The sequence below is a fragment of the Nymphaea colorata genome, chromosome 3 (assembly GCF_008831285.2).
Source record: "Nymphaea colorata isolate Beijing-Zhang1983 chromosome 3, ASM883128v2, whole genome shotgun sequence".
Classification (NCBI taxonomy): domain Eukaryota; kingdom Viridiplantae; phylum Streptophyta; class Magnoliopsida; order Nymphaeales; family Nymphaeaceae; genus Nymphaea; species Nymphaea colorata.
Genome location: NC_045140.1, coordinates 16,190,392 through 16,260,102, shown reverse-complemented (window position 1 = coordinate 16,260,102; position 69,711 = coordinate 16,190,392). Strand labels below are relative to the sequence as shown.

Genomic DNA, 69,711 nt, shown 5'->3' with positions numbered 1-69,711 from the left:
GTCACTGCTGCTAAGAGTGCTGGAATGTATGTTCTTTTGTATTTGGTTTATTCTTACAGGCATACATTCTGCACATTCTGCTAAATTTTATGCAGTTATTATTCCTTTTGTCTATCTTTCATTGCGAAACCAGTCAGGTAGGTAAACTTTCCCCAAAAGCATTGGGGAAACAGTTGATTGACAAGCCAAAAGGTCAAGAAGAAAAAATGTGATGTTGAATTGCAGATTGCAATACCATGGTTGTTTCTTCTGACCTCTGTTCTATTGGCTTCTTGCCTGTGAAGATGCACTGGGAAAGCTTTAGCCAAGGCATTTGATTGGACACTTTGCAAGCTCAGGAGTTCTAGCTACAATGTTCTGTTTGCTCAGAAGTGTTTTTGCCTTAATGGAATAAGTGGAAAACTTTGTGCCTCAAGGGGCATAGCACAACCGGACAGTACTGCAGTTCGCATTCAAGGGGTTCGAGGTTCAAAACCCATGGCTGCTGTCATGTTATGAGTAAAAAATTGAAGTGGAAAACTTTGTTAATCTAATATGCAATCAAAGCTATTAGCTGTATAAGACTATGAAAATGATCTCACCCAATCTTTTCAGATCTGTGTGTAAGCTGGCCCTGTATGAACCAGCTAAATACATAGACGAGATTAAATTAGATTAAGTCAAGAAAGCAAATTCCAAGTCCATTTGCAACCCCAATCTACACTCTTAATCTGTATGGTCAGGTAAAGTCTCAGCCTCAGGCTGGTTGATCTAGCCTGTGGAGAGACTGAAGCGAATATCAAAATGAGGTGAGATTCTGAAGACCTTTAACAGGTGTTACTTGGACATTCATTGTCTTGCTTCCTTTCACAGTGTACTGCTGAATTTTGCTGACTATGCAACCATGTTAATAAATGCATAAGCTGCTCATCATTTTAGAGACTTGAGAAGCATCGCAAGTGATGGGTGTCGATCATTTTGTTCCTTTTACAGCATAAGGTTGTAGCCTCTTACCCAATGTTGTCCCTCATTGATCTGGAATTTCTGTCAACATTTTCTTTTTGCAGGTCAGTGGTTATGGTTCCAGATCCTGCTTTAGACATCGGACTTCAGAATGAAGCCGACCAAGTACTGACCAGTCTGCTGGATTTTCAGCCAAGCGATTGGGGCCTACCCCCATTTCCAGATGGTCAAGAATAACAACGACAAGATCTTATGCACGTTAAACAGAGTGGGTACTGACCGCTTCCATTTCTGTGGAACAAGAAAACTTGGCCCTCCTTCTGAAGTTTTGGAATTTTCTTGTTAAGTAGATACTTTCTCCTTTTACCAGTTGACAAATGAGTCAATCTTGTTGTCGAACACTGCAGCATGCCTGTGTCAATTTGACTGATGCGAATTGTTGAAAGGCTTGGACCTTTTCTTCCTCTTGGATTTAACAAGAGGAATCGAGGTGCTGCCTGCGGGGGTGCAGAAGGCGCTTATGAAAAGCTCAGGCCTGCGTTGAATGTTTGCTCGCAATCACTTCTCGTCTATATGACCCTGTGGCTCATGGCTGAGATTGAGCAATTATAGGCTTGTTTTGTGAGGAAGCGGAGTCTAAAGCTGTTAACATTAATGAAGTATGCGGCATCATGGATCATCTTTATTGCTTTCACGAGGTTACCCTTTCTGTCTCAGAGACATGAATTACTAGTGTGTCAATTTAAAGAAAATAAATATCAGAGGGATCTTAGATGAAAGACCCTTTGACCAAGATGTGCCATGAACCAGAGGCTCTCTGGGCTCTGGGCTATCTCGTTATAAATGCAGCTGTTCAACTTATCTCTATGGGGAACAGTAACCATGAACCTCCGTGATTCCTTCTTCCATTTGAAGCAAATCCGAGACTAACTAAATTTCGCTATTTACAAACATGGACTGTGATCCGTTGTATAACACTCCATAGCATTTGAACTTTTCAATTTGTTCGGGACGTAAAACTATACAATCAAATGGAGTTTGTCGAAAAGTATTTATATACTAAATACATTCTAACGCGTTATGTATTCCCTCGAGATTAGTCAGATGTGATTGGGATTTTGTTGGAGTCTTTCAAATTTTCGCTGGCGACCTGGAGCCGAACTTATTTTGTTGGTCGAGATACAAATTCGTTCCTTTCTCCTGCTTTCCTTCTTCCGGGAAAATTTATTTTTTCCAAAATGTACTTGAATTTTCTTCATTCCCTTTGATAGAAATCCATGGTTCTCATCTGAGAGGAAAATGGACGCTTCATTTGACGAAGATTTTTTAAAGGATTTCCCAGTGAAACCTTTGACGGCTATGCAACATCGTTCAGGAGCTAGGACGGATGATCCGTCGGAGACAGAACTAAGCGAGAAATCGCACACGTGATCTTCGATAGGGCTGCTGGGCATTTCTTTATCCTTCGCGGTTTTCGCTTCCCTTCGTTGCTCTTACATTGGCGTTGCATGAAATTACTTTGTTTGTAAATTATGTCTGGGTGCTTTACGTTTGTCAATCCAGTTCTAATTTGCGTGTATAAGGTCTTAAATTTTCGAAGCCATTTGCCCTGTTGCTTGTGAGTAATTATGTTTCAATCAGTTTTGGCCGTAGTATGATCAATGTAACCATTTATAACTTTTTTTTGGAACATTGACTTGATGAGCTTCCACGGCTGAGTTGCAGAGATGTGGGAGCTCTTTATGTCTTTGATCAGACTCTGCTTCCCGCATTCATTATCTCGTGCTCTTTCCCAACGTTTGAATCGTTGTTTCTTTCTAATGAGTAGCGAGAAGAAGACAATATGCATTAGCTTGTGTGCATTTTTTTTCCTATGGGGCAGCAGGAGATTGAGTTGCAGCGGTTGCACACCGTCAGTTTTAGACGTGAAGTGAGAATAATGGGGATCCTGATCGCGTATTCTTTAATTTTGATAGACCACATTCCCTGAAACCAACACCTCTCATGAGATAACGCAAACGAGTTTTCCCTGTTTAACTCTCCCCTTCTGCAGCCGAATGGCGATAAAAGCAAGCCTGGAAACTGCACGTAATCTATCGTAAGCTCTTTTGAATGAAAAATGTGGAATTGAATAACAAAACCCAGATTTTAGAACGTTTAGAAAATTCTTTGTTTAATTTTCCTCTTCAATCTCCTCACCGCCTTGATATAATGCAAGCTTGTGAAATCTTCTGCACCAGTGTCAATTTATGACATGGGACATAGTCGCTGTTAATTGGAAACTGTTCATAAATTCATATGACGTTTCTCTTCTCCGATATTAAATCACCAATCTTTTTTGTGTACACCAATGAACTCAATCTCGATCAGATTCACATCCTGAACTAGAAATTTGCCTTTGTGCAGGTCATACTGCATGTGCATTTAAAATCACTAACCGCTAACATAAGACAACTATTTGTATTACGATAGAGTAGGCGGTATTTTGTGTGCGACAGGAACAATGGAGAAACCCCGATGTAACATAAGGTCTTGCAGGGTGGAAAGAGACGGGCATCGTCTGCGTCAGGAACAATGGAGAAACCATACAGGGGAAAACGCTTTTGGTGAAGGTGCCATGAGACATCCTTTACAGCATTTAATTGGGGAGAGGACAGACGACTTTTCTTCACCATTGAGACATGTCAACTTCACCATTCACGCATGCATCTTGCTTTCTATTTTTCTTTTTCTTTCCCCTTATATTTTTTTTTTCCATATTGACTTTCCATTTTTCTTTTATGCATGGGAACGCTGATCTCGATTCTCAACTAATTATGTAGAACGATTCTAATAGATGTTAGCGTGAAGCAATAGATGGCATCTTCAATATTTTGAAATATGACAGTATTATCAGTAGAATATATCTGATGATGCTATCAGGAAAATATCATGATATTTTTCAAAATATCACATAAATGGTACTATTATCATAATATTGTAATTTAGTATTTTGTTTTATACTGTGAAAAATAACTTATAATTTAGTGTAATGTCATCAGTAATGTTATATTTTTCTAATTTAACAAAAAATTTGCACTTACTTTCCCTCTTTGTAATAGAATTCCTGGTAAACCCATAAGTTAGTTTTTTTTTTTCAACATAATTCTTTAGTTTTCTGATTTCATAAAGGAAAACTACCTTTTTAAACTTTCTGATTGCTAAATAATTGCTTGGTAGTGAATGTAATTTGCTTGCAGGTCATTGTTTTTACTATCGTCTCCAATAAATTTGTATTCTTTAAATCTCTTATTCATTACTTGTGCTTGTCCTTTCAATGACAAGCAGCTCTCCATGTGCCTGAGCAAGTAATAAACTTTTCTTTGAGAAGTAAAAAGCAAGAGTGAGTCCAATCACTGTGCCCTCCGAGAACAAGCACACACCCTGGGAAAACTCAGGGTGCAGGAGGTGGTTGAATGGTCCAGTCTTCTGTTTTATCACCTGAGATCGCTCATTTACCCTTACTGGGAAAATGAAGAGCTACAAATGTGATATCAAATTATTCAAAGAAAGGAAAAAGAACAAGAAGTTGCCTCATTTCCCATTTGATACAATCGCATAGACGGCCTCTGACTTGTCTCAGCATGTACAATAATGTGGCTTCTCAAACCTCCTCCTGGAACCTTTTGTAGTTGCCAATGGCAATGGCTAATCCCCTAAAATCAGCAACCGATGACAATTTATCTTAAATCAAAATATTTGTTTCATTTGCTTTTCTTCTGATTCAAGCATTTGGTCAATCATTTTTATGCAAACGGAATGCCTCTCTGTGTGTGACGACAAGGTACAAACTTCTTTCTTGTTTTAGCTTTGAAGGTGTACACTTACATATGTTGGCATAATATGTTCATGTTCTCCGACGCGTTTACATGGATGATCTCCCTGTCTGTGAGCATAAATTACTTTTGACCTGCTAAATTAGAAAACTATCTCAACTGTGTTTTTTTTTTTTTTTTGTTCCACTACTGGGAATGTTTCCAGTGTCTAAAATAAACTCCCAGCTGTCGGTCTGCAATTCACACAGACTGGCATTTTGACGTAAAGACAACAGATGTTCGTGAAAGTTGGGACTTTTTCTATGATGTATCATGTGGTTGTTGATGATGATCCAGAAGTAAAACAAGGAAAACCATCCCCAGATATATTTCTTGTGGCTGATAGAATATTTGGGGCGTTACCCTTCTTCAAGATTATTGTCGTCTTATGCGTTCGAGTGACCAAATTATTGTGTCATGATTATCATATTATCATACCCTTCATTAATATCATGGTCGTGTTATGTCATTAAATCTCAGTGTTCTAAAGTTTGTATGATTCCGCTGCAGACCTGCCGTGGGAGGCCCCCATCCTTTGTTTCGAAAAAAAAAAATTGCAATCGTATTGTTTGTATGACTCATTCCTTTAATACTCTTCTTGAGTTTGAGGTGAACGTATAACCTACTATTAATTGGTTGGAACAAATCATGGATCAGCTTCGAACTGCAGAAACGGTAATAGTGTTTGAAGGTACCTCACCAGGAGTTACCTATGCTAAGAATACTGGTGTAAGTAATTTGAATACCATTGGTTCTCACTCCCCTGCTTTCTGCCTATTCTCTGCTGACCCAGGTGTAGTAATTATTCTGTTTTCTTAATTCGAACACAGGAATACCGCCAAGGTAAGTCAATATATCTGAAGGCTGCATAGATTGGTTTGTATTGAACATTTTATGTGTGTGCACTTGCATTTAACACATTGGCCTCAAAATTAACGCAGAGATTAAGACAACAAATTGCGACCACCGCATGCATTAAAAGGACAGTTAGATGATATGCCAAAACGTTTATAATAAAAATGTTCAATGTCGAACTGCATATTTAAAGGCTTCAATGTCTTTGGTTCTCCTGTATCGCTGATCTAAGGTAACTTTCAATCTGAGGATATTTGGCTGGCCTTCTTCTCATGGTTTGTTCTAAGTTCTACTGCTAGCTGATTCATGCTTTCGCCTTGAAACGATAAGTAGAAAGTTTTGTTAATCTAAGGTGGTAGCAAAGTCTTATAAGATTATGAGGATTATCTTTACCAGACTCTTCAAAATGGATGTAGCCATGAATGCCGGAGCCTCGAAACTCATTTTTACTCTCCATCTACGGGCAAGGTTCCTCAACCACTAGCTGGTTGACCCTGTGTATGCACACTGAAGCCCATAGCAGAATGAAGTGGTATTCTCGGAACCCCCACAACAAACACTCGTATCAGACGCTCGTTGTCACTTTCAGGTAAGTTACTTGTCATTTGTTCGTCCAGGTTGAATATTCTCAATTGCGTGAACCATGTTATTGGTTCCATAAGCAAGTCATCATCTAGAAGCTTGAGATCAGGCCTCGCAACTCAAAGGGTGCTGATTACTTTTGTTGTTTTTACAGCATCAGCCTGTGTGCACTGCTCTGTCCATCGTTGGGCTGCATTTGCTGGCAACAATTTTCTTTGTGCATATCAGTGGTTATGGTTCCAGATCATGCTTTATCCACCATACTCGGCAACGAAGCACACCAAATTTCAACCAGACTGCTGGACTTTCAGCCAACTGTTTGGCTGGCTTCCATTTCCAGATGGTCAAGGGTAGGAACAACTAGGCCTTACGTGAGTTACAGTGCATTGCCTTCTTGTGGAATTAAGAACTTGGGGCACACACACTCTGTTAAATTGATGGTATTTTAACTATTTTCCTTCAGATTTCATAAATTATTCAATTCTTGTGGTTGGGGACTGCACTGCGCATTTCTTCTGCCAAATTCAGGAATCTTGACGTCGAGTGAATTATTGCGATGATGATTGGCAAGCCAATTCTGGAAGATGTCGGCCGTTTATTCCTCACGGATTTGCTCTGCTAATGTGCTTACAAGAGGAAATAGGATGTTGTAGGTGGGACTGCGTAAAGCCACTTGCAAAATGCTCAGGCTGACATTAAATTTTGGCTCCCCGTCATGCCTTGCCTACGTAAGATGAAATTGACTACTAGTTCTATTGATGCGGAGACTCAGCTTGGGGTGTGCTGTCTTTCTCTCCCTCTCTCAACCTCCCACGCACACACGTGCGTGCATGCATGTGTGCTTCTATGCATGGAGGCTGTGGCCGAGATCTGAATATCATAATTTTGTTATGTTTAGTCGTCTAGGCTGGTCTACGCTCAACCGGATACAGCTCCATCTTCTACGGAGAAACAGTAGCCACGAGCCATCATGATGCCTTCAATTTGCGTGACAGTTGCACGAAAAGATTTAATGTGGGGAGTTAGTGTGAGATAGCTAGATGTTAAATTAGGTGGATCGCCAACCTCGATTATTGGTCTGAAGCCCTCAATAGAAACCCCCCCCCCCCCCGATCACTCGTTGCCGGCCGATCAGGTACATCTCATATGTTCCTGAGAAGGAAGAAAACAAACAAGAGTTGGAATTTGGTTATTTAAGGTTAATTTTTCCTTTTGTTTTTCTTCTCGGGCATCGATCATTCAACTAAAAATCCTCCAAAATGAGTGAACGATTGTGACGATGACTGATGCAAGTTAGTGAGGCATTTTGGTCCTTTCCTCCCTCTGTTTTTATTGGGGGGTGATTGATCAAGGAAACAGGAAGCTACATTTGCCTGTGTGGAGTGAATGAGGTGCAGAGATTTGGATGGAAGCAGATACAATAATAACGACAGTGGTAATAGTGACTAATGCTAATAATAATGATGATAGACAACTCTACCCAACCTTTATTAATTGGCGTTCCAATTGAAAGCTCCAACTCAGAGCTTCGTGGGTCCTTGCTGCTAGGCAAAGCTAGGTGAAAGGAGTGGTCGGGGGAGGAGTTGAGTTGCTGCCTGCGTACCATTGGGCAGACTTCTTTTATGTTGATGGTCAGTCCGTTTTATATTTCGATCCCCAACCTGCTGGCAGACAAAACAAACCAAACTGTAATAAAGTTTCTTGGATCCACAAGGTGGACCAAGACTCCCTACTTTTTTGGTTGGGGTGCACGGTGGAACGATTACGTCCATGCTTTCCCGGCCGACTCGCCGGCCGGATTTCTATTATGTCGAACGGAAAATGTGATGATTTGGGAGGAGAAAGTGGTAATCTAAGCAAGTAAAAAAAGTAGGGTGGGCGGTTTGGCGTGAGGTTGACGTGAGGAGGTTGGAAGCCCGAGACGGAGAGCGACATCCCCGCCCCCGCTACTACTTGTCATGTCATCCATTCTCCACCCACGTGTGCTGCTCCGGATCATCGGGTGCGCCCTGTTCTGTGCCAAATTACTCTTACGGCCTCCGATTTTTCTTTTTCCAGTCAAATCTCGAAGTTTTGGCGCTATCCCCAAGCGGCACGCAAACCGCCGGCGTCGGCTTCTCGGCGAGTCTTTCTTCGCCACCTGAAAGTTATGCTTCGTATTTCTCGTACAGTTCAGTAACCGCTAACCAGGGTACTATACTACCGTTTTTTTTTATTCATTTTTAAGAATATTTTAATGTTATTTTGGTTTTTAATTGTTTTTCACGTTCTTCTGTCCATCCACAACCAATTTATATATCTACATTCACTATCTACGGGAGGAGGAGTGTTCATGAATGAGGCCAATTCGGTTCGTTCGCTCCTCGTGCGTACTACGGCGAATGTGGTAGTAAATTAATTGTTGAATAAGAATCATGAAAACCTGAAAGGCGGAAGATGTAACAACAAAATATTTCTAACCTCTGGGGTGTGGTTTCCGGTGAATTGCGAGTGGCGTTTTCTTGGCAGAGCAAATGGGGAGAGGCTAATGGCGCCGTTTAATTTCCGTAGAGGTAGAGATGATGGTGTGGTGGGAGGGGATGCTTTTATTGCTCGTTGCTTCATTTGGAACAACCACCATGTGCAGTGTCGCGCAGTCGTCGTTATCGCCGAGACAGGGACTGATTTATGACGTTTGTACGTAGGCTCGAGGGGGGGGGGGGAGAGAGAGGAAGTGGGAAGGCAAAAAGAGAGAGAATAATAGGGCAGCAGAAATAAAACACAAAAAATCTCTGTACTGCCGGAGTAGAAGCACAGGCACTGCCAAAAGAAGCCATTAACTCCAATCGTACGCTCCCCAGTTGGTGCAGGTACTTTTCTGGCTACCCATACCCATGCAGACAGGTATAGAGAGAGAAAGAGAGGGGTTCGCGTCCATTGGCATGATGAGCTCGGAAACCAGCTTTAGCCATGGCTTGGCTTGTCAACTAGCTTGAGTCATTAACATGTCTTCCCAGTCACACAGTAAAGAAGTCAGAATGCTCGGCCAGGGAATTGAACATTAAAAACTTGAAGATCAGGAGCTCGATACTGCCAGGCGTCAGATTTTCTAGCAATAGGGAAAGAACACCCAAATCCATTGGTTGAAGTGACAAAGAAATAAATAATTTTACTTCTCGTTAGATTGACCAATCTGGCGTCCAACTTTTGCTACATTTTGTTAATAGAAACGTCCTTGGTTTTTTCAAATCGAAACAAGTTTAAACGGCGGGTCTGTCAAAGGGAGGGAGAGCGCCGGGGTGGAGCCGGCCATGGCTGCCAGGTGGGTGGGAGGCCTACCTCTCGCATTAGCCAAAGCAGATCCTTGTATCAAGGAGGCAAGGTGGGTCCACGTGCTTTATGCACTTAAATGACCATATATATGTTGAGTCAGTTTGTGAGTTATGCAAGTAAAAAATCAAAACCGTATATAACCTTGGTTTGCTTTGATACAAGAATCAAAATGATGGGAAGTATAAATGCCCGTCACTTCGTGCTGTTCGCACGAAGAGAGATGAACGCCTTTTTCTCGGTGCCGGTAGCAGTTGAACCTAATAATGCAAAATCTAAGTTAAGAACTTGATTTTAAGCAATAATGTAGCAATAGCTTTGATAAGCATAGCATAGGATAGCATAGCTGGTCCAGCTGATGGCATCAAATACTACACATCTTCAGTGGTGGTTCCACGTCTACTGTTGCTATTTTGTAATAGGATGAAGTAGGTTGAAGCACAAGCAAGGTACACCGCGGAGGTAAAAGAAAACTATGCTAAGACTTGGATGTTAAAGTGCTTCCAAGCTGAGTGCTACTCAATACTCACCACTCAAAGGCGAGAGCGAGAGCGAGAGCGAGAGCGAAAGCGAGAGCGAGAGTTTGTTCTGGTTTTTAAAAGTTAGTTACAAGTTAGCTGGCATGCAACAACCCCCGGCGCCAGGGCAAAACAGAAAGACGCTCAAGTAGGCGGATAAATGCCGACGATGGGGAATAATGGCGGGGGAAAAGCCGCTCCCTTCCTGTTTCTTCGTCAAAATTTTAAGTCATAGGGGTAATCCCGTAAATGGGTGGGACTTCGTGCCGGCGTACGTCACCTCTTCCGTTATTTTCCCCCCTCAGCTTGCAACCACACGTGCACTAATCTTATCGCAGAAGCAACAATTCCTCTTTTTGTCGGTGTATGTTTTTTTGAAAAAACAAATTTCGTAACGGCTACGGTCGGAAATACCGCTGCCCGGCCCTCGAAATTACGGTCGTGCCCCGATCACCACGGCATCACTTTTAAGGGTAAATCAGGCATTTAATGGGTGCCGGTTAAAAAGGTTAAAACCAGGCACGACCCAAAGAAAGGGAGTTAGGCAGCATTGATTACGCACGTCATCAAGTGGTTTTACTTTAATCTCCTTGAGATAAGCAGGCAATAAATGCCTCTCGGGCTTCATCAACAAACAGCAAATCGGACGTGAGCCTAATGACGCGACTGCCCCTACAATTTCGACGAGGCTTCGCTCGTGGGAATCTAATGCGCAAAAATAGGGGCATTCCGGTAAAAGGCTTCCCGCGAAAACCACCCACCCCGCCAGGTTGTCGGTGCCCCGCACATGCATCGAAACGGACTGGCGAACGGACGGCCGAGATCCGATCTCATTGGCCTGATCGTGTCGTCTGCAGAATGTTTTTTTTTTTTTCTCCCTCTCTTTTATTTTGTCTAATTTCTGCGACTTTCCTCAAGGCTATTTTTCAGGTCTAATCTATGTTTGCCGTTACAAGCAGGAGAAAAAGAAGGGAAAAGAGAAGTAAGAATTCGGAAACCCTAAAAAGAATTTCAAGTGGAGACAGAAGAGAGGACTTACTTGACTTCTTCATGCCAAGGGAAGAGGGAAATTACAGGAGGTAGAATTCACCAGCAGAGAACCCAAACAGAAGGAAATGGAAAAAGAGAGAACAAAGAAAATAAAGCTTTGAAATTTCGATTTTCTCCTCTAGCTTGTTTGTTTCCAACCCCAATTGCCTAAGAATTTTCGGAATCTTGGAATCTTTCCTGCCCCCCGCATGTCTCTAGAACTTCTGAGTGTTCTTCTTCGCCGGCAAGATTCTGATTCGCCTCGCCTCTCGCACGAAGTCCCTACGAAGAAAACAATCAAAGAATCACAACCAGGCGTGAATTCCACATCTGTTTTTTTTTTTTTTTTTTTTTTTCTTTTTTTCCTTCTCCTATCGGGGGGAGAGAGCGAGAAAGAAAGAAACTTTCACGGCTCCGCAATGCAATGAAGGAGAATGAAGGAGGAAGATTGCGTACAGCATTACCTCCAATCGAGGTCTCCGACGAGGAGGAGGTCGTTCTCAATGTCCTCGAAGGCGATCATGTAGCCCGGGATGGCGTTGGCGAGGGTGCAGTCGGCGTCGGACTCGGGCGCCGGCCGCGAGGAGACGTCGTCGTCGACGAACATCCGGCGGAGCGCGCGAGCGAAGCTCTCGTAGCTCCCGAGGCGGTGGAGGTCGATGCGTTGGCAGATGGACCGGCCGTCCATGACGACGGTCACCTGCGGGACGACGGACGCCGCCAGGTCGTCCATCACCGAGAAGCTCGCCAGGCTGTTGTTCTTCCCAGCGACAGTCGGCGGAACCGCGGCCGTCACGGACGCGGGCGAGGCTGCGGGCATCATTCCGATGAGCCTCGCATAGATGTTGGAGGTGGCATTGGTGGCGTCGAGCGAGTCGTCCCATTTGCGCTTGTGGCTGTTGAGATCCGCCATGGCGCTTCGCCTCGCTTCCTGGTCTCAGACTCCGCGGGGAGAAAGGAGTGAGGGAAGGAGGAATTTAGGGTTTTGGTGAGAGCGATGGCGGAAGCTTTTGAGCGGAGGTTTTCGGTAAGAAGGAAGCGGAAGGGAGCGAGAGCGGAGTCTTGTTGACGGGAGGATGTTTTTTCTTTTCTTCGTTCATCTTCTTATTCGCGCAATTTACAGAAAACGGTCTAGCATTTTAGTCTTTGACAATTGGCCGCCACATTTTGCGATTTTACTCACTCGGTTTGACGTCTGTCCTCTGAAATTGACTCTGATGCCCTTGAAGAATTGGAGTTATTTACACAAGAGAGAGAAGGAGCTCTACTGAAGGGCAAAAGTGTTATTTTAAGTAAAAACAACGGAACCTATCAGCACACATGTAACGTAAGCAGTGGGTAGATGTAATAATATAGAATGGGAGCCGGTTATGCTAAAGGCTAGGTGTTCCTAAAACTGCCCACTTTGGGTAAGTAAGTAATGGAAGTGGAACTCCTTTTCTACTTGAATTGGTCTAACATGAATAATAACTCAAGTCATCGACAAAAAAAGGAAAGGAAAGGATTTTCTCATCTTCTCTGACACCGTGTTTGAGTAGCGTAATAAAAGGGACAAGTCTCGTGGAATAATCCCTTCCAGCCTCCTCCTCCTCCTCCTCCCTTTTCACGGAGAAGTTAGACAACTTGTCCAGTGTAAAGGGGCGTACCACATCGCAGACATTCTCCACCCGAAGTGAAGAATGTCCTGCCGTCCAAACGCGTCCCTGAGGAAGAAGCAAAGATCCGAAAACTCGGCGGCTCAAAATGTCATGTGGCGTGTACCCCGTGTTTATGTTTTCAACTCGTGGTTGGTGTAAAAAAGTCTCGGGTCGCTCTCCTTTTTGAGTGTCGTGAAAGCTTCTCGCCACGGCAATTGATGGACGGATGCCTTGTTTCAGACTTTCGAACTTTGGTAGACTTTTTTTTAAGACGTACACAACCCACTAGAACAATAGGGTGCCACATATCCCAAGAGGTGTTATATTTAGAGAGCATGAGATTGGAGCTCCTTGCTTTTCTGGTAAGCGTATGTTCGGTGGTTGGAACTTGCTTTTAGGACTCGTAACCACTAATCTCACGCTTGCCATACATTCATTCATCACACAAACATATTGAGGAGACTATAAGTGTCTTACTTTCTTCAATACGAAATCTTATCTTGTGCTGGAGCTGGTATTCCCAAGCCTACTTCATCCAAAAAGGAAGAAAGTAGAGCTGGATAAGAAACTGAATGGCTAGGATGGTAGCCATATTCTATCGAACTCCAAAACTTCTCTTGTTAAAACAGCATGAAAACATGTTTTTATGTGTTGAAATTGAGTTTGAAAGAATTTGTTTCGACGGAAGGGGTTTTCCAAACATGAGAAACTTTGTTTTATCTCGCAAATGCAAAAACTTGGTTTTCATAAAATACCATCTAAACTCTCCAATTATTTGTTTGATCACTGTTGTATATCATGCGCAATAACATTCATAGACTCGTTTTAAATGTAAATCATCATCTGCCCCACGTATTGTTTTGTGTCAGCTGTTTCACACTTGTACTTAGCAAAGACAAGTGGAAACTACGTCATGGTTCAACAATTAATTATTTAAGAAATATCGTTTTGTGTTGAGAAATCGAGCTAATAGGAGCACCCTTCCTGTTGCATGATGATGTTTCCCCTAGATGTCGAAAACACGAAAGGAAGAAGAAAAACTTAAAACGAACACGTTTCCTGAAAATGAAATTCGTGACAACAACATTTTGGGTTGTTGGAAAATCCTGGACCATGCCCACAAATTCCAAAAGCAGTTTAATTTTTCGAATTACCGAAACATTTTGCAATTCAATCAAGCGAAATGCCTGCTGCCGTCCACGAATTCGAAGTTTTTTTGGAGATTTTTATTTTTTTAAGAAAATTCTAGATTTATTCTTTTTTTTTCCAGAATTTGAGAACTATTACTACAAATGGGGATGTTAAGGAGGAGGACCGCCGCGGCACCGGACGAGTTGGGCGGGCCTCATGCAATTTTTGTACTGACGATATCGCCCTTCGAGACTGACCAAAGTCACGCGAACGTCCTCGCCCTCTGAGGAAGCGTCCTGGCGTGTGGCCGTGTTTGGAGCAAGGGCACTTTTGTCCTGGGCGGTTTTGTGGTAACCGTTGCTTTCGAGACTCGGGTCGCTGGTGCGATTGCTTTCCTCAGGCAAACGGATCCAATAGAGGCGGAACCGTGGCTCGTCCGGACCCAGATCTGAATTCAACGTAGGTGGGAATATGAACGAAGGCCGTTGGATTTAGAGAGAACGTGTTTGCGACATTTTGTCGTAAGGTTGTGTTTGGACGATATCTTAGTTTTGTGAAAAAACTACTTGGCTTTTTCAATTAGTTTCTAAAACTTTGTTTTTTGGTGATAAAAAAAATGTTTGCAGGTGTCACCCAAACGCGTTCTAGATCAAAATTAATTTGATTTGCTTGCTACTAATTTCCAATGCGACAAGTCTTTAATGCAAATCTTCAATGCAACAGGAACATTTTTCTTATCAGTTTCAAAATTGTCAAAGTTAATGTCTTTTAGAAAAACAAATTGGTGAACATTATATATGTTTAATTGACGTTAAAAGAAAATCAGAGAAAAACTAGTGTGGACCGTGAGTAAGTGTCCCCATATTTCAATGGGCATAGTAAAGTTTGATCGTCAGTTTGATTCCTATAAACATTATTCCTTTTCTACTACAAACAGGAGATGCAAGGTTTATTATCACCATGAATGTCACTTGTGTCTAAATAAAGGTGATCTCAAATGTTTGAAATCCAAGTTGGAATGTGACGCGAAGGGTTCACCTTAATGCCATGAATTGCGATCATTGACGGCACATGCCTCCATGTGCACGACGCCTGGCAAAGCAAACGATATCGAAATGAAAAATAAAAGAGGTTCGCTTTGATTTGTTCGTACCGTGAAGGATTAATTATCCAACCGGAAGAAGTTAAAACCCATGTTAGAAGATTAGTTTTGACGTCAAATCTAATTTAAAGGAAAGGAAAAAAAAAGAAAAAGAAACTTGTTCTGACACAAATTATAGCGTCGTGAAAATAAATAACAGCCATCAATTCAAATATGAGCTTTCTTCTATTTAACTAACTTGGTTCCTATCGTATTAGTTAAGTGAATAAAGAATCATCCTCAAATTCGTTCTGATTTCTAGGGTAATTGACACGTTCATGCATTGCTTGTTGTGTGACAAACTCATTCCCGACATTTGCACTTCCAACGCAAGCTCCTCCCTTTTGTCAATTAAGTTGAAACCCACTCACACCATGGCCGATGACAAGCAAGTGGACTTTGAGTCATTCCATCTGGGTAACTTATTGCTTTCTTTCTTTCAGGCCCGCTGGTGTCATTTTATTGAATGAAAAGCAGCATGATCGAATAGAACTTCAAGGATCAATTTGAACCCGTCTTCCTTGCAGATGATTTGAGGGGGAAAAAAAATAGACAAAGGACCCTTTTTATTTTCAAGTGAAAAGGAGTATATCCTACTGTTCGGAAAAGAGCTGAAGCTCTGTTTTTCGTTTGTCCCCACAGTTCAGCACTGCATAAGTGCATGCGCGAGTAGACAATGTTCCCTTATACATGTTTCAGCGTGTATATAGAGCTGATATATGTAGAGTTGAAATAACGACCGTTGATCAAAAACTATGCCCATCTCCTTTCAGGCTCGGCACCCTGAGTTTAGGCAGGCTTACACCATCTAGCGTTAGAAAATCTACTTTGGCTATTGAACCCAGGGCTCCTTCGCTTAAAGGCGCTTTGCTATGTGAATTCAGTAAGGTTGACATGGCATGACTCCTCGAAGATTCACTTGTTCTTTTTTTCTTTTCTTTCTAAATTCAATTTATTGGGTGGGTATAAGACTATGGAGTTTAATTTCAATATCCACAGGCTCTTATGTCAAGTAAAAAAAAAAAACGAAAGAGATATGCCAGGCGCTGACGACCCAACCAGCTACGTCAAAAGCAACCAGCTAAGGTGTCTTTTCAGTCGTTGCCGCCGGCAACTTGGAGACTTGGGATCTCCCACCTCTTACCGACTGTTTCTTCAGCATTATGCATAGGGGTGAATGCTCATTGGAGTCAATGTTGTTTGTCGGTGCACCAGCCTGCCTTTAGAGGGGCTTTGAATTTTTGTCTTAAGATTACATTGATATATAAGGGTCCGACATTCGAGTTAAAGAGTGTATTATAGGTCCACTTAAACTTAAACCTCAAAGCAACCATGAATCGTTGACTTGCAAAAGCTGCCAGGAATATTCATCTAATACTTAAAAAAAAGCCCACGTCTCCCCATCTATAAGAAAATTATGGGTTGGTACTTAGATAGCGTCAGCTGTTGACAGCACAAGCGCGTGGTTGGGAAGGCAAGCAAGCATTGTTCCAAATTTATTACGGAATCTCATGACGCCATAAACCCATTAGCTACGTACAACACTACAGACCACGGTAATTCAACAAAACGATGGACTAGGAATAAGGGTGTTTAAGAATGGATTTACCAATCATAGTGGTAGTAATTAAGACAGGAATTGATGTGTCCCTCGATCATAAGCGGGAGTTAAATTTGGTAAGCAAAAACGAAGAAAGATTCTGGACATTGTTTTCTTGACCACGTCCGCCTTCAATCAGCGAAGTCATGTGATGGAAAGCCACCATTCTACGGAATTGGGCTAATGGAGTTCCACCTTTGGGAGGTTTCCCATGACAATCTGGAAATTCATCTTCGCCTTGAAGAGCTTTATGAAAGGGAATTGTTCTAACGCAAACCACGCGCAGATGAGGCCTTTTTTGGTTCCATTAGTTCTTCTGGGATCTGATAGTTCTTTTTTTCTGGATTTTTCTTTGAATATATAAAATCTAAATCGATCATGGATCAACGTGTAAAAATTCACGTTTTTTAGAATGTTATCTTATTTGTATTTCTTGTTTTTCTTATCAAATCGCTATTTAACTTAATATTCAACAGTCAGATCAAAAATAATTACTTTAGGTTATTATTCTTTTTCTTTTTCGTTTTTGGTAAGATATCTCATTTGTAAATGGATAAGCCATTCATCTGTTTTGACACGTTGGAAACATTAGCTTCCTCTTTGATTGCTTATTGCTTTGTAGTTCCGTTGTCTATTTCGTTAATTTAGATTGTTTCGTTGTTAATTCCGTTTCTTTTATCCCGTCTCCGACTGATTTTGATGTCTAGGACCATGAATTAATCCGATTGACTGCATCATATCCGCTTGGAAAAGAGCGATAACGTGGAATCCCACGTTCCCTGGAAGCACCAGAACCAAGGTTTGGTATCGAAACCTTAATTTTCTGCATTCTCTGTGGAAGTAGCCCCAGTGACCATGGAATTTGACGCAGGGCATTTAAGTAGATGGTGCCAATACTGTAATATGGGTACCATCAGCCGCGTGAAAAGCAATAGATGCAGGGCCTCTAACAGAGTCTTCGACAAGATATAATATCACTATTAGCGAATCGATATATGTTTACAACCCGAGTCTCAGTTACTGCTTCTTGTAACTGACATCACAATATGAGTCAATTATTAAACCCTTCGTTTCCTACTAATAAACAGATAAATTATACAAACTCAAAACCAAAACTAATGGACAAAAGAATTGATATTTCCAAACTCCATTATCAAACTATAAACCCTGTCTGCCGGAAGTTCACTTTTGCGGTCACAGTGTGGCGACCCTCTCTCCGAAATTCTAAGGTATGGGTAAATAAACAGCGCATCCTCTGATTTCATCGGAAACTTGGCAGTTCGTTGGGACGCCCTCGGGCCTGCAGGCGGGGAAATCACCACACGTCACGCAGGTACCTTCCTTCGGTTTGCAGGTTCTTCACCAAGCCCTCAGCCTTGGAACTGTCCATTGAACCCTAGAAATAGATTCGAACCACATTAAAAGTGTGCAAATATAAGGTCTTAAAGTTTCATCGTCGCTAGTAGCAATGAAGTCCTCGACATTTTTAATCCACATTTTTAAACGTACCTGTTCCTGGGCGATGGTGTGCAGTGCTCGATGAACATCCCTGGCCATGCCTTTGGCATCACCACAGACGAACACATGTCCACCTTGTGATATTATCTGCCAGACATCTGCCGCCTGAAAGTGGACAAGTAGGCTGAGTATAAGGATACAAATATGAACGGAATTGAGGGGATCATGTTTAAAATCTAACCTTCTCCATCATCTTGTGCTGGACGTATTCCTTGGTAGGTCCTTCACGCGAGAAAGCAACAACAAGTTCAGACACAGCGCCAGATTTCACGAAATTATGCAACTCGTCCTCATAGATGAAGTCCTGCATGTACACAAAATTAAACCAAAAAGGAATAAGAAAAGCTGATAATGGATCTGCTCAGAGAGTAGCCACATAACGTCGTGAGAAACGAGAAAACCACAGTTCAGGTGAACGGATCGTTTTAGAGAAAGATCGTTCAGGAAAGTATGAATAGTCCTGTTGAAAAGTGGCAAGAGCATGCATGATTCAATCAGGAAGGGCTCGAGTAATACTGAGTTGAACAGTGCCCATATATTTCAGTAAAAAAAGCTTCGTGATGACATGAATGTGTGCCCCGTGCATGTAGTCGTGTATCAGGTGTCAGGTAGGTCTATAATCATTGAACAAGAAACATACTATGCTTCGGTTTCGGCATCCAAAGAAGAGCAAGGCTGTACCCAGTTGTGCACCAGCTTCTTTCAGCGCAAGCCGTTCCTAGAAGAAAAACATGAATTAGTCATGAGAACAAGGTTTCAAATGCAAAAGAGAAACATGACAAAATAGGACAATCAGAAACCTGCAAGAACCCCCTGAAGGGTGCCAGCCCAGTGCCAGGGCCCACCATAACAATGGGAGTGGAAGGATCTGATGGCAGCCTGAAATTTGACTGCCTCACAAAAATGGGAGCCCAGCTACAGTCATGGGTTTCCTCCATCGGAATTGAATGCTGCAAAGGCAATAACAAAAAGATACTTAATGAAGGAAAAACTTGGATGATAACAATGAATGCTCATCACATGCGGCGTGAAAATTTACCTTCATCCAAGTTGAACAAACACCTCTGTGGATCCTTCCTGTTGGTGTGGGTCCATCCACTAATGCACAGGTAACATGGATCCTTGATGGTGCCATCCTGTACAATCACCAATGGACCATTATTTTCGAGTGCGGTGTTAGGTGAGGATACATTCATTTTAGCCAGAATATTCACCTTGGTGAAGACGAGATCGAGTAGTATCTAGGTTGCAATCTAGGTGCAATTGCTGCAAAGAAAACACCCAGGGGAGGTTTGGCCGAAGGAAATTCTGCCATCACTTCCAAGATGCTTCTCTGATTGGCGATGACCCATTGTGAATAATCGTCCTGTACAGAGAAACAAATCATCAGCATCTGAAGATAACCTATTTATACTATAAACAAAAATTAAAGACGTGAATCCCATACCTTTCCAGCTGGAGATGCCAGAAACTTTAGACGTTCGGCTTCATTTGCATCAGATGCATGAGCAGCCAGAGCAACCAAAGCCGCCTGCAACAAAGAGCCAACCGTGAGAAGAGGATTACAAGCATCTAAAAATGATACATCGCTGAACCCGGAAACCATAATTTACCTTCTTGGGTGGGTTAAGAAGATCAGCATAGCGAGTTAGTGCAGTTCTCAAAGTGCAGGGACATGGGAAAGGTGGTGGCAATGAGCTTCCACTAAGAGGTGTACCATCCTCTTTGTCAGCATGAATAGAGAATAAAGTATTTGAAGCATATCCCAGTAACCTCTCTGCCCCTTCAACAGTCTCAATGCAATTTTCAGCATACACACCAACATGGTCTCCAGTTTCATATCTGAGGATCAAGGACAAGATACAAATTATATAACAAATGATCACCCCAACAGCAGAATGAAAAGTTGGAAAGGAGAAAACAAAAGAATCATAGCAGAATAGGTGCCAATGCACAAAGGCAACATAGACAGTGGCTCGAAGGAAAAGAAGAAAACATAACTGAAAATGGCAACTTGGCATGAAAATGTGGCAGTGCAATAGAAGAACAAAAGAACATGTTTCTGCCATGGAAGTTGTATAGCAACTTACGTGAGACCAGTGCCTGAGATGTCAAACTCAAGATGAGTGCAGGAACGGTCTGAAGCTGGTTGATGAAGCTCTCTTCGCACTGCCACATTAACTCTGCGAAAGTAACATGTTTACAAACTCATAAGAACCACAAAGAAGAGCTACAGGAAGTCCCAATCAATGCCAAAATAATTATAAAAGTACCTGCAAGGATGCTGAATGTCATGGATAGCGTGTCCATTCGCAAAACTCAAGCTCTTCTCTACCTGTAGAGAAGAGGCAGGATCAAGAAACACGACACGATATTCTGGGATGGCAGCAGTATAAGGAGTGGAGACTGCAGGAGTGTCATATTCATCACAGAGTAACTGATCCAACTCAGGCCAGACAAGCTCCTTCCTGTAACATAAGAACAAGAATTAATAAACCAAATTTAATATAAGCACAGAAACATCAAGCATTAAAAGTGTACACTAATTAACGTGACAAACAACCTAACCAAGAGACCCTAAAAAAAGAGAAGAAACAGCAGAAAATCCCTATATACCATGCAGAAAAGTCATCCTCAATACACTGATCATCATCTCCCAGACCCACTGGTACAAGACGTTTTGCACCTGAAGACAAAAAAGAAGAATTTATAAACATAAGTTGGAGCACTCTAGATTCTCTATAAACAGTTGTCAAGCCATCTGAAAGGTAAACAAAAACATTTTCAGAGGTGCAACAGTGTGAGAAGTTTCCAACACAAAGGCACCAACATCATAGACTCATCTAAAAGACTATTCAGAAATTTCAATACTGCCTCCACGCATCATGTTAAATTTTCTCCTTATCAACACAAACCCATCCAACTGGTTTCACTATAATTTGTGTCATATTGGCTTTAGTAGTGTCATGAGATTCACCACACTCCTGTCGCCACAGTTATTAGCTACAACTGAGAAGATACACAAAATGCACTACGGAAGTACTAAGAAGGACCATGGGAATGGTGCTGGGCAATCAACTGAACAAAAAAAGGCACATATGTATAATGCGTCTAAAACACAATTTACATAAGACTGTGAACCAATGAATGGACTGGACACTTCACAAGCTAATATGCAGCAACTAGGTTATGAAAAGCAATCATACAAGAACCACTCAAAACCAAAATGCGGAATCCCCTATTACTGCCAAAAGAAAACCAACGACCTCACTGTTATTATCATATCAGTCCTATTATGCAATGAACTATATCTTTACTCCTTGTAAGAGCCATTAGCCTATCATGCATTTTCCAGGTTTCCTGTGATGTGATATTAAAGCATATTCAGACAATGCACATGATCCTGTGCCAAGTGGCACTGCTGTTACAGTGCCTTCTCATAATCATTCAACGTGAAATTAGATATCATTTCTGAACAGTTGAAACATCAGTTTGATATAGGATTTAAAACCGAAGTTCAAATTGATTGAGCAACTTACCCTGCTCCGTGAGAGCCTCGTCAATCACCTTAGCTACCTGTTATGGAGTTACCAAAAAGAAAAAGTAAAATTAACGACTGAAAGAAAAACCAATCGAATGGAATCAACCAGGAGGAGTGTCATTGCTAACCTTATTGAAGTGCTCATACTGTCTATTGCCCAAACCGAAGACACCATATTGAAGGTTCTCAAGCCAAGTTCCTCTTTCTTTTCCCTAAAATGAAAAAACGAAAATGTTGAACATATAAATATATGCCCAAGTGGACTATTGGATTTTATCTAACTTGATCTCTTTAAAACTCACCTCCGTAAACCATTTATAAAACCTTGCAGCATTATCTGTTGGCTCTCCATCACCATACCTGCATTATCAGAATAGTTATCCACGTTAGGATGCGCTCAGTGTTCAGTCCCTTTATTCGCCCACACAAAATAAGCATGATATTCACTTACGTAGCTACCATAAAAAAAGCCAAACTTTCCTTCTTCATTTTCTCTTCGTACTCATCATCTTCTGCTGCATACTCATCCTATATCAATGAAAAAGCCAGATTTCAAGGTCAGACAATTGTCAAAATGCATAAGCAAAGACAATAAGTAGGATACACCGGAGCAATTAGACATACCAGATCAACAATTTTAAAAACTGCTTTCTCATACCGTGACTTCGCCTCTTCCACTAGTGCCTGAATACCAAAACAGATGAACAAAGTAGACATCAAACAGAATGCAATTTCTTGTTCTTGATTTCTTTGATTCTGTTTGTATTCAGAATCGCAGATGTACAGAAAATTAAAGAAAGATTAATAATCTAAGCGACTTGACCCCTCTGGGACGGACTGTTTGATCTTGCGTTATGGTAATGATAGATATTCCGAGAATTAGGTAAAGGAATACTTGATCCATTTAGTATATTTTGATCCTTCCCTCTCTACCAGTTCTTTCATCAAATAGAGCATGAGATGCCTAGAATTCATTTTCATTCTGCACTGGGCCACGCTTTTCAATAACTATAAGTTCTATCTCTGTATCCATACTGAACAATATTAGGACTCAATACAGGGAAATCGAAATTGCCGTGGCTCTGAAATCTAAAAGCATCTAAGTTACAAAGCCGATGGTAACTTTAAACACAAGAACGCGGAAGCTGATATGAACACATACGTACGTTCATTTCCTTTGCAGCATATGTTTCTTTGGGGAACTGAGGGAGACTAACAACCTATTACTTGCGCCATGTTAGGATACCTGACGATTCTCTAACGCTTAATTTCAATAGATTGACAAAGAAAAAACGCAAAAAAAAAAGCCATAAAAGTGCGAGCCAAGCACTTTGAGCATAACGACCAACAGAGAAAGTATTTTACACCTACCAGAAACCAGAAAATTGCAGCGAAAAATTACCTTCGCGAACCCCTCTGCTGTACCAGTCTGCGTCCCAAAGAAGACCGTGACCTTTTTCTTCCCCAGATCGGTCTCCAACTCCTCCTTCACGGCCACCTTTTTCACCACCGGCGCTGCCGCGACAGTCTTCCCGGCGCTTCTCCCTAATGACTTTCTCCAAACTAACAGGAAAACACATCCAAGGAGCACAGCCATCGAAGTCGTGAGGATTGCGAGAATCTTCGGGTCCTCGCCGAAGCTCCGACCGGTGGAATCCGGCAGATCGGCCTTCCCGGAGAAGATAGCAGACATCATGTCGATGGGAATAATCTCCAGGAAACTCTTAACAGCCTCGGACTGCATGGTGTTGCCCGACTTTCGCCCAAAAAGGCCGACAGTAAACAAGCTAAACGCCACCAGAAAAACTCTCAGTATCCAACCAAACTCACTGTCTCCGGATAAAAGAGAGCTCCCGCAGGCGAGAGATCCTCACCTGAAAAGCCGCCGGAAGCCTGACACACGGACGAGTCCTGGCAGGAACTTGTATAAAAACAGTGGAGAGCCGCAGTGGAGCGACCAGGTTCCCTCCCGCACGAACGCGCGCGAAACTGCAGATTCAGCGAAAAGGTATACTTTCCAAGAAATCGGGTACAGACCGATCCGCTTCGGCAAGCAGCTATCGTCAGAGCGTGCGACTCCGGGCTTTCCGATGAGATCTTCTCCAGAGGAAATGGATATTTCGTTCGTATTCCCTCACAGATCCCACCGGAAAACCCTAGACGAGGCGAGGGGGGGAAACGCTGGAACGGTGGCAGAGGCCGGAGAGAGAGGCAGACAGGAGGGAAAGGGCGTGACGGGTGGCAGGTAGAAATGGGTGGAGGGAGCTCTTTAATACGCGGGGACCTTGCGGAAGACCCCCAACGCCTACCCACCAAACCTGACCAGTCAAACTCACCTAACCCGTTTTAACCATGGTTAGCCACGCGGCCCCTCTCGATGCTCCGCTTTCCTCACCCCTGGGTATAACAGCCGGAATCTTTCATTGTACCAAATCACCCCTTGCCTTCCCACATATGACGTCACGGTCCCTATCATCTTTGGAGCGGGCCGGGTCATGCGGCGGAATAACCAGACCCGATCCGGAGTTGTGCTCATAATTGTGTTGTGTGCGTGGGTGCCAATCGAGCCATAGACGTGGTCTTTTGTGAACCCATCTGTTCTCCGCACCCCAGTGCCACAAGGTTGGCCCAAAAGATCTGTTAAAACTTTTTTTTTTTTTTTCCCTCGGTTCAACTTCGAAGTGATTTGAGATTACCAACTAGTTGAAATAATCAGAGGATGTAAGGTTAGAGACCTCTTTTATCAAAATTTTTTGGCAATATAACAAGCTCTTTAGTTTCCGTAAAAGTGAATCCTACGATTGTTTGTTTGTTTACTGTCATGGCTCATTTTAGAGCAGGAAAAAGGAGGAGAGTCCGGGACTTTTGACTTGAAGAAATCTTTTTCTCTTTCTCTTTCTCTTTCTCGCCACTGAATGTGGCATAGTAAAAAATTAATGAAATGCGGCCCTCTTGACATTGACCCATCAAAGTTAAGGCTCCGCTCCAAGCAGGCAGGCTGAGAAACATCTGCCTCACGTTTCAGAGATTCGGATCACACTCCAGATCTCTCTCGAAGAATGTGTGGTGGAGTGACCGTCCTCGTTTCCCTCTTGCAATTCATTCCATTCCATGAAATCAACCATGGCGTTGTTTGGTTGCTTAAAATTAAAATGTGTAATGGAGGTTGCCCTCTTACCTTGCCCTCTATTTATTGTAGCTCACAATTTGGTAGGTGCATCTTTACTTGTCTCCCTCTCCTCTTTATGAGATGCTCCTTCCCTCCCTCCCTCCCTCAAGAAGTATATATAGTTTGATTTTCATGGGCATTATGCCAAAGCAAGGGACTGCTTTGCTTTGCTTTGATGAGTGGGTACAACACAACGTTGACCTGCCTTCCTTCTCCGACCTTTGGATTCCTTTCTTCCATCTTTGCACCAGTTATTTCATCAATAAATTTGCTTCAACCCTCTCACAAAATCCTCAACCACTAATCTTTAAACTCTACTCAATATTTTCCTTGGTTCATTAGCATTAGTATTACTGAGTCTACTCAAAATGGATTTAGATATGGATGTAGATGTTCTTTTCCATTTACATCTAGTGTTTGAAATTAAATCAAATAATGAAATTGTGAATACACATGCACGTAACAGCTAAACAAATCTCTCTCCGTCGTTTTGAAATTTCGTGTAAAGATTTGAAACCGGATTAAATTGGAGTTGTTTTTTTGTTTTGTCCTCTGTAAGTTGATGTGCTTTCCAAATATTTATACGTGCTCTAAGACATAAATCACAAATTTTCTCATGGCCTGACTAATTATAAACTTTTATGAGGAGTTGACTAGACGAATTATACTGTTTTTTTTCCATCAATTGATTAATGATAAGTTGACCACTTCACATCCTAACTTACCGATTAAAAGAATCTCTCTATGAGACTTTAAAGGTACCGCCAGAACAGACACCGGCCAACCCCTAAGCAGGTGGATCCGAAAAAGAAAAAAAAGGTGTTCGTTCAATCAAGTATTCATTTTTATTATGTTTATATTTGATAAATGTTCATTTAAAAATGGACACGGAGAGAAAACAAGTAGCAACTCCTTGGTCATGGTGATGACGTCACAGATTATGGTGGTTTACGTCATACCCGGATCGCGGTGGTGGAGGTCGGGGTACCCTGGACGGGGTTCGTTCATCATCAAGTGTTGATGAAAAGCAGCGGTCTTTTCTCTGGTTTTTAGATCGTCTAGATGCTGCGGCTGCCGTTCATTTAAGGGATGGACGGCTGGAGAAAGTTGTAGGGCTACCGGTTTATTAAATGGCCAAGGAGAAGAAGGTCCTTACCGTTCAAGTTGACTTCTTCCCGCGTCGTCATTCCCAACCGTCACCGGCACCGGCCACGGCCGTCCGGGGTCGGAGAAACTTTCGGTGGACGATTTTGCCCCGAGTTGCGGGAAGCTTCCTTCCCCGCATCGTCGGCCGGCCCACGCACGGGCAAATAATTGTCGAAAGCACAACAAGTTCAAGTTGGCCACCTACCAAGCTTCACCAATTTAACGCTCCTTCCTTCCTTCCTTGTGCAGAAGGCATGTCGCGTTTTTGTTTTTCTGATTAAATGAATTTATAAAATAATCGAAAAGTAAATTAAAATTTAAAAATAGAGACCCTGTATCAGTTGACATGCTTGGTTACATAGAAATAAATCGATCAAGCGGTGTCCGTCTTTAATGTTATAACACTATAGAATCAGATTTGCCACCTTGTTCAGATTCACATGATTTGTGACATGCGATTTCCAGTCAAACTATAACTAATCGATCATCAACATTTTTTTGCTTCTTTTCAGCAAATCCCAGTTCCCACCCGCCATCACGGTTTGACTCGGGCAACTGATGGGTCCGTTCCATATCCGGAAACTGCTGTCTGACAATATCTTGATTAGGGAGGAAACAGACTGTTCCACGACGAATCAGACAAGCCGGTTCCAGTCCACGACCAGACTGCACACTCGCCTCTCCCAATCACAAAAATGCCTATTCGTTGGCTGACTTTTTTGACCCGACCTGCTGCACAAGTCAAGCTTGCCAAGAAAGGCCGCAGGTCCAACACTCCGGAAGATAATGCGGGCGCACTTTCTGGCTTTTGGACTTAATGTAATTGAATATATACATATATATTGGTGTTACTTATATCTTAATGCTTTAAAAGAAGAAAAGGGCTTAAGAGAATTGAATAGGAGGCATGTCTTGTACCAAACCAATTATACTATGCTTTCAAGAGAAGGATAGAGAGAGGAAGAGGGTGTGTATGCATAGAAAGCTGGAGACAAAGAAGGATGTAGCGCGATGACTTCCGACGGAAAATGGGTGTTGTTTGGGGTAGGCGGGCGGCGGTCTCTGCAACGTTGAAGAAGGCAGAAGCATGATTTGGACATGGGCTCCATAAAATAAGGGCGCACCTGGTTTCCATATCCCGTGTGCTGCCCCAGCTTTATTAAATATAAGCCAGTGTGATGCCAGGAGGGAGAATATATTGAATACTCCACTTACCAACACGTCTTTCCGAACGCGATTAGTGTTAAAAATCTTTGCGATTTTTTTTCGACTTTATTTGAAATTTCCACCATGGGGATTCTTTTTTTTTTTTTTTTTCACGATTGGATGCTTTGGAAAAATGTCACACAAATTCGAGAAAACTTCAATATGTTGGCTGTTTTCTTGCAATGTACATCTAAATAATCTGATTCAAAATTTGAGATGTGATGACAAAACTTTTACATAATCACTTTATAAAAAGGATCCGCCCATAAACGTCTCTTCTACCATATATATTTGACGGAGTTCTCTTTTTTTTTACTATTTACTATTTACTACCATAGAGAATCCAAAGCAGCCCGGAACCTGAGGAGATGACCTGTTGTCAGTGTAAGACGTTTACTAAGTCAAAAACTATTTTCGAGGCGATTAAGCTCTGCCCCATTTTAGTGTTTAAGTTTCTCCAAATTATTAATAAACATGATAGAACAATGGTTAAGCAATTTGTTGCGCCCTTTAAATGAGTTTTGATTGTGACATGCAATAATCATTTGAAATATCAACGGTGGTTGCGGAAAACCTGTTTGGAATTTCTAGCGCCTTCGGAAAGTATACGGACAATCTGTCTCGCTTTTCTAAGAAAACGTTCCAAATTATCTTACGTTTCAGTTATCGTATTGCGGTTCCCATATCTAGATGTGGGATATTAGATCTTTTGTCCATCATTTGCATATTACATAATGTCCCGGAAACGAAAAAGGAGGAAAAGGGACAATCAAAGAGAAAGTCGTCAGTGTCTCAACTTGTTAAGAAATATTATGTCGGAAGTAATTTAGCCAAAGCAACAAAACCTATAGAATTAACCATCTTTTGTTATTTAATTTCCTACCAACTGCCACCCATTTTCATTTAATTAAATTCACCACGGCATACTCATGCTCCATTCATTGAACATACTGCAATTATTGAATTATGATTATCTACCTTGAGGAGCTTAATAATTAACTCATCTTCGTCACTGAATTGCGTTTAGGGATTTGGTAGTTGGGACTCGGGCATTTTCAAGTTTGGTGAAACTACCAACTCGAGGTGCAACGAAATTGGATGACAGTATGCATTTGCAGTTTTGAAAAGCATTTTTTTTTTTGTTTTTCTAATAACTTTTTGATGTCTACATGCGATCTTTATGGATGTACTTTTTTAGTTCGTCTATTTAGGTTTTTGAATAAAATATTACATAATTTCGGCCTTCTATTGGTCATAAGATATTGTTAGATATACGTAATAAACTAAAGGTGATAGTCACATACGCGTGCTTAAATTAAAAAAAACAATGAAGAAAGAAGATAAAGAAAACTTGTTCGGTTGATTAAGATTTTGGGATTTACATTATAGGAAAATAATGTAGAGAGATTAGTCAAGGAGAGGATTATAGCAATAACTAAGAATCGAATTATTTCCAATCGTTCAGATCTCCGAATTAAAATTTCCACCAAAATTATGGAGTACTGGAATTTCTATTGGATGACCATTTCATTGACAACCTTATGCACAAATTTGGTGATATAATTTTTGTGTTATAGGGTATAGTATAACTGGTTGGACAAGTAAACACATAAATGACATGTCCATTTTGATTTTTATGAATGCTACTTCCTTAAACTGTAAATATTGAAATTACGACACTTTAGTTGGCATGTGTACCATACCCCACTGAAACAATAGAGAACATAGAACAAGAGAAAACAACAAAAGAAAAATTTTAAAATAATAAACACAAAAAGGAGAAATAACCCCGCACAAAAGGTCGCTATCGAATTAACGAGACACAAGACTTAAACACTTCAAATCAATTAGATTACTTCAGTTTGACTAGAGTTTTGAGGTTATGCTGCTAATTGTATTTTGTGATGAAAAATTCTAGAAATTATGAAGCACAGGAAGGGAAACTTGGTCCCTTTACTTTTGGTTGCCTATAAAAGCAACCCATGATAGAATAATAATGGATGCCCCAAAATCCACGTTCTCATGGAGGTTTTCTCCGATATGTAGGACCAGTTTGGAAGGGATAAAATGTCTTGATGTTTCTCCAGTTGTAGTATTAATTAAGCTAAAAAAGAAAAGGAAAAACAAAGAAGGCTCTACATCCTCCAGCCAAAACAGGTTAGATGGGCACATGCGAAGTAGGAGGGAGACATCACGCGACATTGAATCGCTGTTGGCTATCCCCCACCCCTTTGAAACATCGTTGCATCTTTTTCTTTCTCTCTCTAGGTGCACCCCGCATGCGCATAGACCTAAAGGTACACGAGCCACACTCACTTGTAGCGGATCGAACCCAGCATGAAGTCCGTGTTATGTATCTGGATCAATCTTGCCGGGGACCACCGCATCTCACGTGGGGTTATGCTGCTATATATATATATATATATATATATATATATATATATATATATATATATATATATATATATATATATATATATATATATATATATATATATATATATATATATATATATATATATATATATATATATATATATCCCAAAGTTTTGGTATTGTGAATGTTTATGATCTACCTTAAATATATTTAGGCAAGTGTTTCATGAATCTGCCCTCAGGTTTATGGTAAATTCATGAACCACTCATACAATATTTAATATTTTTTTATGTCAAACGAGGTCTATGGGACCAAAATTAGTAAAATTTTAGATTGTTAAGTATGTCATGACTATATATATGACATGGTAGGTGAACCAGTGAGAGAGGCTAAGAGATTGTTTAATGTGTGTTCCATAACCATAAGATACATGATGGACAAGGACGTTATATTCTCTACACTACTATCCTGTCCCAATAGATGAACGGTTTTCTGTCCATTGATTGATGAAACTGGAAATGACAATAGATGAACGGTTTCCTGTCCATTGTTTGATGAAACTGGAAATGACAATAGATGAACGGTTTCCTGTCCATTGTTTGATGAAACTGGAAATGAAATGCTGCATTTGACCGTTGTGATGAGAAACTCTAAGTATTAGAGGAGACCACAAATGTCATCGGTGAGGTTTAGGGCGCCGGCTAAAAACATGCCAGATGCAGTGCCAGCCCGTGGCGGAGGGCTGCCCACTAAATTTGCTTTATTTACATATTGATAATATATATATATATGGCATATGAGGGCCCCTTAAAAGCTTAAAACATAAAATAATAGTGTCACTTAACTATAAATTTCTGACTCACCCACTGGTCTGATGTGGTCAGATGTTGACCGATAGCTTCTTGGATCACGTGCCTTTAGATTATAAGTTTAATTATGTGAGCTCGGTAGAGCATATGGAGATGATTTTGTCCTAATTAATCGTGAATATAACTTGTAGAGCTCATTAAAACTCGAGTGCATTCTCATAAAGCTTGAAAAAAAAAGCCCTTGTGAGTCTCAACAATCGATCATGCTTCTGTCTAGAACACTACCACGAGCAAACTGAATGTTCAACTCGCTTTTCAGTTTATCAGTTGCCATGTTTCTGGTGTATTAGCTTCAAACTTTGCCAAAATTATGCTCGACTTTTATTGCGGAAACAAAACATAATGCGGATTAGATATATTTCAACAGTTTTTATAAGATTTCATTCTTGAAGAACAACCAGTTCTGTGATCTATTTGTACTCAGCCGCTTAAATTTCACATAAAAGAAGCGGTCTGTTAAGTGAAAGAAAATCAAGTTTGACATGTTCTTATTACACCACCAAAAATTGGGGATATTTTTTGTTTGTGCAATAAAATTATGGCATTTTCAATGAATGGGTAATGGGGAATTCTTTTTGTGACCTTTCTAGCCAGGACTATGATATGTTAGTGCATGCATCTCCCTCCTTCATTTTTCATACGTCCCACCAAATGAATCTGTCTTGCCCTTGTTCGTCGTTGACAAAGAGTTTCACTTCCTTTCCCATAACAAAAGTAACCATTAATAGGCACGTCATTATCCATCAAGAAGTCAACCTAAAGATAAAAAGGAAAAGAAGAATACAGGGGCAGAACTTTGGTTCCATTTTTCCATAGTCAAACATATCTACATCTTCTCTTTATTGAAAATTAATGGCGTATGAAATCGGCGACGCCTGACCCATATCTGTATTTTCCGGCAACCAACGGACGTTTTGGGCGGCATCTTTTCTTGAAACGAGAATTATTCTTTTCACAAGCTCCACTCTTCATGGAAGCACAAACATAGATGTAGACCAAATATCTTGGCGTGCAAACTTGGATAACACAGTCGCGTGCCTCAGTCTATCTCTCTCTCTCTCAAACTTACACAAAAAACCACTTGCATAGGTTTTAAAAAATACTGAAACCTATGGGCTAAGTAACTTCCCACCTATCAGGTTTTCTTTCCAATCGCCATTAATCAACACAAGAAGTTACGTGCATCCTGCACCTTTCTTTATTGTATTGTACAAGTTATTGGCTAAAACTCACACATTTGTGCCTCCGATCGACCACAGATGACAGAGCTTAATTACAGTTTTTTTCAATAAGATGCCAACTAGATAGAAAGGTGGTTTTTTGCATCAAACACGACCATGACTATGTTCGTGTAGATGAACATCATATGGTGCGCCGATATCGCTTAATGAGTCACCCGGTAATGCTGTAAATCAGTACAACATTTGGATTTGTCAAAACGATGCTTAGTTACTACTCTATGAATTGAGAGTACATTGACAACCAAATTAAAGTATATTCTCATGATTGGGCAACTCTGTAAGATGAAATATGCTCAGTTTAATCCTTTCTAATATCGTGGGTGTTTACAATATGTGATATCTAAAAAAAAATGTTTCGGAGTAGTGATACAGAGTTGGTTTGAATCTGCAGTCGAATTAGATGGCTAACATATTTCATTTGGTGGCCGGCTCAAGATCGGCAAGTATTAATCTTTTTTTCATATTTTTAAATATTTTACGATTTTTAGTTTATTCATTGCTTATATCATTTATTTCTTAAAATGGTTTTAAACTTCTTTTGTTGCCCATTCACTCTCTTTTCCTCTATGTACATGGCAAGCATTAAAATGCAAATGCGTACCATGCCCGTCACCTTTTGCAACCAACTACAGAAGCATATCTGTTCAGGAAAGATCTGCGATCATCATAACGGTTCATCCTTTTGTTTCACTAACCCGTTAGTTAATACTTAATCCTGCTGCAAGCTTGCCAATGAACCTTTTCAGGATAATCCTTAGTCGTCAGACCAAACAGGGGGACTTCATTTCAAAATTAAAAAGGGAATTACTACTACAAAAACTTTCAATCTGCAACCAAAAGCTAAGTTGCCAACATCAATCACACAACAATGCAGTAGAAGATGCTCAAGACAGCAGCGAAGCAATAACTATATAAACGTGAGGCCGAGGAAGCATCTGGTGGAGAAGGCGCCGGAGTTAGCGGTTTAGCGCCGGCAGGTGGTCCATTGGCGGCTGGGCTATCGGCTGCTGGTGTTTCTGCAGTTGGCGGCGCAGGCGGGGATGCGGCAGGTGAAGAAGTAGGTCCAGAGTCTGAAGGTGGGCTTCCACTGGATGGCACTGGACTTGGTGCAGAAGGAGAGGGTGAAGTTGGAGCAGGTGCAGCCGGCGTAGGTGGGGTCGGCGGTGCATTAGACGGCGGAGGCAGCGTACCGTTGGATGCGAAGATTTCCGGCGGCTGGAGAGCGGCGTCGATGGCGTAGATGGCAATCTGCTGCTGGTCTAGAATGGTGCGACCGACATTAACGGTATTCAGGCCCGAGTTGAGGGTCACCTTTTGAGCGTCGGTCTTAACGGTAATTTGAAAATTTGAATTGCCGTTGGAGGCAAGCGTACTCAAGGGTCCAGTCACCTTATTCAAGTACTGCATTGGGTGGTAGCCGCTAACAGCGTGGTATAAAGCAAGTGATCTCCTCTCATCGTCTGTTAGATTGGACGGTATAACTTGAATGGCTTTATCTCCGGGTGCAAATACTGTCAACCCATTATTTTCAGCGCCCAGATATGTCTGAATTGCCCCCGTAGATTGCAGCAGATCCGCGAAGGATTGGAATCCAGAGCTCAGTAGAGTAGAAGTGATGTTCACCTGAGAGGTCGGCGTCGAAGCATTCTCGAACCCCGGGGGGATGATGACGCTGCTGATCTGAATGATTGATATGTTATACGGCTCCGCGGCAACCACTTTTACGAACTTAGATGTTAGGCCAGATCCGCGGACGCCGGAGCCGAACATGATGTCGCCGGAGTTCAGGTAGGTGGCGTTCAGGAAGCCCTCCTGGTTGGTGGCAGTGCCAGTGGTTTGGAACAAGGTGGTGAGAAGGTTCGACTTGCCGGAGAATTGCTTCAGCTTGCTTTGGTCATAGTAATCAAGGACCACGTGCAAGCTGATGATCCTTTTAATGGAATCCACCGGGAGGTTCCGGTTTGAGAGAACAGAGATTGCATCGTTGTTGGTGGCGAGGACAGTGATGGTGCTGCGAGAATTGATGTCAACGACAAGGCCGGTCTGCGTGAGGTAGCTATTGAAGACGCTGAAGTCGGGGAAATTGCCGAGGATGCTAGTTATGTTAAAGGATGTCGCGGTGGAGAGAAAGAGGAAGAGCAAGAGGAGGACAGGCCTGAACGTAGGGAATTCAAAGTCCATTTTCATTTTGGTAGGAGCAGAAATCGATACTGAGTTGATAGGTTTGATGCAGAGGAAGTCTGGAAGGGGTTGCTCTTATAGATGAACTAGCATGGAAAGAAGATGCCGTGGATTGCATAAGCATGGCAGGAAAGCGCGTGAATCTGTGTGGAAACGAAGTATTCCCACCAAATTCGGCGGTTTCTTCTTCTTCTGTGGACTTAAACAGAGGGTCGAATTTCTTGTGGTTTACTGCGTTTGGAAATGGTGAATGAATGGAGAGGACTTGGCTGTGGAATTGTTGGTTGATTGCCACCGATTTTTGAGGGGAGGAGCGGGCAGGAGGAATAACTGCATGGTTTGATCTGCTCTTTGACGAGTTACTACAGGTCCCTCCGTCACCAGTTTATGACCTGATCCTGCTTTTGAGGGAGCCTGTTACAGAGAACACAGGTCAAATTTCTCCTTTAGATTCTCCAAAAGTGAATGCCTCGGAGACTCTAACCAAGTATGTTCGGATAACCAAATGACTTTTCTTGTCCTTTCCCTTTTATTTCACTCATTAGTCTTTGTCTAGTTGCAAAGCACACACTACAAAAGAAAAAAAGATGATTTCAACGAAAGTGGAAAATAAAACGTTACATTTGGAGCTAAATGTTGATAAATATATATTTTCACCGATGTTCAAAGATGAACGTCAATTAAAATAAGTCTTTACGGACGCGTGGAGCTCTTGTGTTGTTGAAGTTTTACATTTGTCGACGTGTTATGTGTTTTGCATCTGTGAAAGATTTCGACGTTGAAGATTAACGACATTCAGCTAAATAAGTTGGTAAAACATATAGTTGAAATGTATTTCCATTGAAACATTACCGATGCTTGTATCACACGTTGATGAAACTCCATTTACGTCATAATGAATTTGTTGTGTCATGGTTACTCACAGGGGAACCAACCACAGCAGTTTGACTTGGAAAGAGACCAGGGACGGGAGAGGCGTCATCTATACATTCATGCAACTGTAAATACTCAAAGCACCGTTGCTGATCTAAGTTCGAATTCCAGGATAACTGGTGCATCTGCACTACATAGGTAGTCGGGTCTGCCCTCATTCAGCAACTTCTTATCACTCTAAAACTGATGGCTGCACTACATTGTAGACCCATAAAACTATGGAAACAACAAAGTTGCAGGCTCTATCAAGGCAAGCTTCTTGAGTTATTGCCCGCTCCAATCCTAGTTACCAACAGAAATTAAAGAACTATTTGTCAAGTTCCGGAATACTTTAGTGCTAAAACCGTGCCACATCTAGCCGCATCCAGTGAAGCAACAAATGAGGAACCACTGAATTTGAGCCCAGGTCATTACAGTGTCTTCTTGAATTCGTTACACATTTTTGACGAAAAAACTAAGAAGATCCTTATCAACATCTGAATGGTACAGACAGATTTTAATTCACACCATATGGAGCAGCTTGATATATTCGGAAACTGTTTGGAAAGCTTGGAGATGATTTACTTTCAAAGTGTTCGCTGCCTAGTTAATAATAATCAACTTCAGTGTATGACAATAGTCACCAAAAGCAAGCAGCTGGACCCTAAAGTATACAGGCGGCTGGACCCCGGGGTATGGGAGGAAAAGTAGGGGCTTTAGCACTCTGCGAGGTAGCAGGAGGAGATCCTCTTGTTCACCGGAAAGTCAATAAATTGGCGGATCTTGGACACTGCCAGATAAATTGTGCACTTAGAATCCCACAATATGCGCCTAAATTGAGATCATTAATTGGTGGATTTTGTTTGTTTGTTTGTAAATTTTTTTATCTTGCGTGTACTAACGGGAAGCCAATCGCAAAATATCGCACTGACAATCAGCAGGACACGACATAATTGTAGAACCAGTTTCATGTTAAGACTCATCTTCTCTTTCTTGATCTTTCACTCTCCCATCTAGTACTTCTTTTGTCTTTCTCTTCGCAATCAACTTCTCTATAATAAAACTGGTGGATTTCTAGGAAAGGGAGAAGATATACATTCGCTTTGAGAAGAAGGCAAGACACGTTCTATCGCTTGCTTACTGTTTTTGTTTGATTTTGAAGCAACCACTTTTGCTCAACGTATCTGGCCTCTGTCGGACATCCCTAGCTGCATGATCTTTTCATAATTTGATGCATTGAGCCCTAAGTAGGCCTCTAGGAGTTGTTTCCAATGCTCCGGCCCCAGTGCCAATATAGGGTAGCACACCCTTCTTACATTACAGAATTGATTCCACTAAGGTCGGTATCAGGTGGACAAATTGATCGGACATGGGTTGGATCATGTCGGCATCCCCTGCCCAAAACTTGGAATGTCCAGATCTGAGTATTGGTGCAGACTTAGGTCCAATGATGCAGGACTTACGTTAATTCTATATAAGCTTGGTAAAATTGAACCATCAAGAAGAAACGAAAACGAGATATATATTGATCTGAAATAATATGAGACCAGATTTGCGCATCTATTTTCCCATAGCTCAATTTACGAAGCAAACTTGGATTCCATACTTAAGAACTAAGAATCAGGAAAGGAATTTTAGATTGTTAGTCGCCAACCAAAGATGAGTGCTCCGCAAGAATAAGAACACTAGTGTCTATCCACGACGAATCCATCTAGGCAAACTGTTGTGTTTGAATGATAGGCAACCCGTGTCCACAGCAGGAAGTCGGGATGTTTTAACTTGCAGGCAGTTGAACTTCATTTCGAAGGAAAGCGTTTGGTTCAAGATCCAAAATGACATGAAGATGAAGACCTACAAGCGATAACGGTGGATCATCCAAAGTGGTTTCTGAAATTTGATATCCTCGAAGCTTCTCCAACAAAAACCAGTTCTTCTTTTGATCTGAAGGGCTGCTATATCTTTGTCTTGCTAAAGTACGTAAGTTTGAAACTTTATTGTGGAATGTTATTCATATATCAGTGTGATATTTCTATTCATTCAAATGTTAACCGTGCATTTGCGCAACGTTTACTTTTCTTAACGTGATTTGAAATCAATATGCAGCCAAATTCACTGGGTACCTGGAGTTTAATTATATCCGGATCCATTTTGAATACTAGATCTAAACACCCACGACCGATGAAGACCCATCAACTTGTTTTGCTCTCGAATAATTCTGACAAGAGTTCTAATTGCTTTCAATAGCTTAAGTTGAACCTCACGGTCACAGTTAGTTTGATTCTGGTAAGAAAAATAATTGTGGACCTAAGTTTTGATTGCATATTTTTGAGTAGTTACTGTCACAAGATGTTCATTAATAATCATTTAAAGCAAAATTTTTAAAAAAATTAATCGTATTAAAAAAATATTCCACCTGATTTGAACAAGACTCCAAACTTGATCATACACGGCAAGCTGTATGTTTAAAGCAGTCACGTGGATATCTAACCAAATATTCCATATAAATAGAAATTTCCAGTAATGCCTAGACCCGAACTGCACATGAAATTAAGTTTTGATTGGTTTTTGGAGCTAATCTTTTGGACGCAATTGAAACAAAGAAACACATGTGGACCTGGCTTTGGTCTAAGTGGAATTCGACTCCGAAGCCGTTCTGATGAAACCGACCCGAACAAATCCCTTCATCGGACTCGGCCCACGGGTCCCAACTGGGTGCACCGCAATTTTGGATAATTTGTTCCATTTCACCTCAAAAGTGAATATGTTAAGTTCTTCCTTGGTAATTATAATCCAAATCATAAAATTTGGTTTGGATTTGATTTGATTTATTTGAGCCAAGCAAAAAGTTCGTGACCCCCAAAACTTCAGAAAGTGAAAGTGTTTGGATCGGACCCAGAAAAAGTGTCCAGGTAAGCGACCCGTTTCGTCAGGGTCGGGTCCGGTTCCGAACCCATAATCGGCGGTTTATTCTTACCCGCGATCCTCATTGTTCCCCGTTTTCAAATAAATGCGAACTGCCAAAAATATCCTCTCCATGGCCTCCAATGACGAGAACCATAAACGGTTACCGAAGGCGGGAAAAATGCTCGAAGCCACAACCCCTCTGTGGTGGCGCCTCGACTTCCCGGTAGAGGGTCATTTCGTCATTCACCAGTACTGGTTGGTCATTAAAGAATTCGCAAAATAACTGATTTTTCTTTTGAATTTCAGGCCTTCAGTTCAGCCCCGAGCGGCTGTACGCTCAAAACCGTGAAGAGTTATTTATTTCATCCGTCGATTTACTTACGACAATTTTTTTTATTTATTTCTCTTCTTCCCCCACTCTTTTTGGGTTTTTGCCTTCTTTTCATTTTCTTTCGAAAGCCCGATGATCCCCCACTCTCTCTCATGCTTCAGTTAAAGAGAGAGCTCTCGAGATGGTGGAGAGTGGAAGACGCTTAGATCTTCTCACCGATTTCTTCGCATTTCTCTCGGCGCCTTGAATCTTATATTATCCTCCTTGTTCCTTCCTCGTCCTTTTTCCATCTGCTGTTTTTCATTTCGGAGCAATGCAGGCGACAAATCAACCTGGATTCGGCATTGGGTGAGCAGATTAGGGCTTTTCTTTTGTTCCGCATTCTCCTTTATCTTTCTATATTACGCGGGCAAGCCTCTCTCTCTCTTTCTCCATCCATGTCTATGTAATGATTTCTGTTTCGAGTGTTTGTTTTCTTCTAAACATTTGGTTCTGCAGAGAGTTCGCTTTTGCGGATGAGGGGAACCTGGAGCACTGCGTCAAATATCTGAACCAGACGTTGGTCACCTTCGGCTTTCCGGCGTCTCTCGACTTGTTTGCGAACGATCCTGTGAGGCCTCTCCCTCTCTCTCTCCCCTTCTCATCCTAACGCGTTGGGGGGAAATATTCTGGACTCTGTGATGATCTTGTGCTTTTGTCGCATACGGGTATCTATTCTGGAATCAGTAGGTCCGAACCTAAGCCCTTCTTAAATGTGCGGTTTAGACTTTTTTGTTTCCTAATTTAGAATTTAGTAAAAATAAATGCACATGTTGATGATATTGCAAATTGGTTCAAGTGCTTTCCTAGTTGTGATTTTTTTTTTCCGTAGATCTCCGAAGATGATATTCTTTTTTGTTAGTTTTTTATAATAGTTAAGTTGCGATTTTAAATGTTGAGATTGATGTATTATTCTTTGGATTATTTGTTGTGGAGTATGAAAATACTTCCTTGCTAGGTTACTTAAAAGTGCAATTGGCAGGTTTCAATTGCTCGGACGTGCAACTGTATACACGCGCTGATCCAGCAAAGGCAACGTGATATAGAGTTCAGGGAATCAGCGAGTGACCAGAGGCAGAGGTGAGCCATGATCATGGTTCCATTCCTTGGTTCCTTGCCCTTCATTTCGCTCCTGTTCCTTCTCTTCCTACAACATGTTTTGATGGCATGTGTCCTTTCCTTTACATGCCCTGTTATTAGCATAGATCCCATATCACAGAAGAACATTTTGGATTAGTAAGCCAACGTAAGCACGGGATGCACATTTAAAGTATCATGCCTTTCCTTGCTCAAGGAAGCTTGTGCCACAGTCTTAATTTGGTCTTGGCCTTTTTTTTCTCCTTTCTTTTTGGTTGGTTGGGGGGGTGGGGGGGTGGGTACGGGAAGGGGAGGCTGTTGTTGTTGCTTAGTATGTAATATGTATGGACTTATATATGTTTACTTATGTCCTGCAAGTTTTGACTTGACTATGAAACTAATTTCTGTCATTTCATGTTTTGTATTTGCTTATCAGATTACTGTCAGATATATCGAGATTAGAAGCTAAGGTTGAGAGGCTTGAGGCCCAGTTGACTGCCAAGGACCGAGAGATAGCCTCTTTGACACGCACAGTTAGTGTCTATGCCATGCTTGTATATTGTCATCTTTCTTTCATAAAATTGCATGGGCATTTATCACAACTTCGTTAATGCTTCATCTGATCTTTTTGGTTCACCAGGAAGCTAAGGCAGCAGCCACTTTTAAGGCCCAAATTGAGAAGTTGCAACAAGAGCGTGATGAATTTCAACGGATGGTTATTGGCAATCAGGTTCTCGCTTTCTCATCCTATTAAGTGAACAAGACAGATGTTCTTGTATAGGACTTTTTTCATCTGGAGATGTTTATGATCTGTTTCTCACACAAATGCACAATATTGATGTCTTCGATTTTATATAAATCAGTGTTCTAACGTTATATACTGTTGGCTTCTGGCAAATTTTCCATTAAATACTGAAGCAAGTGCGCACTCAGCAAATACATGAAATGAAAAAGAGGGAGAAGGAGTATGTGAAATTGCAGGTAAGTTACAAGAAATTTCCCATGCTTTCTCTAGACATGGTGAGCATTTTGGTATTTCACGAACAAACTTTCTCAAGAGGGAAGCCCATTTTCTTGTTGATGACAGCTTACGGCTGTTGGTCTTTGTGCAGGAAAGGTTAAATCAAGTCTTGATGGAAAGAAAGAAAGAGTCTAGGTCAGGCATGGAAATAATGAACCTACTTCAGGTAGTTCAGAATTATTTTTACTCAGAAAATGGTTCTTACCCTATGTGTAAGCTTTTATGCTTTATCAGGGTGCTTTTTTCTCAGAAAGAGGGCCGACAGCGAGGAACATGGAATGGGAAGAAAGCTGATAACGATTTCTATAAAATGATGGTAAGAAAGTTCATAAGTTTTGCTGTTTGTGGTTCATATCTCATGTGGCATATATTAATTTTCTTATTTGGTATTGGTAGGTTGATGCATACGAGGTGAAGAAACAAGAGTTGATGGCAGAGAATGCTGATCTTCGAGCCTTGTTGCGTTCGATGCAGGTAGTATTAAATTTAGATTCTTGTTACCCCTAATTGGTGCACAGATTGTTCGTTGACTAGTTATCTGGTGGAACAGGATGCCATTTGGTGTTAGAGTAGCATTTTCTGTATTTATCTAAGGATGACTATTGACCTAAGTGGCCAAACTCATGCTAAATTGAGGCATATTCACATGAATCTTGAAGAGGCATATGAGCTGCTGTACCCAAGTTGACTCAATACATCTGCCTGTATTTTCTATTATATATAATCATTACTCATTCTGATTCAATCACGTATATGTATGCATAAGCTACTTGTAAGGTGAAGACTATAGGCCAAAGTCATGGTTTGCTCACTTGCTGAAGGTTGCTTTACTTGCACAAAAATTGTGGTGCATGAATTCCTTGCTAGTCCACGTTATAAATATAGTTAACTGGAATTGTCTGCAACTTCTACTGATTTTCCTCATGTTTGATATCTGACTTTTTACAAGTATCTCTTCTATGTATAGATGGATATGCGTGAGTTCTTGAATGCCCCAAATGGACTATCCAAGCCAAAAACTGCTGTTAATGAAAGTGCTGATGCTCAGTCTCCACCAACGCCATTAGGTGGTCGAACGGTATTGCTCATCTTTCTGTAAATTTATATGCAAAATTATGTTCCTGACACACACACACGTAAACATTTTAAATATGACTGACTGATGTTTTTGTTACTCATGCCCCTTTGTTCAGGATGTTTTCAATCTACCCTTTCACATGGCCAGAGATCAAATTGAGGAGAGCCTGCGAACCAAAATGGTTTCCATAAAGGTACTTTATTATTATGTTTTTATTCACATTTACTTTCGATTAGATATGCTACCTGAGTTGCTTTCTAATATCACCAGCTTGTAATGTTGCCTTTATGATGGAACATAAAGTGCTTGGGTATAATTACTTGTGTTCGTTTTGTGAAGGAACGCATGGTTCAACTTCAAGATGCTCAAAAAGTTGCAGAGGTCAGTTCTGAAGCAAGTGAACGAGAACTGGAGCTTGAAGCTCAACTCGTTGAGGCTAGAAGCATCATTCAGGAGCAAGTGGGTTATATACCTTTTGACCTTTCTTGGCTAGTTACCAGTAGTGAGTTTAGGATGCGATGTCCAATGGGAATGTATATTTTGGCTTTTCAAGCATATATTTTCTAAGACAGCTTCATTGATGTGTACTTGCCAATTGGTGATATGACATTGTGCCAGTGTTACAGATGGCAGTCTATATGTAACTATCTATGATTACCAGTCATACACGAATACATGCACACATGCCACTCTCTGATAGTAAACTTTATATTTCTAATTTCTTCCTTCAATTTTCATACTGGTCTTGTGCACACAGTCATGCATACACATATACAAGGTTCAGCAGTAGGCAGATGAATCTTTCATTCTCTGCATATTCTTTTTCTGCTAGAGCTTGACCATTTGGACTTTATTTGTTGCCTAGTTATATTTGCTTGGCTGTTTTTATTCATAATATAATTGTTAGAGATTTATACTTGCTGTCTTTCTCTAGATATCAATCTTTCATATTTTATATATTTTTGTGTTTCATAACCAAATGCTTTTCTCTTGTTTTGTTGTACAAAGAAGTGATTTCTTCCTGAAAGGAATTTTAATATGCAATTACAGGCTTCTATCATGTCCAAGCATCTTGCAAAATCTGAGAAGCCCAGGTACTTGTCATCATTTTTGCTTAACAGGCATTTTGACACTTTTACTTCTATCGTTGTGGTTGACACTGCCTATTGTGTACAGGAGGGTGAATGGTCACCTAGATATTGAAAGAGAATCAATCCTGACAGCTGATGCAGAGGTAGTTTTCTAGGCACTGTTTTCTACTTTGTCAGTGTATGTAATTTGCAATATAATCATGACTATTTGCATGCATGTTTCCATACTGCAATTTATGCATGTATATGTTTGCTATTTTGACAACATTTGCATGGTTGCAACTGTGCTTTCTGCTTTGGTCTATAGTTTTCAAAAACTGAAAGTGAGATGCATTTAGCTTTCTATTTTTAGTGCAACCAGGGAATGAACTTGAGGTGATAGAATCTGCAAGTCTCCCCAAGCCTAGGTTTAGAGGATGCACCATTATTATGTAGGTTAAACACTTCATGACCCTTATGTTCTCCGACCTGCTGTCTGTCTGTTTTGCCTATGTAGAGGTTTTAATTGCTTCGGTTTACACTGTCCTGGCACTGCCTTGTGTGTGTTTTAGCAATTGCTAACTTGTTTAGTAAATTGATTGGTTGCTCACTTTTGGTGACCATTTCCTCTCAGTTATATTTGGAAAATTGTCCAACATTAGCATTGTTGACTCATGTTATTTAACATTTCAAGAAGGCATACATGTTGGATTATCAATTCCTGTGCTACATAGGTGCGAGTATGGGTAGACTTGGGTGCAGCTATGGAAATAGGGTGTGGAACAATCCAAAACACTTGGGTTGGGGATATGGCTATATGTAAATATAAATATAAATATAAATATAAATATAAATATGTATAAGAACGATTTAAGCAAACAACATTATTATCATAACATATTCATAAAATATAAACAATAAATAAAAGTATCAAAGTATATAAAAAAAGTACCATTTATCAATTTGCTACCGTATCCTCACAAGTCACATGTGTCCATCTATGTCGAGACCTAGGTGTGGCACCCTTGCAGGCTAGTCTGTGTGACATAGGTTTGACTTGTGTTAGTTGAACCTTTTTATGGTCTTATTTCTTACATTTTGTCTTAACTGCGTTTTGTTTTATGGGTTTTTTGGAAATTTAATTAGTGATCCAGTTAATTTCCCAACTTGTTTGTTTGTACTTCTTTGGTTTCTGAAGTAATCATAGGAGCATGAAGAATTGAGAATAAGTTTATTAACCAGAAGTATTGTACCTGATCTGTTGTATTTGTGAAATTAATGAAAAGATAATCTTGAGCAATTGCCAATTCTGCTATGATGTTTGCTTAACATGCCATTTGATTGTTGGTCGGTAAGTCAGAATGCTCTGACACAATGGGTGATGATTAACTGTTTACAGTTGTACTTGTTTTTTGTGATGTTCTGTATTTTCGCTTTCTGTTTTTTTCTTTGGTTCTTGGTTGCTTATGTTTCTACTGTTTACACCCTGTACCGCGTGGACTGATGGAGTTTCTTAAGGGCTAAGGCTAGCCCTGAAATTATTTTTGTCCGACATTTTCTGCCATCCCCTTTCTCTCAATGTGGTTGCAGAATCGTATCTTCACTTGAAAATGTGCATGGACTTCTCCCTTCTTTGTGCGGCATTTTTCTGCCATATCAAAATGGTGGGAAGATCGATGTACAGCACAATTTTAGCGCACATGCTTTTCTAGCCAATAATTAGAGGACCTGATACGTAGCTCTTTACATCAAATAAGATCTTTACGTGACATTGCATGTGGTGACTTTATTGACATCGTTGACATGAAATGCAAGGTTTAGGTGGCACCGGACAACTTGCTTCATTGAAACTCGTTGAAGCTTTGCGTAACCTGCAAGATGTATTACTCCCCAACATTACCCAAATCGGTCCTGGCTGAAGAATTGTTCTCTGATTCTGCTTCGGCAAGAAAGCACGATCGTGTTGCCAGTCCAACGATGTAATTGCCTTTATTTTGATGGCCTGGAAATTTTAAAAATGTAACGAGTGATGGATGATGCTTATGTTGTCTACCTGTTCACCTTTTGTACCTTTGTTGGTTAATACCATTAGAAGTGAAAATGGTTTCCGTCTATCCTTTTATATTCCTGTTTACGGTTCCATCATGTCATGTTGTTGGCCTTTCAATATCGAGGACAAGGCCCCAACAAATAAATAAAAAAAAGTCAAGGCAGCAACTTTCGAATTATGGAAGAGGAAGCTGTGGAAACGGTTCTCTTGAAACACATTAAGGCTGATTATTGCAATAGTCAAGTCCTTCAACTTTCATACTATGGACCTCGTCCCCAAATCGAAACACAGGCTATTAAAATTAAAAAAAAAAAAATCCTATCATATGTCTTGTGCTAGTCGTCTGCAAAAACAATGTCTTGGTGTCTGAAGAGTTCGGTTCTACATTGATGTTGTAGCGTCTTTCCAATGCTCCACAGCAGAAAGGGATGCGTTCTTTTCCTGAATCTTCTTCCAAGCAGCATGTGAAGTTCTTCAGGTTCCTCTCCCAAGTTCTCATTTTTGTCGTCCATGGCCATGACTCCTGCGACAGTAATGCTATTAATCCAAAACGTGGTTTCCTTTTCGACAAACGCTTCGATCAGCACAATCATGACATCGCCAATGGCTTCATATTCACTATATGCGGCGTTGTATGGGCCCCTAAGTTGCAGTAGTGCAACGGCATTGATTTGATCTGCAATTGTTCCCCTGGGTTTTATTTTTGACAGTTTCCCTTCTCTCAGCATTCCTGTCTGGATTCTTAAACCTTCCACGATCAGGTCTTCCATCTTGTTCATTGCAGAAACGAGAACGTCCTCCATGAGCCCGCTTGTTGTGCCTTGCGTTACGGGTCTCCCTTTCATCTCCTTTGATGCATCACTTGAGATTTCAACCAGTGGCATCAACTGGTGCAAACATGAAAGTAACCTCTTAGGGGCAAGAGACGCCATGCTATGCAGTATCTCTAATGTGGTCGAACCTGCTTCGGATGAAACTACCGCCGGTTCAGAGAACTGCATGATCAGCTTCCTCGATGGAGTTCTCATTTGCATCAAGCGGATATAATTTCCATTTCCCAGTTTAATCGCTTCAAAAGCCGGACACTTTAGTGCCTTCTTTATCTGCATCTCTGCCTCTTGGTGATCCCATTCCCAAGCATTCCCGAGTTCAACAGACAAACCGTTGTCTGCTGTTGAAGTTGGAGGAGATGATAAAGCAAGAGAGAAAGGAGTAGCCGGTGAGGGAATTAGTAAATCCCTGAGCTGGAGTTCAGCCTCTAGCCATTCGCCGAGATCAGATTCTGACTGTTGGGCTGGCTTTAGGTAGGCTTGTTGCGCCAATCTGCCGTTTCTCAGGTGGGCGATGCAGATGGAAGGGGTCTTAGGGCTGGAGTTGCTAAGCAGGTCTCCGAGAGTAGAGCGGATGGTTGGCTTGGGTTTGCGCGAAAGGTGAAGAGCATGCTCTGGAGGGATGAAACGTCGGCGAAGAGTGCGAAGGAATGATTTGACTCCTGAGCAGCTAATGGAGACAATGGCAGGTCTATTCCTATGCTTCTTGGTGTCCATGGCTTCACAGCGAGAGAGAGCGAGAGAGAGATTTTAAATCGTCTGGCTTGATCTTGGATGGGTGGATGGATGAAGATGCAATTTGAAATTCTGTTACGTGCATTGGGTTGTTGATTGACGAGAGGGTTCCATTTGAATTTGTAACGGCAAGATCTCACTCACTCTCTCACGTACAGAACTATGCTAAATTACCAGATAATGGGACAGACAAATGTACAACAGGGGGGAGAAAGAGAGCCAAATTGCGCCAGTAAGCCTAAATCCACTGGAATCGGAACTGATGGCAGACCTTTTACCTGCCCATCAACCCAACCAGTTATGCTAAATACATAAAGAATCTATACAAGTCATCGGGCAATCTCAACAAATAAAATGACTGTATCACTAATTAAATTCAGTTTCCGCCTCCTTGTGCCTCAACTGCCACAAAGCAGAGACTATAAACCCCAAACTGTTCATGTAAAGCCCAGGCTCTGGATATGGCAGAATGCTTTTGCACCAAGCTATATAATGGGGAAACCTTGCGGCCCTATACCTTGAGAAATATGAATGGGCCTCTGTTGTTCAAAGTTTCCATTTCCATCTACTGTCCAGTATTAAGGCGTGCTGCATTTATAAGAGAAAAACAACCAACATATTTGCTCGGATCAATGGAGATAACTGATGAACTTGAAGGATGTACCAGTACTGGAAAGAAAGGTGAAAGGAACAAGCTAGGCAGAGATCCCCAAGAATATGCAGAGAGACGCAACCCAGGCATAGAATACTTACCTGCTGAGCCTGGTCTTAGGTGACGTCGTACAGGCTATTGGTAGTTTATATGCCAGAGAAGACATAGCAGCTTGAATGGACCAATTTACGCGTCTTATTTCTTTGGTAGTTCTCCTACTCAATTCTCATAGTCTGAAATGGTTAAACAAATTTATTTAGTCGCTGTACTCTACAAGTAAACCTAGGAGTATAAATAAACTACTTTAATTGTAGCGCACATTGCAGCAGATATATTGCTTGGAAGGGAAAAGAAAATACCTCCTAAATAAATACATGCATAGTAAGATCTAGATCTACCAAACTGTTGGGTTGTGCTCGATTCCGGACAGATGGATCTGTTAATTTGGTCCGACGGGGTGAAGGATTATTAATCCCACAAAGATCCAATCCGATATGTGTAAATATCAGTCGTTAACCCAGCTACATCAGATCCTTGTTTGAAAAGGTCAAATCCAAGTCCAAAACCAAAACAAAATCCAAGTAGATGGGATCCGATTAAGATATTCAGTAGGTTTTTTGACTCAAAGAAGGGAGAGAGAGAGAGAGAGAAGAGATAATGCAAACGAGGAAACAACTTAATTGAATATTGGTCAACTTGAAACCTCTACCTCATGAACTTGTCCATATGTAAAGCGGACAAAAGTAAGGGATGGTAGGATGACATCCCTTCTTCTTGTCTACATATGCAATACCATTGACCATCCTCAAGGCCATTGAAGTCTATGGCTTGGGGAGAATTTTATAGCCTTTAGGTTGATTAAATCGTAATAGATGATGAAAGCAAACGCTCATTAGTGACAGTTAAGCAAGCATCAAATTTGTCGGCAGACAAAAGAAACAGACATATTAATTTTACAAATGCCTGCTGGAAGAAACTAAAGGACTAACATTTAATATGTTCCTCAAACGTGGATTATTATATGTGCAGGACTTTTCCTGGCAGAAACCAATTGACAGTGTAACCTTTACTATAAGTCTATTCTGTTTTCTTTCTTTTCTTCTTTCCGGAAAACTCGAGCTTCCGCTTGTGGGCACCAGCATTTTACCAACATGATATCTTCAGCGAATTTTTGGGGAATGGCAGATCCGCAGAGATACTAATACACGTAAAGTGTTTAATGTTTATCCTACTATACGCACAGGTACAGTCGACCTCCTCAACTGTGCCTGTGACGACAATTTTCTGAAATGCAATTTCTCTTCAATCTTCAGCAATGTTGTAGAATTTCGCACATCAACCTGTGTATCAGGTCGTGTTAATTCTTTATTATTTTATTAATATTTTGGTTGATATAGACTGATTCGGTTTCTAATATTAATAACAATGCCTCAGAATAGAAAAAAAAAGGCTTCCCTTTCCTTGTTTTCTCCGATTGTCATTTACTTGATTGTTAATACGAATGCTTATTATTAAAGTTGTAAATATTGGTTTCCATCAGACACCGCAAACTCGAAACGTAGGGTGAATTGGGTAGTACACATCCGCTTATATTAGCGGCATTCAATTAAACAAAAAAAATGTTTTAAAATTACTATGGTATATTGGAGAGTACGATACTGCTGATACTCTAAGAGGGCAAAGCTGAGTCGTTTGTGGTTTCATTTTTCCTGCAGTCCGGCGATAGGTGCCGATAAGCACCGACGGTAGCGACGTTGAATGGCTGTTAAGTTCTTCCATGAGCTAAATAAAGAAGTTTATGGATAGCAATCAGTCACCTGTATAAAAAGACGGACTACCATTCATCATTTGGGCATCTCTTTCTTTCATTTCTTTAATAAGCAAATTGAGATTAACCTGACCTCTATCAGTTTAAGTCAACTGATACGCCACAGGCATTGTTCGGTCTCCTTGTTAAATTAATCATGTGATATATATATATATATATATATATAAGGGAGAGAGAGAGAGAGAGAGAGAGAGAGAGATAGAAATCTTAACGACGCTGGACGCTGATATGCTGTGATAGGCTCAAGGATTTTTCTGTTCAAATCTGAATGGAGAGATCCGAAGTGTGTGTGAATCAGGTTGCAGGGGAGTGACAACGTGGACCTTATCCTTATATATTGCTGAAATGCGCCCTGACCGTTCACTTTTTACATTGAAAGTGAACATCGTAAAATAATTTCTTTGGCGTTTTATGAGCTTTACACAAAGCCAAATCATGAGTTGCTGCTTCAGGAAGTACCGATTACTTGAAAACAAAAGAACAGCTTTCTGAGAAGAATGGAAAAAAGCGTCATGGTGGGCAGCTTGTCCTTTGGTTCACGCCATTATTAGTGGTTGGGGTCCTCTAGAAGCTTATGTACAAAATGTCCGTTGAACCCCAAAATCGAAGTTGTTTTGGCCATGTTTGATATGTATGTTTGTGATTTAACATTTTAGATTATTGATTTGATATGCGTTGGTGTATTAATTGGTATCCATGTATCTTCCTAAATGAAAACCATTTGGCCAACTTTCCTTTGAACAGCTTAGAGCATTGAGCATTCAGCAGTCTTTTACAAAAGCTTGTAGAGAAGTCTTGTACTATTGAGTTTAACTTAGTGGGTTAGGCCGAAGAGGGGTCGATCCAAGGTAAGGATATAGAGATCTCACCACGTGGTTCCGATACAGTTTTGGACCTTCCGGCCAAAAAGAAGACAGGGAACTTGGGTTCTCTCCTTAACCCTCTTCCTCACCTAGAGTTTAACTTGATCCTCTAGCGATGCTAAAGAAATTCGTTTTCAAGGCAGTGAATTTTCATTCTGGATCAATCTTTCCGTGATACTTTACACATAGGCCCATTCGCTCAAAACACTAACACATTTCACCACGGTAGAAAATTTCAGGTTCAATTCAGACAAAAATATGAAAGTAACAGATTTTGAGAACGTAGATTAAGAATGGCATCTTGCTGTTGACGATCACTGACATAAATCCCCTCCCCAATGAAAAGACAGCTTGAAAGAAAGGTTGCTCTTGCAGCATCCCCTTCAGTGTCGTTTGTCAATAATAACTCATTGTTACCATCTCATAAATCTACCTGAAGAAATCACCACGGCAGATTTTATTAAACACACTTGTTATAGTGTCATATGAATTAACATTATTATTTTTGGAGCAGGTTCATGAGATAATAACAGAATGTTACTGTTGCCAAACAGTTCCTTCAGAAATCTGCATTTTTCTCTGTAATGTCAGCAAAAAACTGGTACCTAAACGAAGAAAGTCAAATAAATTTTCTGTTTAAAAAAATTATAGACGATGAGGTGCGCGCATGTGTAAGCGGTACGTAGCATGCTTGCCAATCTTCGCCTGTTCCACTGCCAGTTACATGATAATTTATTGAGTTCCTTTAGATACATAGCATCTACCTCAATACCTTGAACTACATGTTCATTTAATCTCCAATAATTTGATAATTAGTTGCACGGTCACCATATGTACTCTTCCATTTTTTTAAAACAACAAATTAACAATGTAATGAAACCTATAGACTTGAAAAGGACCTAATCCACGCGGGGTGATGTGGTTGTTTCTAACGCACAAGTTCTCCATTTCATTTATTTATTTGATTGGTTTGTTGAGATCTCACTATCAAGGTTGTTTTGATACAATCTACTGTTTTTTAATTATTAATGCATATTTATTATAAATGTGCTCAACGCACTGAAAATCTTCGTTTCTACTTCTTGATCATGCTTTTCTAGGTACCAATAGGTCTTATTTAGTCTGAGCAAGTGAGTAATATATATTTAAAAACCCTTGTGTCTTAAACTTACAAAAAGCCCCATTACAGCATATATATATATGTATATGCAGACAGTCCAGTATTACAAAAAAAAGAAAGAAAGAAAAAGTAACTTTCCTACCAACCAAACGTGCAGATTAGATCAACATGTTTAGCTTTAAAGAGAGAATCATGAAAAGAAAGCTGATCAATCATGTATTTGCGGTACAATATTCAATAGAAAAATGTTAAACCAACTTATGTATTTGATAGTTAATATTTATTTGTTGCTAATGAAGGTAGCGAGGTGGCCAAGCCATATCTGTTTTCTTTTTACGTTTCTGCGTATTTTTGCAAATCAAGCTTTGAAGATATAATCCAAGTACCTGACTTATTGAGTAGGAACAGAGTTTTGAATCAAATCATTTTAACATGTAAGCAAGTATTAACATCGACGGCCTGCTATGCACGACAAAGCTGATGACTCATAGAAATTAAGGCCTTATTTTCACGTAAAAAAAAATATGAAACAAAGTTTACTAATTATTTGTTAAAGGGTCTTATTCACACCAATTGCGTGTTCCAATATATTGCGTCAATGCAGCTTGTGCTAAGGAAGGTAGGCAGCAATTTGCTCTTCATCCAAATCGCAAGTCTCCAGCATGGACAAGTGTTGATAAGCATAATGGTAAACTTAGTTTCAATTGAACAAGGCAAAGGATATCTCCATGAACTCAAAGCATGAAACCTGTAATAAATTTATTTGATAAAGTATACCATAAGAATTAGCTTTTCTTTTCAATGGTTAAATTCATGCAAGATCAAGATATATCACCATAAGTTTTGACGATGTGCCCCTTTTTAGTGTCACATAAGGATATAATAAACACATAAAGCGTCCAAAATACGCAAAGAAGGAACATGCACATGAAATGATTTCTTCGGGGTAACTACAGTTACCAAATTAAACAAATTCTAGCTAGCCCATGTGATCCCACTGAACCCAAGTACAGAGCTCTCTATAAAAAAAAGGCAGATATTGCTATTCATGACCATTATTACAGGTGAAGCATTACCAAGGAACAGGAAAGAATTAAAATTCAAGATTCTCTGCCGTATGAATGGGACAAAGCACTGTCTTCCCAATTTGGCACTAATCTAAACCACTCGACACATGGTGATCGTCTACAAATTATCTCAACATAGCGTTATTTTGTTCTCGTTTCCTTTACCCTTTTTCTTTTTAACTTGCGTCTCTACGAATTAACTTTAATTTCAAAAGGAATCATAAAATAAAATGATGTTCGAGTATTTTTCAAATTTTAGATGCTCGATTAATAGATATATAGAAAATAAAAGCTTGTCGAAATCCTGCCCACCTTTATTTATTACTATCAGTACTTGCCTTCTAATTAGTTAAAAATAAAAGCGTACCGCTCTAAATTAGCATTCAAGGTGATCGACACAGTAGAGGGAGAAAATCAACAGAGCGAAGAAATGGTGCCCGCAAGCAACGTCGCGTGTATCGTGCCCCCAATAATGAAGAAGCCAATACCAGAGCGCCATTAAAGCCCGTCCGCGCAGAACCCCTTTAAATTCCCACCGCCTCCTTGTTTCTCTCTCCAGACTTTCTCTTCGATCTGTCACTCCCTTCCTCCTCTCTCTCATTCTGCCATAGTAGTGTTTGTTCTCAAATCTTACCAGAATCTCAACCACCCTCACAAGTGAAGCATGCAGAATCTACGCCTCCATAGCGCCATTAGTGGCGATTTGGCGCGGCATGAGAAGCACAGCGTGAGGACCGTCGTTCCCCTGGGAAGAGGCTCGTCGCCGAGTCGGGAAACCGAGTCCCCCGCCTCCCTCCTGGAGGAGGAGCGCTTCTTCAGCCGGCTGCTGTCCAGGGAATCCAACAAGGGGTTCTCGTCCAGGGCCTACTACAGGACAGCCGGAAAAGTGCCCTTCGAGTGGGAGATCGCACCAGGGAAGCCCAAGAACCCAACGGAAAACGACAATCTGCCGCCGCTCAGCCCCCCTCCATTGGTCACCCACCACCTCCTTCCCCGGAACCCACGCCGAAAGAGGTCAAGGTTTTGGTTCATGAAGCTGAGGGTCGCCAGGAAGAAGGCCCCAGGCGGGTCCCCTCCATGCGACGGGGTTAAACCCGCCAGCTTCGGCGACCTGGGAGGAGTTACTGCGACTTCTGATTGCTGTCAGTTTGATTTTCCGGCATCGCAAAAGGATTTCAGGTGGCCGGGGTCCGGTAGGAGCGGGTGCTTTCCCTTTGACTTGACCCGTATTTTTATTTCTGATAGTGGGAGGTAGATATAAACTAAAAGCTCTAGTGGTTCATCTTGTTTTTCAATGTGATTGCTTAATGTGAAGATCCCACTTTGGTTCTCCACTTCCTCCCTAACACAGATAAATTGGAAATATGTGTGCGGACGTTCGTGTAAGTTAGACACCTAAATGGATCTATTTTGGAGTTTTTACCTTTTACGCTAGCATTCTCACTGCAATTCTACCCTAATGGATGCTCAAAATTAGTTTCCAAGTTAGTTCAAACAGCAAACAAACATCTCGTTCGACTCTCAATGCCGAGAAGAGAGTATTATTCACAGGAATCAAACAAGAACACACTTAAAACAGACTCTCAATGTTCAGAAGGGAGTAGTATTCACAGGAATCAAACAAAAACACACCTATTACTCAGTGCGCACCTGCCTTCCCAACCAACCACGCTGAGGGGAGAGAAGGAGAGAGAGCGCGTCAGACTAAGGATTCTTTTTTCCTCTTTCTTGACATATGCTGCATGTTGTCTATGTGTAGTTCGTATTTTTCTGATGAATATACATATACTCCTGGTAAGGCATAGCAGCCGGCCCTCACTTAATTCAGACTGGGTCGACCCAGCAAGGGGCCCACTTCTTCATGTGATTCGTCATCGAAATGATACCTCATTACATGTATATATATATATATATATATATATATATATATATATATATATATATATATATATATATATATATATAAAAGAGAGAGAGAGAGAGAGAGAGAGTTAGCAGGCGAGATCCAAGATCAGCTATTTAAATTTAATGTATTGCCATGAATCTGTGTCTGCGTATAACGAGGCCATTATGAAATCCACAAGACATCCGGTGGACTTGATTAACGACGGCTTACCTCTCGCACATGGGAGTTGAACAACTGAAGGATGGATGAAGCAGAGGAAAGGGATCCCCAACAAGTAAACGTCCGGAGAGCCATAAGTCGTCGTTTCATTATATAGATGATGGGTGACAGGAAGGAAAGAAAAAGGCGGACGTGAAACAGAGTGATCAATGTCAATTAGGCGAAGCTAATTGACTGCACCTACCTAGCTCATTAGGTGGGAAATGACTTGAGCTTTTAGGACAAAAATTTTACCCACGTAGTTGCAAAATGTTTGACGATTTAGGAACTAAAGAGGTCATCAGATTCTGTGATATGAATTAAATTGTAAGCTAAGAAAGTTAAGATCGTCTATTTTAATTAAAGTCTTCATGAATACATGAACATCTGATCGTACAACAAATTTCTTTATCTTTTTCTTTAAGCTTAAAAGTTAGAGAATTTCGTCCATAGGTAGGATGGTTTGGTATTAGTTAAGATCCTTATTGTAAGCTAGCATGTGTGGGTAGTAGGGTGAGACTCCAAGGAAAAAGAAATGGGAGACATCAGATTAGATATGGGCACCGATGAACAGAAGGTAGTAAGTTGCCATCTCCTAATTGGGCGGGCGGCATACAAGCAGCCGAGGGTTATGGCCCAACTGGCTAACCATCATGCATGCCGTCAACATTTATGTTACATGATTGCACATGCAAGCCATCCACATGCGACGGCATCGTATGATTGGCTGCTGGTGGTGGTGGGGAGTGCAGCAGCATGTGCATTGCATTCATACCTACATGGACATCTCGTCATGCAGGTGATCATCCTCATCCATGCAGTAGGACTGATTGAAACCATCCACTATTTAGGTTGCCATATGATCAAGTAAGATCAATTGAGTATACTTTTCTTTAGTAGGGACTTGATTCATAGATGCTAGCTATTAATCAGACTCAGATTAATGGCTTAACTCCACATACATAAGCGCATACTAGATTCAAAGAATTGGTGGTACCGAAAGCATTGCTGCAAACTGATCCGAGAAGCGCAAAGTGTGGCTATCAGCTACTTTTTGTCCTTCAACAATCAGTTTTTTCGCCTTGCAACTATCCTTCCTATCTTAAAATTGATGGAAGGGAAAGAAATCTAAAAGTCCAATGTTACTTAGGACTACTTTTATTCATTTCTTATATCGTTTGCAGTGGAACACTCACATTATTCTTCCATTAATACACTCAAATTGTTCACCGACAATTACTTTTTCTTGTGAACATGAATAACCCCAATGAGAGCTGAGTCCCTCCTCTCTTTGACCCCAGGGTCCAAAACTGCATCGGTGCCACGTATAATACACTAATATCAACTTATGTTCCTTGATTAGATGAGTGTAGAGCAGCTCTTTAAAAAGTAAAGTAGTTATTAAATTTTTGAGTTGGCATCCTCTGTAACCATTCGCTCTATAGATTAGACAATTGTGATTAGTGCATACAAGTTCCCATATTTTTTAGTACTCATATTTTATAGAACCATATGTCAACAAAGTTTGTGAAATCTCTTAATATGCTCGATTGGTAACAGCTCTTAATATACTCATATTCTGGTTGCAAATAATTTTACTAGAAGACCATCTTATTGAGAATTTATATTTGAGCCTAAAGGTGCGTCATTATATCAATGTCAATTTAATGCTTAAATGCATATATTCAGCTTCAAACGTAGGATTAAGGAGAAATGGTGCACTAGGGAGAAGCAGGATGGCCGTTGCTGCAGCGATAAATCTTACTTGAGCTCTCAAGCATGATGCACGTAACTAAGTCCCAAATAATCTTCTTTAGAATCGGAAAAGGCATCGGACTGGGTATAAAAGAAATGGAGATCAAATGTTCTATATGCTAGTTGAAAGATAAGATGCAAGGTTTCGAATGAGATATTTACTCAACAGAAGAGTTACAGCAAATTGATGCAATAAAACGGGTTCATCAGCTATCACCCGCACAATTCAGCTCGGACAGTGTCAATGTTCCCAAATATTTTGAGATTCCATTTTTTTCGTTGCAACAGCTTCTTACTATCCTTTGAAAAGACGAGATCTGCATTGAGCATTTATGAATATAGTGAATGTTGGGGGATCGCTCCATGCATGATATATATCAGATGCATGCTTTTAAACCAATGCCTTGTTTATTGTAGTAGAGCTTAACATGAACCAGGTGTCAGCATGGTTATACGAAGCCAAGCGTGCATGATATTGGAAATAAGTTCTTGAGATGCAAAGTTGAAGAAGGAATCGTATTTGCCCTATATCCAAAATATGCATTAATTGGAGACATGGATCTGAAGGACAAAATGCTCATGAATCCAAAACCTACCCATTTAAAGATTACGACAATCATATATTACCTAAGGGGGCATCTGGCAACAAGAACAATAACACAATGTTTCATGAATCTAACCCAATGATACGTGCTGATTCATAAAACTTTGTGTGCTAGTGTTTTAGGGATTTACTTGCGTCAATCTTTATGATAAATTCATGAACAGTCTGTTAGTGTTCACATGTTGTCAAACACTTCCTAAGAATCATACAATTATCGGTGTAGTCTTCTTTTAATTTGGAGTTTAAACCTGATCAGTTAGGTCGAATTGAACCTCGATCAAACTTGACCTATAAGCCAAATTTTTAACCTCAGCTATTTGCCTAGAGGGTCCAAAATCTAAGTAACTTTTTGCAAAACCTTCAAGGACCGTCCAGTAATCGAAATGCCTGGAAGAAATTGCTTAACGAATAAGTGAAGATTATTTGTCATTCGGGTTCATGGAAATTAAGTAGAATTGAAAGTTAACACGACAGCAATATCCATTCCATTTCTACTATACGCGTATAGGGAGTCACATTTTTAAGCTTCTTGATTGTCTAATGCAAGGCTGCCCATTTCTCAGAAAACGGAAAATAACATTTGAGATTGACTTGGGCACCACCCAAGAAACATCAAGATATATACGTATGCATCAATGCCCCGTTCCATGACTATGATCTAATATTGTGACTATTCGATCGTCGGGCACTAGTTCTCATCATACTTTTTCATTTAACCATCATTAAACCCGCAAACTTTTTTTGGTTATTTGAACTATGAAAGATAGATCGAAGCAGTTGATGTGGTCCGTAGATAATTTTCATTTATCTGAAAAGCGTATCTACTTGTTGTTACAACGCATTTGTACGTGAGCGGAGAATGGTATATAGTGGATGCAGTAAAAAGGATGATCAATCAGCCAACCACTAGAGGGATCTGTGTTTGGATCCGTGAAGCCTGACCCTAACCAAAGCATTCCCATGCATCGAACACTGAAAAAATTTCTTTAACTACTTTTTCGTTTTTACTATGAGATCTATACGGTTTAAAAAAAAGTTCCCCACAAAATCAACCTTTTCTTCTGAAAAAATTCAAGAACTTACTTTTGAAAATTAAGTTCCTCTTCCTTTATTTTTCAACCTATCAAGCATCCCCTTGAAAAACTCTCATAGATAACAAAGGACAACCAACATGATTCTCAGGCCATTGAACTAATATTCGGCCATCAGCCAACCACTAGCCCCAGCCGTTGCTCCAAACCCTTTCAAATCCTTTGTTTCGACGCCAATCAAACAAAGACATGAAAGGAGGAGGAAGCTCGAGGGGCTGAGACACAACACACGGCAGGTTATTATCTGTTGTTAAAAATTTGAGCAAAAACTTATTATATTATTGGATTATTATAAAGCCGTCTGACTAAAAAACAAAAAGGTCATTTCTTGGCATCTCATTTTTCAAAAACCGCGGCTAAATTGGAGCTCATGTGAGACTTTGATCAGACGTATATCTTCATATCTCTCTGTATAATTCAAGCCAGCCGCAGTGGACTTTCTCTTTTGGTATATTTATATCTGGGGAGGCAAATTTTGTCTGGGACATGACTCTTTGTATTTCGCTCTTTACCGATGCAGCTGAGGGCAGTAACGAATAAATAAACAGATAAGTAAATAAATAAAACGAATAGATAAAGCAGAAAAAAGAAATAAGGCGATATAAAAAGAAGAGTAGATGCACAACGAAAGGTAAGTCCGCACCTTTGAGGGCGAGGAATAAATCGGAACTCTCAAGCATGATCGCGGTCCCAATCACCTGCCGCATCTTCTTTTATCAGAAAAAGTGACCACTTATACTCCATATTTCAGTTTCATCCACATTTTGAGTCTCCTAGTTTTGCAGATAACTCTTTATAAAAGAACTTTCCCCAAATACAATAGATATTAGAAGTCATGCACCGAAGAGCTAGATTTTTTTTTTAATTGAACACTAAATATATATAGTTAACAAATTTTCAATTGGTTGTGAGGTAGTGATTCCAGGTCTTGTGCGGTTACCTTATATAACGGAACACAGGTCCAACCACTAAATTATTCTTTCAGAGAATGAGCTCTATGAGGCTTATCACCACCTAGCTTTGCCCCTGAAGCCCTGATTAACTACCTATTCTCCGTCTAATTTCTTAAATGGGTTTGATTACTTATAATTTTTTATTTGTTTCTTGTATAAATGTGTTTGATTACTTTTCATTTTTTATCTGTAAGTTCCGCCTAACATGCATTTGTTGATGTGACGAAAGATTCACATTACCATCTTTTGTTTATCGAAATTAAAGATCTTGAACCAAACTAAAGAGTGTGATTAGGTGACGCCCTTAAATATTGTTTTGAAAGCAAAACGTCATTTTGATTTTGCATCTAAAATGATGTTTAAGGCGTGTGTTCATGAGGGCCGAAATTGGGTTTGCGGAAAAACTTGCTTTTGACAAAACAACTTTTTCAAAAGGGCATGAATAAGGGAGCAATTCTTGTTTTCCATAGAAAATATTGTTTTCCCCTTCGTATCAAACAAAAAATTGTTTAGAAAACCAAGTTCTCACAAAACCCAACTTCACAAAATGACAATCTTTAGGGTGTCATCCAAGCTTAACCTAAGATATCGATATATACTTCGTATATCAAAGTACGATATCAAATTACAGGAGGGTACATGTACCAAAAATTAGTGAGAAGTAATCAAACGGCCTCTTAGTTTCATGAATGATGAAGTTCGAAAAGTGGCTTAGGGGGGTACGCCGAATCCTGGTCAAAGATATTTGCTTTATAATTAATGATCATATAAGAAGCCCTTAAATTTAGGCCATAAGCGTTGGGCATGCTCTTTCTTTAGGGTCAAAACCATACACTGTAAAAAAAAAGCTTAAGCTTGTGCGCATGTTGTACATGGGCCCTCTCCACATGTTCAATTTAACCTTGTTTATTCTAAAAGCAACGATATTTGTCTACGTAACCATTGATCAGTGTCGCGAAAGCAAATCTTATTGGAGTTCCTACTGATTCCCCATTTAAGTTTTTCAATTAATCACAATATATAAATATTTATGTTGTCTATATGTATGTTGCAGAAGATGCGTAACATAATAAACTTGTTTGAATTCCTGATTAAGTTGAAACATGCAGACCACCACGCAACGATTTGGTGAGAAACATCACAATATTTGGAAAACAATAGTGCGAAAGCATAATCCTTGTGCCAAAATGACAAGAATGGATTATGCTAGTCATCGATGAAAGTTGAACGGAAACGTTTTGAATGCCATTGCTAAAATGGAGAGGCGCCTGTGAATCCTTCAAGGGCTTCCATGGCGATACTCAGATATCCCTTTTAGGATGGTAGTAAAGAAAACAAAAGACCAAATAATTTTTCATGAAGCTTTGGAGACCCTAACCCTATTTATTGACTTATAGAGTCCAATTAACAGTTTTGTCATTCCAAAGCAAGTAGCATAGCTGGTTGCATAGACGACACATCATCAATTCGATTATCGTTGGTGTTATTCATCTATACTGCAAACAGTGGCATGCACTACATACGAGTTAAAAAGATGTCCAATATGGCCACCCCAATTTCAAAGCGTCTAGCATACCACTAAATAACAGTTTACCCCAGTATAAATAGGATATAGATACTTGAAAGTTCGTCGTCTAAGTATGCATCCATACTAATTAAGATATGATGCAGAGTTGGGCATATTAGATCACTTTTAAATAGGCTTATCGAAACAGAAAGCATGCAATGCTAAATCATCAGCATATGTTGATTCGTGCTTCAATTTACATGTAATCACATTTTTCAAGGAAAGACGCGAATTATTTTAATTTACAGAGAAAATCCCAAGGGACTGTGATAATGAGCCAAGCCATGCGAACACCGTAAACATGAAACTATATATTATTTTAGGTCGGGTATGATTGAAAACGCTGAGCACGCTAAACTCGAGTGAGATCCTCTCCTGGCATCCCTTGCTTAAACCAACGCTACATCTCCGTTTTCATGATTGAAAGTGAATGGCTCTCCCCCTTGTATGACTTTGAGCACGGGGAAAGGAAGCAAGGAAATTTTACAGAAACCTGTTCATTTTTAACAACAACACAGCTAAAGGTTACTCTTTTATGATGAAGATGGGGTTCCCGATTCATTACTCGATGTGTATAATCATCCAAGTAACTAACTTGATCACGTTCCGCCCAAAATGAAATGACATTGCAGGTTTGAGGAGTAATAGAAGCATGCTCGAGATTTGCCGATATCAACTTATACAAAAATCGTCATCGATCCACAAAATATTAATCAATTTCCTTAAAGTTGAAAAAAATCTCTGCCCTGGGCGGAGGGAGCGTGAGGGGAAATTTCGAATGCGTCTTTGACTTTGACCGCTCGTGAGGAGCATCGATTTCCGGGACGACCCGACCCCTCTCTCTTCCAAACATATTTTAATTCTTTTTTTTTAAAAAAAAAGATCAATTTTGAAGCCTTATGAACACCATGTGATCGACTGAGCACGAACGCAGCTCCTCTTTTGCATGGTGTCAAACGTGTCAACTCCAGACAGCAAACGCGTCAAAAAGTGGGTCCCAGCTGCATCGTCGGTGGGCCCTGGCTGTCCCGTAGGGTCACATCCCTCAGGCGGCTCTCTCTGCCAACCCCCACGGTTCTCCGCCTTCTCGTTCCCTTGTCCCGCGTCGGCAGGTTTTCCAGCACCCGGAAATACCGAAATTCTCCCTCGCACCATCAGCGCATCACGAAGACGCCATCCCCCACGGTTCGGTTCCGCGTTCTCAAGTCCTCGTTCTGATCCATGAGCCAAACAGGAGTTATTTACCTGTACAAAGTACGATGGGTTGGATTACGGATACTGATTTGACAGGTAATGCGGATTCCAGAAAAGCGGAACCGTACCAAGTCCGAACGGTTCTGCTTTTTGACGCAACAGGCACCGCTTTGTGTTTAGAATCCCCTCATCTTGTCTAAAATCCCTTTGCACCCTCCGCTAGGTCTCGTCTGGACACTGCAGAGGCGACCAACCGGGTCCAGTCCCCCGCTTTCCGACACGGACTCACTCACTCTATAGGGCGACTTATCCCGAAAAGTGGGATAAACTGGGATATCGCATTGTACTGACACACAGTACTCCCTACAGTGAAAAAATGTCAGAGAATCCAAGTTTTCTGTGTATGTGAATGCATGCAAGAAGATACCCAACAGTGCCTGAACTCTGTGTCACTGCAGAACATGTGAGGAAAACACAGAACCAGTTCTGTCTGAGAGCTGAGGTCCCGTCAAACGTAAAAGGAAGCTGGATCTTATCCCTCGCGTTGATGCTCCAGTGTCGAAGCCGGCAATGGCGATGAGTTTCCAAGTCCGGCGAGCGAAAAATTAAGCAGAAAAACGCAGAGTTCCTGGTTCCCCAAATTTCTTATCGGAAGACCAATAGTGCATCGGGATCCAGATAATCCAAGTTTAAGATGCCGACATTCGGGCGGTAATTAGAAAAGAAAAAACAAAAAGGGGAGTATGAAGCCCGTGAATGTGACACAAGACCATGTTGTGGGCCCCACTAAGCGTTGGGCCCATCCTGTCTTGCATGGATGAGACAGCGAGTTGGAGCAAGTCGTCGTTTTGGTTTGGTTCTATATATATATATATATATAAATATATTTGGTTGTTGCTTCGTTAAAGTGATTTGGAGCCTAATTGCTTGAGGATGAATGCATGCCCTCAGAAGCTTCTTACTTTGGCAACTGGAATGCAGCATGGGCTTTTGTAGTAGTAGCAGAAACAGTTTCTGAACTGATGAGCCTTATTAAAGGGGAAAAAAAAAAGTTATAAAGATAAAACTGGTAAACAGGTCCCCTTTAAATTTATTGTTTTTCAAATATTTGTTTCGGATAGGAATGCAAGCTGGGAGATAAACACGAGGCCATGTGTAAAGTTACAGTCTTTAGTATGAATGAGCTTTGCTTTTGTTTTTTGCTTAACAGGAAGAAGAGGTGAGGTGGGGTATGTAAATATTTTTTACTCCGGAAAGGCCAAGCTGTTCTATTACGGTTCCAAACATAAAAGATATACTGAGTTACAATTAATCCCCCTGCCTTACGTTAAAATTAACATTTTAATCCTTAACAAGATTCTAACAAAGGCCTGCAAGGAACGTCGGATGCAAACAAACAAATGGATAAATAAGTAATTTCGACTTGAAGCGAGATCCTTAGCCCGAGCTAGTTTTGTCACGCAAACGCGTTAAAGTAAACCGCCAATTAACAGTAAAATGGCCAGGACAGCCTCTACTGTCCTTTTCTGTTTTTACTATTTCCGAAAGTTACAGTGGTTAGATACTTTCGCAAGGTGAAATGTAGTAGTACTTTTGGTAAAGTGGAGAGGACATCAATGATTTCAATCTAACAAAGTGTCACCACAGTAAATTGAGGTGTCCATAAAAGGTAAAAAACAACGTCTAAGTTGCAGGCTCTGCAATGAGAAGAAATCTCATCGAAGAACGTGCTGTGCTAGTGGCATATTCAAACGCGGTAAGATGTGAGGTGGTGGTGCGCAGTTTGCCAAATTATATGTGAGAAATCACGCTAAATCATATTCTTTTTTGTTTATTCTCATTTTCCAATGGCACACCAAAAAAACTTAGGGAGCTAGTAGCACATAAGCAATCGAATTGTAGACCGTATAATTTGGACTACAAAAAAAAGTAGCACGTGTAAACATTTGAGTTGAAAGGTGTTCGAGTTATAAGTTCACCCAAAGTCTAAAAACAACTATGAACTTTAAAAAGAAGAGAAAAGTATGCGAGGTTTTCCTCTCCATGCATCTCGAGGATAGATGATGGCAGCTGATCAAATGCGAAAATTGCGATTAATTACTTGTCATATTAAAAGTAGCAATGTGAAGTTAGACTGTAATTAAATGCCATACTCTCTCCATAACGGTATATTTAACTAAAAATTTAACTAAGTATTATTTGCTCACCATAAAAGACCCACGGAGGTGAATTGTCCAGTGTCCAAAAATCTTGTAAATGTCTGGAAAATAAGAAACTGGTGGCAAAATTTGTTTCTTTTTTTTCTTGCTGAAGCCCATCTTGTTCTCTAACTTGTTTTTCATATAAAAGAAAAAACTATCGTAGATGATAATTTCTTCTTAAAATAATCTCAAGTTTGAAATATTGCTTTTGAATACAAAATATTTCTGATTTTTCAAATTAATTATATGTAATTTCTTTTTATATGTAATTGCAACAAATGGAGGCAGCAAATGCTCGCCATAGTTGGTTGACTTCGTCGGGTTGGGTCGGGAATCACACGAGTAAGCTCAGATTGCTACAAACCTGATTATGAATCAAGGTTGATCAGGCTCTTCCCTGACTTGCTCTTCACTTGGCCCGACTTGTCCGATTCAAGTTATTTTAAAACTCGGCCGAGTCGATGGATCAACTGGTTGACCCTATGACCCAATCATCTGCCAATCCGACGAGTTTACCAACTTCTTTGCACCTATATTAGATATCTAAACGATACTCTATGATTGAAGCTGAATTATAAAATGGATTCCTCTTTTCTACTCTATTACAAATAAAAATCCGACGAAAATTCTTTATTGCATAAATCAATTGCGTATTAAGCAAACATAATGTTTCTTGGTTTCCGCATCCGATAAGCCATATGTAATGCGATCGGTAACCTTGCTTGCGATAGTGCAAGAACTTTCTCGAATGCTGTGGTCGTTGCATTTTTATAATTGAGAAAAAAAAAGCTAATTTCACAAAATGGGCGTGATTTCATATGCCAACAAGCGCATGTGATAATATTCATCTCTTGAACTTTTTTGACTTGAAGGTGTGACATTTCACAAACCATGTGTGGGTTTGGCAAGACCAACAAACGGAATGTTATTGGAACACAGTGTACATGTTCTTATAAAACATGCTTTAAAAAAATACTATATTGTTGTTTCAACATAGATGGTGTATTTCATGTCCAGCATTCAATTTTTCGATTTAAAAACAATATCTATAATTACACAAGAATATAGTGTTTTTGCAACGTGCACCAATTTTTTTGGAGTTTCCCTGCCGATTAGAATTTCTGTAGAAACGCACAAATTTGTCACTGGCGATACTTAAAAAGATTGTGGAACGCATGAAAGTTGCTTCACATAAGCACCATCTTTGCTTAATTTGCAAGGAACAACTTTGAAAATGGTAAAACAAGTTGAAAAGAGAAGTAGATCTTATACATAATTCAAATGAGTTAAAACATACATTAGAAAGATCCAGTATTTTCTTAAAGAAGCTGCTTTGCTCTCAGCTAGCTTACGGCTGATACAAGTTGCTGCCTTACAATGGCAGATAGATTAGTGGCACAAAACTTAAGTTAGAACTGCGATTGACCAGAGTTTCGAGAACTGCTAAAACCACACACTTCCAAGTTAGTTGGCTAACAAAACAAAATAGACATATATTATCATCAGTACATGTTTATGAATCAAGGCCAAACGACTTGATCTGAGTTCCTTAACTTTCTAATATCTGTATTATTGAATTATTACCTTGCTAGACATTAACAATGGGTTGGATTTGAGTGTTGAAATTCTAGAGAGAGAGAGAGAGAGTGAAGTAAGTTCTTTACATGAAAATTTCAAAATCTTGCTGGAACCTTGAACAATTAACATCTATTTTGTTTGACTAGATAGTACATTCTTTTTTGTTCTTAAGGGCATGTTTCATTATTTGGTTTACTTTTGCGGAAATTTTTATCCTTGTTGTGGTAAAGGTAGCCAAAAAATTGGTGAAAAGATTATGAAACTTCATTCACCACTATAGGATTTTCGTACTCCACATCAGGCGGCTTAAGTCGGTGGAATAAAGGTTTGGCTTCCTTCACTTCATTTTTCAGATAGAGAGATGCTTCAATAAAGTTAAGGATGTTAATGTATCAGATTTGAATTGGATGCACTCTTTACCATATGCAAATAAAGAAAAGTTTCCAAATTCAAACCTGACTTTATTTTTACATCTGAATCTGAATCGAGTTTCAAATACACAATTGAATCTAAACCACGTCATGATATGTTAAGAGCCGACTATTTACTTGAAACTGAATCGATCGGGTACTTATTTAAAAACTAAATCTCAATCCAATTAGATGTCTTTTCTTTAATCCATGATTGATATGGTTTTTAAATCATACGTTAAAACTTTTTCCTCAACTGAATTTTTTGAACCATTTTGGTTGAATATCCAATCCGAAGCTAGCTAATCAAACTTGCCCTTAATGTCCTTAAAATGTTTGGAAGATGGAGAGGAGTACCATTACCATTTGCACACCAATTCAGACCAAACCATAGCTTCAAAAAGAGCTTCTCGCGGTACTTTCGCAGAGAACTGCCAAAGACTCTGCGAAGTAACGCATTTCTAAGGAAAACACACGTTTTCTTCCATTTCTAAGTTGAAAACCTTTTCCGCCAACCAAAAAAAACTTCGTAATTTTGGATTTGGCTAATGAGATTTGAGAAAGTTTGAATGTTGCTCTGGAAACGCTTCCTTAACCAGTAGCTATCTCAGTACTTGTGCTTAATTTACACACACACACAAAAAAAAAAAAGCACCCTGTGATTACATGAGAACATGAGTTTCATGTATGATAAAACATGAGTTTCAAATTTTAAGAACTGCATTCCTTGAATGTAAAGTTGTGTGGGAACTTAAGTGAAGTTACGTTACTTCCTTTAAATTGAAAATTGCCTATAGATCTCATGCATACGTAAACTTACCAAATTTGAAACACTGGAACCTCTTCGAGTTCGGATCGTAAACATTGGAGTACGGTCTTGATGAAGACAGTGCGTTGTCAACTCAGATGCGCTCGTCTTCTCCGAGAGTACTAGTCGTGGACAATTTGTCCAAACAAAAAAGGAATTTTTGGCGATGGTGTTTTCGTGTGGTCAGCGACACTGTGTTCGAGACTTCAAGTCATGCGACGACCATTAAAGTGGAAGAGTGGTACCAAAAAAAAAAAAACAGACGTTTGAACTTGCTTGCTTCTTCTATTCTAAATTATGTACAACTTTCGACGGTGCAAAAGTAAAAATGCTAATTACCGCAGGGGCAGGAATGTCATTCGCCTTTCTTTCGTTCTCCTGTCCTTTTTCCATTTTTGGTCTTTCCCACCGTTCCTTGGTGCAACGCCTGAGAGCTCTCAGCCTTCGCCGCCCTCTATATATCCTCCTTCCGGCTAAATCTCTCTCTCTGTCTCTCTTTCTAGATTTCTCTCTCTCTCTCTTTTTCTCTTGCTCGTTCACCGAAGCAGGAAGGAAGCTAAATAGAGGAAGCCGAGCCGCGGTGAAGAGAAGAAAAGGAAGGAAATGAGTTCTTCTCACAATTGGTTGGGTTTCTCTCTTTCCCCTCTGGAGATGGTGGAACCTTCTAGAACCATCCAGCCGCCCTCCCAAACCCCACAGCTCTGCCTCCTTGAAGCCTTCACCAACAACGGTACAATCTCTCTCTCTCTATCTCTCTCTCTCTCTCGCGCGCGCGCGTTTGTATCATCCTTTTTATCTCTCGTATATCAGGTTGGTCTTGCTCAGAAGAGCAGCAGGCGACGAGCGACGGGGGCGGTGGCGGAGATTTCGCCATGATGGGGGCGGCGCCCAAGCTGGAGGACTTCCTCGGCGGAGCCTCGCTGGGGAGGTTCCCCGGAGGCTCGTCGCCGGCGCCGGAGTTCCAGGGTGCCCAGCCCTACGACGCGGATCTGAAACCTATGGCCGTTTCCGCCGGTGGACTGGAGCACTTCCCCGCCGAGCCACAACAGCAGCATCGCCTCGGGAGCAGCGGCCACCTGGACGGCGACGGTGGAGCTTTGCCGGTTGAGTCGGTGTCCAAGAAGTCCGTCGATACTTTTGGTCAGAGGACCTCCATCTATAGAGGGGTAACAAGGTCATCATCAATTCTTGCTCCTTTCATCGTCATCATCATCACTCGTATGATGTGGTCACTCATATGATGTGATGGTGCATTTTCTGGGCATGGCATGTTGATACGGTCATGGCTACCGTCTCCGGTCATCATCGTCAACAGCATATCATATCCTTCTTTTGAATACATATAGATGAAAATCTAATTCACTCAATGAAGAAAGAAAACGAAATGAACACAAAAAGAATCAGCAGCTGGGATTGCTATCTTATAAGAGTATGACTGTTGTCAAATCATGAATCCTAATAGAACCAATATCACTCTACAAAGATGGATACGCTTTTGGTGTCTGTGTGTATATGTGTTTTCTTTTAATCTTTATGTCTTTTTTTACGGGTGCAGACATAGATGGACTGGACGATATGAAGCTCATTTATGGGATAATAGTTCCAGAAGAGAAGGGCAAACTAGAAAAGGAAGACAAGGTATTAGCTTCCCCCCTTTCTGGCATTTTAGGATATTTGCATTTTCTTGGACATTGTTGATTCGAGTTTTTCTCTTGCATGTACGGTTTGAACTTTGGGATGCCATCTTTTGCAGTTTATTTGGGTGAGTTCTTACTTTTTGTTTTAATATAGTTTGTATTCCAATGAAACAAACAGCTACTTTATTTTGGATTGGTATCTTTGAGCGTTATTTCTGATCATAATGACTTGTTTATTTGGTTTCATGTGATTTTTCAGGTGGGTATGATAAAGAGGAAAAGGCAGCACGAGCGTATGATCTTGCCGCTCTGAAGTATTGGGGTCCGACTACCACGACTAACTTTCCGGTAAGGTGTTCAGATTCCGGTGACCCTTGTTAGAGCTTATGTATGTTTCGGTGATTGAAAGTGACACTTACTCTTTTCGGTTAGGTATCTAACTATGAGAAAGAGCTAGAGGAGATGAAGAATATGACTAGACAAGAGTTTGTTGCATCTCTTAGAAGGTTGGATACTGTCTCTTCAGTGGCATTAGGAATCTTCCCAAGAAAAAAAGGGAGACGTCCATTGAACAAATATTACTTCGATATTTCCTGATTGGGTTACTTGGTTTTGCAGGAAAAGTAGTGGGTTCTCTAGGGGGGCTTCCATCTACAGGGGGGTCACAAGGTTGGCTCAGTTCAACTGTATTTAGTATTTGCCTTGTTAATTAAATTGTTATTGGTTCTCCACATTTATTCCTTTTAAAGTTGAGGAAATAATTACCTTGTTGTGGATAGAAGAGCATCTAGAGAATTAAATGAACAATAATGAGCAAATCTTGAACGGAATTGCCTTTGTGCGATTTGCAGACACCACCAACATGGAAGATGGCAGGCGAGAATAGGAAGGGTAGCGGGAAATAAAGACCTCTATTTAGGAACTTTCAGTAAGAATTATTTACAACTGACGAACTTTATCTTCTAATTTCTGCACCGAACACTATATGCCTTTATTTGCTTTTATATTCACCAACAGTGAACGCAGGTACATCTTTCGCTGTTCCTTCTGAACAATGGCAGAAACTTATTGTTGGTTTTTTTATTTGCTGGTGGAAATTTTATTGAAAAGGTACCCAAGAAGAAGCAGCTGAGGCATACGACATTGCAGCTATTAAGTTCAGAGGTCTGAATGCTGTAACAAATTTCGACATGAGCAGATATGACGTGAAAAGCATAGCCAACAGTAATCTACCCATTGGGGGAATCTCTAACAGGAACTGTAAGAGCTCAGACTCGTCTTCGGATAAGAGCATTGAAGGGAAAGCCATGGATGACCACGAATCACAAGCAAGCATCCCCTTCGCTGTAACTGTCAAGCCAGAGAACGAATGGCCCTACTCCTCGTACCACAACACTACTCAGAGTCCTAATGCCCCTGCCTTCCTCAATCACTCACAGGTTGAAGCCCATGCGGCCATGAACTTCCCCTCGTCGTCTGGTTTCCAACAGAATAATAATGGCTACCTCAACCATGGGATGCTGATGCAGAATCCGTCATCGCCGGCCGATTCAATGACGCTTTCCACCGACCCTCTTGCGGCGGCAGCGGCACGAAACCTGTACCACATGTACCAGCAGCCATCAGGCTACATGAGGACAAGCGGCTATGAAAATTCTGCTGGTTACACTAATTGGGTTGCTGCTCCCGTGCAATCATTTCAAGATTCAAGGCCCAATCTCGGAGTTTTGCAGACACCCATCTTCAGTATGGAGTGAAAGATGAAACCATGAAGAAGAAGGTAATAGTGGAATGTGAAATCACAGATGCTAACATGCTTAGGGCTGCAGTATGACATGAATACATCTGACCCCATTTAGAGTTCTAGTTGCGAAAGAACAAGACTAACAAAAAATCACACTCTGGATCATGTTTTTCCTTTCTTTTTTATAGACACTCTTCGGCCTTGTCTCTAGTTTACTTTCTGATCAGATGTAGTATTCCGTTTCATTATGTTTCGAATTTCGTATCTTTCTGTCCTTATGCAATGTAAACTCCACAGAAGAGAAAATAAAAAGAAAGAAATATCAGTATCTCTCTCCTCTTTGTGCGTCAATCATATTAGATATGCATGCGTGCATGCATGATCCTGCATGTGCATGTGCGTGCATGTATGACAAATTCTTCTTTATTAAAGAATTCCCACATTGGGACAAGGAAAATAAAATAAGGATTGGATGATTTGCCTTAATGGGTCATCATGGTATTATTATAATATATCTTGTTGCACTCATCCTAAAAAGAATTAGAACGCCATTCATGATCATTTCTTGTCACAAACCATACTTGGGTTGGAGGATGATGACTGCTCCGTTGCTTTCGGCGCATGAAGCTTTGACTACCATTA

The 69,711-nt window shown here is 40.5% G+C and overlaps 7 protein-coding genes across 10 annotated transcripts in view; 4 read left to right on the top strand and 3 right to left on the bottom strand.

Moving 5' to 3' along the window:
- LOC116251648 ((DL)-glycerol-3-phosphatase 2) overlaps positions 1–1,735 on the top strand; it is a 5,445-nt gene extending 3,710 nt beyond the window's left edge. For both annotated transcript variants that reach the window (XM_031626029.2, XM_031626030.2), the window contains 2 exons: positions 1–26; positions 1,047–1,735. The exon at positions 1–26 is cut by the window's left edge. In XM_031626029.2, coding sequence (XP_031481889.1) covers positions 1–26; positions 1,047–1,179 — 159 coding nt within the window. In that variant the 3' untranslated portion in view covers positions 1,180–1,735. The remainder of the gene's footprint in view (positions 27–1,046) is intronic.
- A 9,341-nt stretch (positions 1,736–11,076) lies between these two features.
- LOC116251107 (auxin-responsive protein IAA33) lies at positions 11,077–12,144 on the bottom strand. Its single transcript, XM_031625183.2, has 2 exons — positions 11,554–12,144; positions 11,077–11,371 (listed from the first exon to the last, which is right to left on the bottom strand). The coding sequence occupies exons 1-2, from the start codon at positions 12,000–12,002 to the stop codon at positions 11,305–11,307; spliced, it is 516 nt and encodes a 171-aa protein (XP_031481043.1). The 5' UTR covers positions 12,003–12,144; the 3' UTR covers positions 11,077–11,304.
- A 5,411-nt stretch (positions 12,145–17,555) lies between these two features.
- On the bottom strand, positions 17,556–23,914 carry LOC116250475 (NADPH--cytochrome P450 reductase 1-like). 2 transcript variants are annotated; one of them, XM_031624110.2, is made up of 19 exons: positions 23,532–23,914; positions 23,060–23,444; positions 22,282–22,341; positions 22,109–22,185; positions 21,960–22,017; positions 21,786–21,869; positions 21,656–21,692; positions 20,733–20,802; positions 20,390–20,584; positions 20,207–20,299; positions 19,730–19,958; positions 19,564–19,647; positions 19,331–19,482; positions 19,156–19,252; positions 18,917–19,066; positions 18,757–18,834; positions 18,298–18,420; positions 18,108–18,221; positions 17,556–17,994 (listed from the first exon to the last, which is right to left on the bottom strand). In XM_031624110.2, the coding sequence occupies exons 2-19, from the start codon at positions 23,399–23,401 to the stop codon at positions 17,914–17,916; spliced, it is 2,124 nt and encodes a 707-aa protein (XP_031479970.1). In that variant the 5' UTR covers positions 23,402–23,444; positions 23,532–23,914; the 3' UTR covers positions 17,556–17,913. The 2 variants fall into 2 exon arrangements, with proteins under 2 accessions (XP_031479970.1, XP_049932650.1); XM_050076693.1 differs by having other exon boundaries at positions 23,060–23,914.
- An 8,512-nt stretch (positions 23,915–32,426) lies between these two features.
- On the bottom strand, positions 32,427–33,893 carry LOC116251162 (fasciclin-like arabinogalactan protein 8). The gene has a single exon (XM_031625267.1). The coding sequence runs from the start codon at positions 33,850–33,852 to the stop codon at positions 32,524–32,526; it is 1,329 nt and encodes a 442-aa protein (XP_031481127.1). The 5' UTR covers positions 33,853–33,893; the 3' UTR covers positions 32,427–32,523.
- A 4,106-nt stretch (positions 33,894–37,999) lies between these two features.
- LOC116249826 (uncharacterized) lies at positions 38,000–44,390 on the top strand. 2 transcript variants are annotated; one of them, XM_031623116.2, is made up of 15 exons: positions 38,000–38,341; positions 38,492–38,603; positions 39,015–39,112; positions 39,546–39,642; positions 39,750–39,839; positions 40,028–40,090; positions 40,222–40,296; positions 40,381–40,446; positions 40,527–40,604; positions 41,098–41,208; positions 41,324–41,401; positions 41,548–41,667; positions 42,259–42,302; positions 42,385–42,442; positions 44,100–44,390. In XM_031623116.2, exons 1-15 carry the CDS (start codon positions 38,307–38,309, stop codon positions 44,124–44,126), a joined length of 1,152 nt encoding a protein of 383 aa, XP_031478976.1. In that variant the 5' UTR covers positions 38,000–38,306; the 3' UTR covers positions 44,127–44,390. The 2 variants fall into 2 exon arrangements, with proteins under 2 accessions (XP_031478976.1, XP_031478978.1); XM_031623118.2 differs by having other exon boundaries at positions 38,001–38,341; positions 44,094–44,390.
- Positions 44,391–51,801: 7,411 nt separating this feature from the next.
- On the top strand, positions 51,802–52,786 carry LOC116251180 (uncharacterized). Its single transcript, XM_031625293.2, has one exon. The coding sequence runs from the start codon at positions 52,088–52,090 to the stop codon at positions 52,676–52,678; it is 591 nt and encodes a 196-aa protein (XP_031481153.1). The 5' UTR covers positions 51,802–52,087; the 3' UTR covers positions 52,679–52,786.
- A 13,388-nt stretch (positions 52,787–66,174) lies between these two features.
- LOC116250882 (AP2-like ethylene-responsive transcription factor AIL5) lies at positions 66,175–69,397 on the top strand. Its single transcript, XM_031624856.2, has 9 exons — positions 66,175–66,418; positions 66,499–66,862; positions 67,244–67,326; positions 67,442–67,450; positions 67,585–67,673; positions 67,758–67,831; positions 67,944–67,994; positions 68,177–68,253; positions 68,436–69,397. Exons 1-9 carry the CDS (start codon positions 66,292–66,294, stop codon positions 69,080–69,082), a joined length of 1,521 nt encoding a protein of 506 aa, XP_031480716.1. The 5' UTR covers positions 66,175–66,291; the 3' UTR covers positions 69,083–69,397.
- The last annotated feature ends 314 nt before the right edge of the window (positions 69,398–69,711 follow it).

What these genes read in the sequence shown, in the direction of transcription:
- LOC116249826 (XM_031623116.2), top strand. Translation starts at nt 38,307, where the DNA reads ATGCAGGCGACAAATCAACCTGGATTCGGCATTGG. An exon ending in CCAAAATGGTTTCCATAAAG is followed by an intron (nt 41,402 to 41,547) that starts GTACTTTATTAT and finishes CGTTTTGTGAAG; the next exon opens with GAACGCATGGTTCAACTTCA. An exon ending in TCCTGACAGCTGATGCAGAG is followed by an intron (nt 42,443 to 44,099) that starts GTAGTTTTCTAG and finishes TGCAAGGTTTAG; the next exon opens with GTGGCACCGGACAACTTGCT.
- LOC116250475 (XM_050076693.1), bottom strand. Translation starts at nt 23,401, where the DNA reads ATGCAGTCCGAGGCTGTTAAGAGTTTCCTGGAGATTATTCCCATCGAC. An exon ending in GACATTCAGCATCCTTGCAG is followed by an intron (nt 20,300 to 20,389) that starts GTACTTTTATAA and finishes TTACTTTCGCAG; the next exon opens with AGTTAATGTGGCAGTGCGAA. An exon ending in CCTTCAGGGGGTTCTTGCAG is followed by an intron (nt 18,835 to 18,916) that starts GTTTCTGATTGT and finishes TTTTTCTTCTAG; the next exon opens with GAACGGCTTGCGCTGAAAGA.
- LOC116251162 (XM_031625267.1), bottom strand. Translation starts at nt 33,852, where the DNA reads ATGAAAATGGACTTTGAATTCCCTACGTTCAGGCCTGTCCTCCTCTTG.
- LOC116250882 (XM_031624856.2), top strand. Translation starts at nt 66,292, where the DNA reads ATGAGTTCTTCTCACAATTGGTTGGGTTTCTCTCTTTCCCCTCTGGAG. An exon ending in CTACCACGACTAACTTTCCG is followed by an intron (nt 67,674 to 67,757) that starts GTAAGGTGTTCA and finishes CTTTTCGGTTAG; the next exon opens with GTATCTAACTATGAGAAAGA. An exon ending in CCTCTATTTAGGAACTTTCA is followed by an intron (nt 68,254 to 68,435) that starts GTAAGAATTATT and finishes TTTATTGAAAAG; the next exon opens with GTACCCAAGAAGAAGCAGCT.
- LOC116251107 (XM_031625183.2), bottom strand. Translation starts at nt 12,002, where the DNA reads ATGGCGGATCTCAACAGCCACAAGCGCAAATGGGACGACTCGCTCGAC. An exon ending in GTCGGAGACCTCGATTGGAG is followed by an intron (nt 11,372 to 11,553) that starts GTAATGCTGTAC and finishes TTTTCTTCGTAG; the next exon opens with GGACTTCGTGCGAGAGGCGA.
- LOC116251180 (XM_031625293.2), top strand. Translation starts at nt 52,088, where the DNA reads ATGCAGAATCTACGCCTCCATAGCGCCATTAGTGGCGATTTGGCGCGG.